Genomic DNA, 72,089 nt, shown 5'->3' on the forward strand with positions numbered 1-72,089 from the left:
ACAGCAGCCCTTGCTGAAGACTCTGATAATCATTTAAAAGTTTGTGGGTACTGGAAGCTTGCCACCTTGTGAAGATTTTCAAAGTATGAGTGGAGAGTATGAAATGATTCCGTAACTTCCTGACTCACTAGTCTGAGCGGTCTACTTCTGTGCCAGCTGGGATCACTAATGCTAACTTTATAGAGTGTAGACAGCAGATGAAGGTCCACCCCTGAATTCAGATGATACAAAGCCCAACAAGCACACCACCAATCGATTTGGGGACAGCATAGGGTGGGGGTCGGGGATGGAGGGCTCTAGCATGACTTGCGTCTTTTATTCCCTACTTGGTAACATCTAGAAAAATCTGTATCCAACAAGGACTGGGGAGCTATTCTGCATTATCTTTCATTATTTCATCATTAATCTTCTTGCTGACACATCTTTAGGGACAGTCACCAAGTTAATTTCTCCCTCTCCGCTTCCATAGGAAATATACCCAATATGGTGCTATCGACTACTGAAGTTCAAGTACTAGTGAAGTTGCTGCCAAGCTATTTAATCATTTCCAACATTCCTGGTGGCAGCTACCACATTTGAACCAAAAGGAATAGGCCAACTGAGAACACACACAGGCGTTTGGCAAATTTCTAAAAAAAACTACTTACAAGGATATCCATCTCCAATCTCAGTATCTGACCAGGAAGTTCCACTGTACAACAATAGTTTTTGAAAAGACACACCTTTTAAAATATTTATCTGTCTCTCTAGCCTTCAGCTCCACCCATTCAAACGCTATCCATTCTTTTACGTTGCACATAACTGCCATCTTTTCATTGAGACTCTTCATAAACCAAGTCCATTCTTCTCTGGGAGAAAAAAGTGATCTCCCATGGCACTCTGTCTCTGCTGTCCCAAGAGCACCATCACCTTCTACCTTGCACGGCTTTATTTCTTCCTTAAGCAACATGGACACAGGACCTGTGAGGTCCTGGCTTTCCTCTAGAGCCCAGGATCTTGCACATATACCACACGTCTATGCATACACGTGTGCACAACCTAGGAGGACATACAGACACACACCAAGATTTACTGAGCAGCTACTATATCCGAGGTACTATGTCTCACCTACACTGTTGATTTTTATCTTAACAGAATCTCTATTAAGTCATTCTCAACCCCAGCTTAAGATGAGAAAAGTGAAATTCAGAGAGGTTAAAATCACGGAGCTGAGTTCCAAATCCAGGTCTGACTATTTCTAAGAGCCCATGCATGCATAAAGTTAATATCCAACAAACATTCAATAAATCACTTAAATGAAAAGCATTTCTATGCAGGGTATCGTGCTGAGAACTACTAGAAATCAAGATGCTTTAGGTTCAACAACTGTTAAGTAATGATTCTATAAAACAGTAAGTGAAAAAGCCAAGAGAAGGGTTTACATAAATGCTAATAGGCATGTTCAGAGAAGTACGAGATCACTGCTTTTGAAGGTGGGGCAGTGCGTGGAGCGGGGTAGGAGTAGAATTAAGATAATTACGAAGAATATGGCGGAGCTGAAACTTGGATTTAGACAAGCAGAGATGAAAGGTAATAATATATCAAAGATTAAAATGAGTTCACGCTAATATTCTTCTTAAAGCAGGAAAGTGAGCTAGCAAATCATATACATTCAGTAAGACTGAATCCTTGACAGCCAAGACAATGCCATATACTTGTTTTTCTTCTAACGTAATATTCATTCTGGAAACATTTAATACATATTTAGTGATGAAGAAAGGACAGGGAAAGGGATAAGGGGTGTGGGGCTTATACTAGTCCTCAAAATATTTAATTAACTCAGACACACTGTCCCACCTGCCGTCTGGTTTTGTAATACATATTAATTAAATCCTATTTCAATCATGAACAATCTTTCACTAAGTTGTATGTGTTCTCTACCCGATCATAAATCTTTAAGAGTACTTCATATTCACAGTGACTAGCCCAAATCATGGTTATTGGTTTTACTTCCAAAACTAAGCACAAATGTATTTTAATCAATTTAGCTGTACATTTTTCTTTGGAAAACAGCCTAGTATTTTAAAAAAGGAGAAAAGAGGAGTCATCGTCATGCAAAGCAATATGATAGAAATATAAAAGCAAGTTTAATTGTTACAGTAAAATGTAACATCTGCTTCCAAAGGAAAATGAATGTTCCTCTAACAAATATGTTAGCAGAGAAAAATCAACCAGTTGTATTATGCCTTGAGCAATGAAAACCTGTTTCCTCATTTCCTTCTTGTCCTTTTGCAAAGACAATATGTCACAGTCAGACTTTTTTAAATAACAGCATCCATTCTTGTGACAAATGTTTGCCAAGGGGGGCGGGGGTGGTGCAGGGAAGAAGGAAAGGAATAAAAAGGCAAAGAAAACAGAAGAGATAGGAAACGGCTCAGACGCCACCTGCTGACAAAACAGAGGAAAAAAAGGGAAAGAAATCAGCACCACCTCCTGACCAGTGTGTCTGAAATAAATGTCAAACTAGTTTTTCATTCGTCCTCATGAAATAAGAAATTTTACTATGAAAATATGTGGAATTATTTTTTTTAATTTCATAAATTTCATGTCCTGAAAAATACTGTTATTACTAAATCAAATCATAAAGACCACCATTCCTCAACTGCAGACAAAACTAACTGCATCCAAAACTATTTTAGACATCACAGGAGCATTACAGTGAATGAACTAGAAGCATCTCAGTGATATAGTTCAGCTTTTCCAGGCAGAGTCAGCTAAGGGATGATTTCTTTGGTTAGAAGCAGTCATCTAAGTTGAAAGCACACCTGCAACAGCAGAAAACTCCAGAAAACTAACGGATGATCATTCTCTATAAACAGGACATTGACCATTTCTCACCACTGATTATAAGCTAGCTAAGCAATATACCAATCACTCACTGTATGCTACAAAAAGGCATAACAAATAATAAGTAATTTATTCATGGCTGTGAATAAAATTAAACTAGAAGCCTCAGATCTGAGGAGAAAGGGAAAGAGAGGTTTACTTGCATGCACATCTTCAGAAACTGCAACCGACTGGCTTTCTTTCCCACCCCCCCACCCCCCAGTTAACCTGGGCAACCACACACACAGCTCGAGCTGTTTCTATTCAAATATACCCATACTCTCAGTTAAGAAACTGCAGCTGATAGGAAGTTTCTTTCAATATCACAATTTTTTGGTATGTGGCATTTCTCAGCATTTAAGAAGTACTGCTATTTACACAGGGCTTCCCCGGTGGCACAGTGGTAAAGAATCCGCCTGCAATGCGGAAGACCCAGGGTTGATTCCAGGATTGGGAAGATCCCCTGGAGAAGGGAACGGCAATGCTGCTCCAGTATTCTTTCCTGAGAATTTCATGGACAGAGAAGCCTGGCAGGCTGAAGTCCATTTGCCCAGGTGGCACTAGTGGTGAATAACCTGCCTGTCAATAGAGGAGGCCTGAGACATGGGTTCGATTCCTGAGTCAGGAAGATCCCCTGGAAGAGGGTATGGCAACCCGCTCCTGTATTCTTGTCTGGACAATCCCATGGACAGAGGAGCCTGGCAGGCTACAGTCCATAGGACTGCGAAGAGTCAGACACAACTGAAGTGACTAAGCATGCAGGCACTATTCGCATATGGAGCACCTGAAGGCCAGCTACATACAAAGGACCAGAGTCCCCAGTGGACATGACTGCGGTTTTAGAGCTGGAACACGTTGTAAGTTCTCATTTCACAATACTTGGGGTCTGTTAGTTCACCACACTGATAACTTTAGGTATTTAACCTTCAAAAATACATTGTTTTCATTGATTTATCTATACACTATTTGACTGTTTTGCATCAAACAGAATTTAAGAGATATTTTGTTACCAAATCATGGTATTTTTTGTTTTTGACTGTGGTCTTAAACTCCATGTGGGCACAGACTACAGAAACTCAAGGCAAGTGGACACAGAGCTCTATTCTAGGGACCTCATCTTATGGTAACTATGCTACTCCATGAGGCAGTTACTTCAGTTTCTAACTGAATTCAGTGTCCTCTAAGTTAAGGAGATGTCAGCTTGAGGGTTTAGGATCACATACATTTTTCCTACTGAAATTATTTAATCACTGACAACTGTTAAGAATTTACCCAAGAGTTTTCAGAAAAAATGATCAATATAACTTTGAGGCCGACAGAAAATACTGCAGAGAGAAAAAAAGAAATGGGGCTGACTCTAATATATTTAAACAGAAGAAAAATGCACTAAGGTTTGGTGATCTATGCAACTAAGGTTTAATAATGGTGCCTTAAAGCAGCCGAGTTCTCTTCAGTGCTCTAATAGGGGATACTGAAAAGGGTTAAGGACACGGTACTCGTGACATAACAGGATAGATGAGGTCCTTCCCTAGTGGAGGAGACATGGCATGGTGCAGGAGTACTGAGCAAGCAGTCAGAAAATCCCGGATGCCCAGTCCCATCACCAGCCACCTGGATTTCCATCCTCGCCTCTCAGCTATCTTGTCGTCAAAGAGAAATTAGTTCTTCCAAACCCACCTCCCAGTTTCTATCACCCCTATTAGCTAATAGAACAAGCACACACTCAAAACCCTAAGCCCATATCTGAGGACAGGACTCTAGTTAGGTCACCTCTAAAGATGACTGAGGACTATTAAATCACATATAGCAAGAAAAAAATGGACTCAGCTCAAAGCATCTCATTTTTTTCACTACTTATTTCTACATCCACGAAGGTTAAATATTCTTCTTTCAGTTGTCTGTTTATACACGTTCCAAAGTTTCTCTAGGAGGAGGGCATGGCAACCCACTCCAGTATTCTTGCCTGGAAAATCCCATGGACAGAGGAGCCTGGCGGGCTGCAGTCCGTGGGGCTGCGAGGAGTCAGACACGACTGGGGCGACGCAGCGTGCGTGCACTCTCACATACAGCTGTGGTCCATGTCTCTGTCCAGACAGCTTCCTGCGTTGGATCAATTCAATCCTGTTGGTCTCTGATCGTACCTCCCCTGCTACTTCTATACCACTGTCCTTCATACCTCACACTCAGCCTGGCCTTTACCATGTGACTTTGCCTCCCTTTTCAATCACTGATCATGAGACACTACTCTAGCCATGCTGCCTCCATCCAATCCACCTCAGGACCCCTTCGACATAGCCTGTGTATGGTGTGAGGAAGGGACTCCCACAGCCACCCCTATTTCCCATTTTCAAAGGCCACCACTTGCTGCTTCAAAAGTCAGCAAATACTTAGTCTCTACTCTGTGCACTGCACAGAAACCCAGTGTGTATTTGCAGAGCTTGAATATCATTTGATCTCCCTACATGGACTCAGTGAGTGCTGCACACCATGCATGCGTGTGTGCTCAGTCGTGTTTGACTATGACCCCACGGAAGGTAGCCCATCAGGTTCTCTGTCCATGGGGACTCTCCAGGCAAGAATACTGGAATGGGTTGCCATTTCCAACTCCGGGGGATCTACACCAAGAGGCTGATAGATTACAATGAACAAGCTGTCATCCTGACCTGAAGTCAGTGACATTTTAGGAGAAGAGGAAGAAAGGAGCGAGGTATATGTACAATAAGAAGACAACCTTCCTGTCCCTACCTCTCACTCTATTCAAGGATATGCTGGATTAAGGGAGATGAAGAACAGATTTTCTGTGTGGCAGTGATCCCGAATCTTGTTCTATTAAGTGTCACCCTGTTGCCCTCCCCAAACTGAAGGGTCACTGTGGACAGTCAGCATTACTTCTTATGCCATGACCCTGGCAAGTCATTTAGTTTCTAAAAACATTTAGGATCTTCCGTTGCTGGATCTCTGTCGCCCTATCTGTAAATGAAACCCATGTGCCAGGCTTATTCTGAAGATTAAAAGAGCATGTATGGAATAAGTGTGAGCAGTGGGGCTTTCCTTCCTCCGAAACCCAGGAACACAGGCCCACGTCACCGTCAGGTAGAAACCTATGGAGTACAAGGAAGAACTTTATAATGAGAGAAATTCAAAGACAAAGGAGTAGATAGCTACCAAAGCACAGGCAGGGGGTTGTAATGCCTACTCAATCAAACTGACCTTCCATAAACCCTCTCCTCTCTATAAGGAAAAGTTAGTTATGTTAGTTCAAACAGGAGAAAATGCTGTGCTTAATTATCTTTCTCTATCTGGATAGTTCATGATTCAAAGGACTAAGACTGAATTGTCAAATAAGCAGCCACGCGGCTCTGTCTGCACCAGGCACCGCACGCCCCCATCCACACACCCCGATCTCATCTCTGGGCTCCCTGCTGCGCTTGCCCCTGTCGACCCATCGCTGCAAGTCTGTGCTGGAGGGCTGTGCCACGAGCATGCAGAAGGGGCCCACAGGGCATGCGGACTTCCAGAAATGAATGCCAGCACCCTCCTTCTGCCTTCAGTCAGGGGATGACCAGACCTGACGTTTGAATGATCCAGCTTCTACACCCTCCAGTGGGATCCGCCAAGGCAGGTTCCTCACATGGCCTCCCAGAGTACCAGCAAAGCAGGGCTCCAGCTGCCCACAGTGGAGACTTGCTTGGTCACCCACTACTGGAGCTTCTGCGGTTTCTTTCACCTTCCAGATAAACTACGGACACAGACATCCATGTCTCTCTGAGGAGAAGTCAATCTAAGAAAATACCTCATACCATAGGGACCTGAAGATACATAGATATAAAGCACTAAAGAGCCTTATCTTAGTTTCTTCTTAAATCTTCTAGAAACAAATGAACTTTAGAGTCTCAGGTTTTTTCACAGAATTAGCAATACACCATCTAGAGATATTTATAAAATGCTGCTGCTAAGTCGCTTCAGTTGTGTCCGACTCTGCAACCCCACAGATGGCAGCCCACCAGGCTCCCCCATCCCTGGGATTCTCCAAGCAAGAACACTGGAGTGGATTGCCATTTCCTTCTCCAATGCATGAAAGTGCAAAGTGAAAGTGAAGTCGTTCAGTCGAGTCCGACCCTTAGTGACCCCATGGACTGCAGCCTACCAGGCTCCTCCGTCCATGGGATTTTCCAGGCAAGAGGAATGGAGTGGTTAAGATAAAATTCCAGTAGTGTTTTGTGATGACCAGGGAGTCCACTAGACTCATAAGAGTAATTCAGAAGAATACTCTCATGAGTTTTTTCACTTTGCATGGTGAGTGAGTTCATTCTAATTAAAAAAGATAAAATCTCTTTGATATAATGAAAAGCAATTCTAAAACATTTTTTTAACATGGAGAAGTTCAGTTTCAGAAATAATTATTGAAGGCCTACTAGCTTCTAGACATGAAGACGACCTAGCCCCTGTCCTCAGAGAAGTTAGTGCCTAGAAAAATGAGAGACAGACATCTAAGTCAATAATTACACTAGGGTCAAAAAGTGTGATAGTTAAACTGTGAACAAAGACACTGGAGGAAGGTCTGTCTGAAAGGAAAAGAGTTGAATAAAGTTTCCCAAGCAGCTATTGTTCAAGGTTTTCAAAGCTGTCTGGGAGTCCAGGGGTGGGAGAGAGAGAACACGCCAGGTAGACAGGCCAGCCTGGGAGAAAGCAGAAAGAAGCAAAAGCAGGTCTGTGTGTTCATCCGGTCTGGGCGCTGGGTCAACAGAAGGAAAATGAATACTCACATGCAAAAGAGTGACTTTCGTCTTCATATTGTAAAATCGTCACAGGAATCACTTGACAAAAATATCTGACGAGTTTTCTACTTCAAAAAAGCCTCTAACACACACCAGGCCCTCATGTATTATCCCTGATGCATAAATAAGAGAAAAATTTTCTAACTCAAAATATAGTTACTGCCTATATACAATGGGATTCCAACTATATGACATATAACTATGGATACAGTTGAAAGATCAGTGGTCTTGAGAGTTGCAGGGGCAGAGGGGTGAAGGGGTGGAGCACAGGGAATTTTGGGGTGGTTAAAATACTCTATGGGCTACTATAATGAGGGATACGCGTCATTAAACATTGGGCCAACCCAGAGAATGTACAACTCCAAGACTTCAGGTGATTAAGATCTGTCATTGCAGTTTCATCAATTGTAATAAATGTACTGCTCTGGTGGGGGGTATTGATAATGAGGGGTGCTGTGTCTGGGGAGAAGAGAAGCATAGGGTATATGCCATCTCTCTACCTAAAACTATTCTGAAATAAATACATATATACATAAATAATTGTAAGCATTCATGATCGATACCCCAGGCCTTGTTAAAAGCCATCAGATCTACAGTGATGGGAAGAAAACTAATGCTTTCAGAAATAAGACTTATTCTGTTATCTTCCAAGTTAAACTTATTCTCAGAGTTTCAACAGATATTGATTGGTATTATCTCTTTTTACGGAGGTAAATCTTCTTTTCAGTTCTTTACAAGAGATGACAACAGGGACTAAAGACTTTAGAAATTGTGTCCCAGTGTTTGGTATTATAGGAATTTTCCAGACATTTAACAGAAACACAGCAGTGCCACAGTCTTATGACTTGTTTCTTCTCCTGGGCTGTCAAGAGGAGAACTTAATATTCCTTACATATTGAGGTTAGATTTACAGCTTTCATTCTGAATGTAGCACCTTCAAAAGGGGACACGTAAACAGAAAGCTTTGGTTGTAACAAATAAAGGGTGTTGTTTCATTATAAGAAAATAGACATTATTTCGTAAAACATAAGAAAAATACTCGAGATGAAATCCACATACATTTATGACATGACATTCTAACACAACAAATAATACCAAAAAAGAACCTTGCACAATGATGAAGAATCCAATTTTATAAAGCAATCAATGAGCAGGCTCTATCAACTTCACCATGAAAGAAAAAAAATGTAAATCAAAGCAATCTGGACCCTTCTGGAGAAGGTCTATACAGTCAACAAAAACAAGACCAGGAGCTGACTAGCTCAGATCATGAACTCCTTATTGCCACATTCAGACTTAAATTGAATAAGTAGGGAAAACCACTAGACTATTCAGGTATGACCTAAATCAAATCCCTTATGATTACACAGTGGAAGTGAGAAACAGATTTAAGGGACTAGATCTGACAGATAGAGTGCCTGATGAACTATGGACGGAGGTTCGTGATATTGTACAGGAGACAGGGATCAAGACCATCCCCATGGAAAAGAAATGCAAAAAAGCAAAATGGCTGTCTGGGGAGGCCTTACAAATAGCTGTGAAAAGAAGAGAGGCGAAAAGCAAAGGAGAAAAGGAAAGATATAAGCATCTGAATGCAAAGTTCCAAAGAATAGCAAGAAGAGATAAGAAAGCCTTCCTCAGTGATCAATGCAAAGAAAGAGGAAAACAACAGAATGGGAAAGACTAGAGATCTCTTCAAGAAAACTAGAGATACCAAGGGAACATTTCTGCAAAGATGGGCTCGATAAAGGACAGAAATGGTATGGACCTAACAGAACCAGAAGATATTAAGAACAGGTAGCATGAATACACAGCAGAACTGTACAAAAGAGATCTTCATGACCCAGATAATCATGATGGTGTGATCACTCATCTAGAGCCAGACATCCTGGAATGTGAAGTCAAGTGGGCCTTAGAAAGCATCCCTACAAACAAAGCTAGTGGAGGTGATGGAATTCCAGCTGAGCTGTTTCAAATCCTCAAAGATGATGCTGTCAAAGTGCTGCACTCAATATGCCAGCAAATGTGGAAAACTCAGCAGTGGCCACAGGACCGGAAAAGGTCAGTTTTCATTCCAATCCCAAAGAAAGGCAATGCCAAGGAATGCTCAAACTACTGCACAATTGCACTCATCTCACATGCTAGTAAAGTAATGCTCAATAGTCTCCAAGCCAGGCTTCAGCAATACATGAACCGTGAACTTCCAGATGTTCAAGCTGGTTTTGAAAGTCAGAGGAACCAGACATCAAATTGCCAACATCCGCTGGATCATCGAAAAAGCAAGAGAGTTCCAGAAAAACATCTATTTCTGCTTTATTGACTATGCCAAAGCCTTTGACTGTGTGGATCACAATAAACTGCGGAAAATTCTGAAAGAGATGGGAATACCAGCCCACCTGACCTGCCTCTTGAGAAATCTGTATGCAGGTCAGGAAGCAACAGTTAGAACTGGACATGGAACAACAGACTGGTTTCAAATAGGAAAAGGAGTACATCAAGGCTATATATTGTCACCCTGCTTATTTAACTTCTATGCAGAGTACATCATGAGAAATGCTGGACTGGAAGAAACACAAGCTGGAATCAAGATTGCGGGGAGAAAAATCAATAACCTCAGATATGCAGATGACACCACCCTTATGGCAGAAAGTGAAGAGGAACTAAAACGCCTCTTGATGAAAGTGAAAGTGGAGAGTGAAAAAGTTGGCTTAAACCTCAACATTCAGAAAACAAACATCATGGCATCTGGTCTCATCACTTCATGGGAAATAGATGGGGAAACAGTGGAAACAGTGTCAGGCTTTATTTTTGGGGGCTCCAAAATCACTGCAGATGGTGATTGCAGCCATGAAATTAAAAGACGCTTACTCCTTGGAAGGAAAGTTATGACCAACCTAGATAGCATATTCAAAAGCAGAGACATTACTTTGTCAACAAAGGTCCGTCTAGTCAAGGCAATGGTTTTTCCTGTGGTCATATATGGATGTGAGGGTTGGACTGTGAAGAAAGCTGAGCGCCGAAGAATTGATGCTTTTGAACTGTGGTGTTGGAGAAGACTCTTGAGAGTCCCTTGGACTGCAAGGAGATCCACCCAGTCCATTTTGAAGATCAGCCCTGGGATTTCTTTGGAGGGAATGATGCTAAAGCTGAAACCCCAGTACTTTGGCCACCTCATGCGAAGAGTTGACTCATTGGAAAAGACTCTGATGCTGGGAGGGATTGGGGGCAGGAGAAGAAGGGGACGACTAAGGATGAGATGGCTGGATGGCATCACTGACTTGATGGACGTGAGTCTGAGTGAACTCTGGGAGTTGGTGACGGACAGGGAGGCCTGGCGTGCTGCGATTCACGGGGTCGCAAAGAGTCGGACACGACTGAGCGACTGAATTGAACTGGACCCTAATGATGTCAATATCCTAGGCCCTGTTTAAAAACATTTCCAAAGTGTTTTGCAAAGTTATTTGCAAAGTCATTCTTTGCAAATCCTTAACTCTAAGGAAAACAGGGGAGTATTACCTCTGGCAGCTGATGAGCACTCCTGATGGCCTCACAGCAGCTGCCATCCTGTAAAATATGACAATAGCTACAAACCTGTCTGTCGAGCTGTTCATCTGTTTGTTGCTTAGGAGCCAGGGGGAAGGAAGTGAAAAGCAGAGAGCTTGTTTTAAGTCATCCTCAGCCACACAAATAGGGTGATCTTTCAGGACACTCCTGCTCTAGGCTCCTGCCTTCCTCTGCGGGACTCCTTTCACTGAACTCCATCTCTGCCCCTGTGGGCACACCCTCTTTGGCTCACTTTACCTCTCCCAAGCCTTGACAGGAAAGCAAACATCCACTTTCTTTGTCTTATCCCATCCCAATCAGGATATTGTTAAAAAAAAGTCTTGAAAGTAAGGAACTACATAACTCCAGTGATTTCCACCAGGAATTGACTAATGGTACATTAAGAGATCTTGGCTCCAGCACCCTCACTTATTTATTAGCTGTTTGGCCTTTGGCAAGTGACTTAATCTTTCTAAATCCTACTTTCTTCAGCTAGCAAATGAAGAGGCCAAATTAGATGACCTCAAAGGGCCTTTCAAACGTTCAGATTTGCTTCTGTGAAATACACAGAGAGGCACTGAACTTTAAAGAATGTGGCCTGGAAAATAAGAGCGAACAGGACCCCAAGAGAAGTCCGATGCTGTTAAGATTCAAATCTTGTATCTCCTCAGGAACCCAACCCACTCAAACATCAATCTCCAAAACCATGATTAACTGATGATTAAAACAGTCATGAAGTAGTTCCATAGGATGTTAAATTTAAAAAGATACAAATTTCATTTTCAAGTAAGTTACAGAGACTGTTTAGTAAAGTTAAATTCTCAACATCTTAGACTTTTATAATGCTAAGTGTGCACTGTGAATTTTCAGGAAAGTTGTTAGAACATAGCATTTCTCCAAAATTGTTTCCCACAGGATTCTTTTTCACACAGCAAACCCTGCAGATCCAAGTGTTTCCAGAAATACACTCAGAGATGGCTGTTCTGAACCAATTACATGTCTGGTCTGCAATGACTGAGTGAACTTGAAGTGGCACCCAGAGGACCAACAGGAGCCTGGGCAGCTGGTCAAGAGCCTGGTCTCTACTGCAGCTTCTGCTGCCAAATGGCTATTTGCTCTGGACCAGTTCACGAGCCTCCTCAGGCCTGCTGGGCCCTACCTGTCCTTTGGGCAGCAGCTGCTGGCCTGCCCACTCCACCCCAGCCCGGAGCAGCTCAGCTCGCAGCCCTCCCAGGTCTCTGTTCTGTGTCTGCACTACAGCAATACTGGCTGCACAAGCTGCCTCCCTGTGACCATCTGGAAAACCTATTACCTTCATTCCACTGTCATCTTAATTTCTGCATGCTGCTGCTCCTGCTAAGTCACTTTAGTTGTGTCCGACTCTATGCGACCCCATAGATGGCAGCCCACCAGGCTCCGCCGTCCCTGGGATTCTCCAGGCAAGAGTATGGAGTGGGGTGCCATTGCCTTCTCCGATTTCTGCACGATCACACAACAAAAACGGGCAATGGTCTGGAGCTGTCGCAGAGTAAGAAGAACTCTAAAAAATCCCCAAAAAATGAACTACAAGATCTCTTTATGAACAATTTTCTTTTTCTATGAAACATCCCCATTAGCAAATTACAATTAAGCAAATACTGGCAGAGAAACAACATAGGTTTCTTTGAAATTAAAAAAAAAAAAAAACTTTTCTGATAAGTATTATTGACTGAAAAAGTGTTAACATGTTTGTCACATTCAAAAAGCCACAAATGAATTTCTCTGAAAAACCCAACGTCCTTTTAAAAAATCCACAAAATTGGGGCTCTGCCAAAGCGTGAATGTTACAAAACCATACGCCACAGGCCCTTCTTCATGCTTCTATGAATTACTAAAGCAAGGATTAAGCTTCTGGTACTTTAGTATCAGAAAGATCAGACATGGATTTAAAGGCTGGCTCTAGCTGGGTGTATTTGGGCAAGTTATTTAATTTTTATTTAACCTCAAACTCCTAATCCTTTAAATGAGAACAGTAAGTACCTAGTTCACAGGATACCTGGGAGTTTTAAATAAAATAAAACTGAATCTACCTAACATGAGAGGGACCTACAGTAGTTAGAATTAGCTTTGGCTGAGAAAGACAGGAAGCCCAAAGTACCAGCAGTTTAAACAAGAGAAGTTTCTTTCTTTCTCAGGGAAAAGTCCAGGGAGGCAAGTTGTGGCACTCCACTGTCGTGTTTTCTGATCACCTACGGCTCAACTTCATGGTCCAGGATGGCAGCATCTACATCCTAGACAGCGGATTGGGAATGACAAATAATGACAGGGCAAAAGGGACACATACTGTCCCTTAAGGGAGGTTCTGGAAAGGATCACATGGTAACACACTTCCCATTAACCAGAATTCAATCTCATGGCCACAGAGCTGCCACAGTTACATCCAGCCTGTTCCCATGGGGACAGCCAACACCAGTTATTTAAGTCGGCATCCATTCTGAACGTCTGGATTCTGAGGCCGTACTGATTGCTAACCATTTTGAAAATAACCCTTGCCTTTGGGAATCTGCGCCTTAAAACCCCACAACAAACAAGATTTCCTTTGTAACATATGCAGTTTAGGACATAATTTTCCCCTCACTGGTTATTTCCCCCTTAGTTTCCATTTCTGAAAAAGAAACTAGCTTTAATAGAAAAAGGTCAACGTTACTGAATTACAGGGTTCTCTTTTCAAAAACTAACACTCCATTTTTGATGCCATGGTCTCCTGAAGGCTGAAATAGAGAGACTCTGAAGGTGGAAGGAAGCTCCCTGTCCCACTGCCCCACTTCCAGGCTGCTGGGCCCTGTCGCGTCTTGGTCACTGGTAGTAGCTGTCAGTGAAGGATGGGGAGAAGGAGCAGTGTAGACTGCTAAGTCTCTGCTTGGTGCACACGTGACACGTGTGGGCAGCATGTGCTGCATAAACTGGAGCCTGTCACCCTTCTAATTAAACCCAGCTAACAGCAGTATCCATCTTCCTGAAAAACTGGAGCTGGAGTGCAGGGGCCCAGCCTAGGTTTTTCTGGGTTAATAACTTCCTAGAGTTTAAATCCTAAGCTGTATTCCACAAGTGTCAAGAAAGCTTGCATTTAAAAAAAAAAAAAAGAGGAATATTTTTCCTTTTAAAATAAATTAAATATAATTTTTAAAAAGTTTTAAATAGCTTTAACTGCTGCAAAATAAGCAGTCTGTAGGAAATGGTGTACCAACCCTGGGTCCTGGCATGCTGTGAAAGTGCTGGCCAGCCCTCTGCTATTACTCAACTGCTTAAATCTTTGTATCTTATGCGACCCTTATCTCCTTAAACAATCTATCTTACATTCTATACATTTTAAGGGTGTCTTTTATTTTTCCTTAATTGCTGTATTGATTTTTTTTCTAACAAGCACATAGGGACATTACAAAAAGAGCATCAGTGAAAAGCCATTCTGTTCTTCCTTTCCCTTCCCAGAGAGAACTGTTCTTACTGTTTCCTGTGAAGTTGTCCAGGCTACGTAGTTTCTAACATAAATGTCAACATGACCACATTCTGTTTTGTACCCAAAAATGCATTTCCAGTATTCTATTCTTTTCTCATTCTAAAGAGCTTCAACATATTTTCGTCTGCATTCACTGTAACTAATTTACTTTCTAAATTGAACAGTAACATTCCCTGTACACAGAGGTGCTATTTACCAGTGTGTGTGCATCACCAATTATCACAAAATAATATTCTAACCTTGAAAAGCTCTTGGTACCAATATTCTTCCCCACAATTAACTTCCTATGGGACACTGCTGCTGCTGCTGCTAAATCGCTTCAGTCGTGTCTGACTACTTAACAAATAGTTGAAGGAATATGTGTCTTCAGAGGAAAGAACTACAATCTTGAGTGGGAAGGGCAAGCTCTCCAAACAGCCCCATAAATTCTGGCACATCCTCCTGGGCAGGGTCCCCCATTAATCACCTGTGTAAAAATCACTACATTTAATGAGAAAGCTATTTGAAGGAAGCTTCCAGTGCAACACTGTCCACATGGACCATCGGCAAAATGGCGACATTCTGTAGCCACGATGCCCAACACTCATATACACCAGCCACATATGACTAATGGTTACTTGAAATGTGCCCAATACAACTGAGGAACTGAATTTGTAGTTTAACTTAATTTAAATAACCACATGGGCCTAGTGGCTACCCTTTTGGACAGACCTGTTCTACTGAATAGTGGATAAATAGAAAAAGATTACAATCCCTGTTATGAAAGAGGGACACTTGGGAAACATGTGTGTAAGTGTGTATGGCAAGCATGGTGGATTCAGCTCAACCTACATCTCCTGAATTTTCCTTCTTGACATATCCAAGGCTGAGTGGACTATTTCTAAAAATAATTTCTCTAGCTAAAGTTGAAGCAAGCCTAAAAGATATGCTGCAATTACCTTTAAAATCTGAAACTGAAATAGTTTTACTGTGCTGAAACTCTATGTTTGATGATGCACTGTTTTGTAATTTTCCTGGCATGAGATTACGTGTGCATCACGCTACATTAACAGTTTCTCTGTTGGGTGGAAAAAACAAGTTGCAGGAGCATATGTATAATACTATGCCAGCCACACACATAAATGTATGCATATATATAAATACATGTTTGTGTGTGAAGAGAATTTATCTAAAATGGTTCTGCTGAAAAGCACATTCTGTGGTGACGAAAGTGCTCTCTGCCTACCCTGTCCAACAGGGTTATTCGGCTACTGAGGGCTTGGAGGATGGCCAGTACTTGATGGAGGAACAGGACCTTTACTTATATTTAATTTTAATTAATTAAAATAGCCACAAGTGGCAAATGGCCAGCCTGTTGGATGGTATGATCTAGAATAAACCTCAAACTGTTAAAAGGCAATTTCAAAGTGTGGTGTTAGTCACTCAGTCATGTCTGACTCTTTGTGACCCTGGGGTAAAACCCTTCAAGAGGTCTTATCATTAAAGGGAAGATAAATTTTTACTTAAACTTTACAAACCACTGTAGTGTTTGGGTTTAATTATCTAGTTTTGTACAACTGGCACCTATAGCTAGCTCATCAAATGAATAAATATGAAGGGGCAGGGTCTTACTAGCTCAGGCCTCCATAACAAATTCCAGACTGGGTGGCTTAAACCATAGAAAACTTCTTCTTAGTACTGGAGGTTGTAAGTCCAAGATGAGGGTGCCAGAGGATCGGGTTCTGATGAGAGCTCTCTTCCTGGCTTGGAGACAGCTCCCCTTTTCACTGTGTCCTCTCATGGGGGTGCAGATGGGGAAATAAAGCTCTGAGCTTCCTCTTCTTACAAGGACACTGATCCCTCATGGGGACACCATTCCCGTGTCTTCTAAACCGATTAGCGCCACAAAGGCCCCACCTCTCAACACCGTAACGTTGGGGGTTAGGGCTTCAATAAACAAACTTGCAGGTGGGGACACAAACATTCTGTCCGTAACAGGAGGATGAAAGAATTAAAATTCCTTCCACTCTGTGTATTTTTCTCTACTGCCTCACATAGCTCACTGAGTGCCCTAGAAATCTTACTATTAGGCTTCCAACATTTGGTTGCTGGAACATCTGGGACAATGGCATTTTCTAATGACAGGAGTGTGGCCAAGTCTTGAGACCTTATGATCTTATAAATTCTAGTTTGAAAGAACACATTAATGATTCAGTGTGCGTGCGTGCTCACTCATTCCATTGTGTCCAACTTTTTGGGGCCCTGTGGACTGTATTCTGCCAGGCTCCTCTGTCCATGGACGTTTTCCAAGCAAGAAATATTGGAGTGGGTTGCCATTTCGTACTCCAGGCAATCTTCTCGACCCAGGGATCGAACGCACATCTCCTGAGTCTCCTGCACTGACAGGTGAATTCTTTACCGCTGAGCCACCTGGGAAGGCCCAGTGTTCTCATACGTCTCTGTAATTTCTTGATGCCCTCATCAACCAAATGGTGGTGCCAGATGCACACCAGGCAAAGCTGGAAAGGTCACTTTACACACTACCTTTAACTGTGCCTGTCTGTAGTTGTGTGGGAATGAGCAGAGCTGCCTTAAAGTGGGTTTAACCTCTGCGTCACCTCAACACACTTGTTTTTCCAAGATCCTCTGCTGGGAAGCCAAAGGCACCTTTTTGCAGGAAGGAGGACAGAGGCAAGCTGAGCTTCCCACAGGCCCAGTAGCTTCTCTTGAGTTTTTGAGGAAACTTCTGCAGCTTCCCACAGGTCCCAAGGTCTCCAGGTATGGGGGCAGCTGGTATTCTTAAACAATACCTGTACAACAGTGGCATCCCTAACCTAGGCTCCTTGGTCAAAAGCAGCCTGTGCATTCAACCATTATCAAAGCTGCTTTTTTGTGCCCCATAAAAAAGATGACGATGTGAAAATGCTGGCCTGGGCTAGGACAAGGGGGAAATAAGGCATGACTACTTGATGGCTACAGAGATTTCTTTAGGGGCGATGAAAATGTTTGGAACTTGGCAGAGATGGTGGTTGTACAATATTAATGCATTAAATGCCCCTGTTGACTTTTGAAATGGCTAATTTTATGTTATTTCACCTGAAAAAAATCCACAAAAACCCAAAATCTATTTTAAAGAACATAGAAAGTGGGCACCATCCCATCACACAGACCTACACTGAGGGCCCTGGGAGGGCACACTGGTCCTGCACACCTCTCTATGGGATGATGGGCACTGGCAGACCCATCCTTCCCATTCTTCTCAGCCAAGTCTTTCGAGCTCCCTTCCCCTTAGCCATTTTCAGTTACACTGCAGAATCCACCCTAAACTCTGGCAGGGCCCATGAGGGAATCCACCCCACCAAAGAATCTAAATGGACCCTCTCGAATACCCTGTGTTCTAACTCAGTCACTGGTCTATTTGTTGCTTGCAAGTCAGTCTCTGTTAGTAGTTTTTCATCTTGTTCTGCTATTTCCTACCCGTATTCCCTAAGGACCTCCCACTCAGTATTCTGCCAATCTACCACTGAGGGCAAACACCACCTTCCTGCTCTGTAATGCTGAGAAAATTCTTCAGGAAACTTGGATTGCACCCTTGACTGCTCTGGCTTCAACCAAACACAGTGGTTGACTCTATCTGAACAATCAGTGCAATCATGATGATTGTGGTCAATTAAAATGTCAAATCAGTTGTTTGAGTAAACTGACAAATGGTTGGACTAAACTGTTTTTTCCTAGGTATTAAACAATATACAGTAACTCTAGGTGAGAACAGTTAAGAAGGAAAGACAGGGAAATAAAGAAAAATGATTTTCTTTAGCCTCCCCCTGCCTTTTGTCGGGCTTCCCTCATAGCTCAGCTGGTAAAGAATCTGCTTGCAATGCACGAGACCCTGATTCTATTCCTGGCTTGGGAAGATCCCACGGAGAAGGGATAGGCTACCCACTCCAGTATTCTTGGGTTTACCTTGTGGCTCAGCTGGTAAAGAATCTGCCTACAACATGGGAAACCTGGGTTCGATCCCTGGGTTGGGAAGATCCCCTGGAGAAGGGAAAGGCTACCCACTCCAGTATCCTGACCTGGAGAATTCCATGTAGTCCATGGGGTCGCAAAGAGTCCGACACACCTGAGCGACTTTCACTTTCACTTGGCTTTCATCATGTCTACAGCAGCTGTCCTGATCATGCTCTAGAACCATGTTTCCAAAAGATACTTGACTATGAAATCCTTTTTCATACCAGCATCTTTCCCTACCAACTGAGACAAGAGTGGGTAGAGCACAAACTTTAAAAGAGTGACATAGGCCGACGACATGATATAAACTGGTTAGAATCAACTAGGTCCAAAATGGTGGGTGAGTCTACTTCCGGTAGACCTTGAGCCTCAGCATACACTCACTGTAACACACCAGCAGGCTAAATGATGTACTCATAGGCACCATGACAGTTCCAAGGCCAACTATAAAGATCAAAAAGTGGGTGGTGGGCCAAATTCTAGAAATCCCCACCCCTTCCCCAAAATAGCTGGAATACTCTTCCCACCCATTAGCCTATGACATTACCCATCCCTGTAACAACTGACAACCCCATACTCCCGGGCCTCTTGCCTTCCAAGATGGCCCACGCTCTGCCTGTGGAGCATTTTCTCCCTGAATAAATCTTCTTTCACTTTACTATGGCTCACTCTTGAATTCCTTCCTGCGCAAAGCACAGAACTCACACTCAGCAGCTGTCCCAGGGGTCTGGAGATGACCTGAGATGTGACCACCCTCTCCTGCCCCGTCGCTCTCTCCTGCCCCATCTCCCTCTCCTGCCCCGTCGCCCTCTCCTGCCCCGTCGTTGCCCTCTCCTGCCCCGTCGCCCTCTCCCCTGCCCCGTCGCCCTCTCCCCTGCCCCGTCGCCCTCTCCCCTGCCCCGTCGCCCTCTCCCCTGCCCCGTCGCCCTCTCCCCTGCCCCGTCGCCCTCTCCCCTGCCCCGTCGCCCTCTCTCCTGCCCCGTCGCTCTCTCCTGCAACACAACCCTTACTTTCTCCTTCTCAGTGAGGGGCACCTTCCTTTACCTACGTTTCAGTCTAAAAACCTCAGAGTTATCTTTGGCTCTTCTTTTGTTCATACCTCACACATGATTTATCAGGAAAATGCACCAGTTCTATTTTCAGTGTGCCTAATCCAAGTATCTCTTCCCCAATCCAGACTGAGCTACCAACCCACCTCAGGCACACCACCTCTCACGTAAACCACACCAGCTTCTGCTTTTGACCCCCAATCCCAGGGCATCCAAAGTGACCTTTTAAAATAACAAGTCCTAACACATCTTTCCCCTATTCAGAAAAGCTCCTCATGCCTTACACGGACTGGATCTCGGTCTCTCTCCAACTTCATTTCCAAATGCTCTTTCCTCTGTTGCCTCTTCTATGGACATAGCTGTTCCTTTGACAAGCCAAGCACAGTCTCATCCAAGAGCTTCCGAACTGTCACTTCCCTGTGCCTGGAGTGTTCTTCCTCCACCGAGTGCTGGGGACCGAATGTTTGCCTCCCCCAGAATTCACGGGTTGAAGCTGAACCCCACTGTGATGGTATTTGGAGGTGGTGGCCCTGGGAGTTGATTAAGTCATGAGGGTGGAGCCCCCATGATGGGGATTAGTGTCTTTGTAAGAAGAGACTCAAGAGAAATGATCTTCCTCTCCACCCTGTGAGGATATAGGAAGAAGGCAACTGTCTGAAGTCAGGAAGAGTCCTCGACAAGCACCTGCCCATGCTGACCCCTGATCTCAAGACTTTCAGGCTCCAGAAGTGTTTGAGAAATAAAAAGTCGTTAAACTGCCCATCTATGTTCCATTTGTTACCGCAGCCCAAGCTAACAGACACACAGGCTCTTCGTTAACTGTCGCCTCTGCGGAGCAGCCTGGGAACGTAGCAGCACGCCCCGCCCTCCCGCTTCTCCCCCCTCTTTCCTCAGCCTTATTTCACTGCAGCCTTTATCACCACGTGGCATCGTAGCACGTGTTCACTGGCTTCCTGGGTGCTTCCCACACCAGAACAGAAGCTCCAGTGGACACAAGTTCTGTTTTGTGCTCTAACGTGGCCCCAGCACTCAGAGAGCCTGGCTGGTGGCGATGCTCAAGAAACATCTACTGAACAAATTAATAGCTAGTTCTTACAGAAGAGTCTCTCAGAATAATCGTCAATTGCTTCTCTAGAGTAAAACAATGAAAACAAAGAGTTGGGAGAGAGGGTAGTAACTGTGACAGTCAGGACCTGGGAGCTCTCCAAAAGGCAGTGGAGCTGGGGCACATCAGTGTTGCCAGGTCCAGCCCAGGATGCAGTCAGCTCAGGCTCCTCCAGAGGAGGCAGAGGACTTCATTTCCAGCTCATCCCAGCAGCTAAAATTGGCCTAAACCATCATCCTCAGTGATCTGTAAGTGGTTACGACATACCCTCTGTGAAGCCACTTACAATTTCAGACCTGTGGTGAAGCACGTCAAGGCCTAAGTCTGAACTTGGCCTTTAGAAGGTCAAGTAAAGTAACGCTGCTCAGTCGTGTCCGACTCTTCGCGACCCCATGGACTGTAGCCCACCAGGCTCCTCCGTCCGTGGAATTTTCCAGGCAAGAGTACTGGAGTGGGGTGCCATTTCCTTCTTCAGAGGATCTTCCCAACCCAGGGATCAAACCCGGGTCTCCCGCATTGCAGGCAGACGCTTTACTGTCTGAGCCACCACAGAGGGGCAAATAAAATACCTTGGTGAGAATATGTTACACACGAGAATCACAGTGATACCAAATGCACCGAGAGCTGAATAAAGGTGGTATAATTTTCAGGCAGAGAAAGGACACTGCCACCCAGCAATCATCCTGAATAAAATACCACCATATATGGAAGAATAAACATACCACCACACATGACTTTCAGCTATTTAGTTCTCCAATTCCTCACTATAAATGTAAAGTCAACACTCAGCATGTAAACAGTCTATCACTGTATCATGAATTCTACTGTGTCCAGTCAGCCTTTGAGAAAGGCAGCATGGGAGGGGAGAAAAACCGCATCTACAGTAGTTTAGAGCATGAGGCTTGCAGCCCGAACTCAGACGCTCTTCCCACCAAGCGACCTGCCATTTAAGGATCCTGAGCCAATGACCACTTCCAGAGCCTCCTCTGTAAAATGTGGATCGTCTCAGCAACCTTACAGGATTCTTTAGAGACCGTATGAAACTGTGTCAATGTAATGCTCAGCACAGACTTTAACAATGTACTGGAATCCCACATTTAGATGGTTCCATATGACTACCACAAGGGCAGCGCTATGTCATACTCAAAATCTCTGCATCCCTGAATGCATGGCTCTGGAATGAAATAATAAATCAATGAATAGTGTCTACTAAATGTTCCTAATTTTATGTGAAAGGCAACCAAAGAGATGAGACAAAGAAGAGAAGAGGGGAAAACAGTGAGAGGCATAAGGAGCTGCGGAGAGGCAGCATTTACAAGGAGCAGCAGGAGAGTGGGCAGCCGCCCTCCAGGAGCAGATCAGAGTTAGCACATGAAGGCGTAGATGAGAACAACGGCTGAGGTTTACTTAACAGAAGTGGGGGGCCAGAACTCTCACCTTGCTGCAAAGGTGAGCCACACTGAAGACAAATGTTTTTATTAGAACACTGTAATAATAAAACCAAACTCTCTGGGAAATTCCTGCCCATTTCTAATCTGAAAGATGCCAATCAAAATTTCCACTGCAACCATGTAGAATAAGCCCTAGGGCACTATCTCGGCAGAGTACGGAACCATCCAGCAGCTGAGGGAGGCGGCTCCTGTGTGTGGCTTGGCATAGCATCCGGCCAAGGTCATGGAGGGAGGTTCTGAGTGCCCACATGCACACAGCACGAGTGCGCCAGGAACCTGCCACCCTCCAGTACATTCTCGCTCTCCCCCCACAAAAGGCAAAGGACAGACGCACAGGAACATTTTACTGTACTTAGAAAAACAGACACGTGTACTTTGCCTTATGACAGCAGTCAGTGTGACAGAAATGAAAGCTACAAAGATTAAGACGGTATGAAAAGTGGATGAAAACCTAAGCAGTCATCAGGTCATGGATGCCAAGGGCCAGAGAAGGGTAGGTGGTGGGTGGAACAAGAGCGCCCACCGTAGGAGCACATCAGCAGATGAGAAGAGGAAAAACGTGAGTTTGATGTTAGCTTAGTAAGAGGCACCATGAGGAATCAGAAGGATAGCTAACCAGAATCAAAGGGTGCAAGTGCTGTGCAGTACTTACTGGGCAATCAACCCCTCCATTTACGCAGACAGGTACAATCCACCTCGTCGTATGATTCACGCCAACACTGCTCAGCAGTGCAGGTGTAAGCAAAAGGACAAACAGGTCAGGAGTGACTTAAAACCTGGACCACGGATCCCACATGGATAACAGGGAACAAAGGCAGGAAGGAACTAAGGCTGAGTCTCAGTGAGAACACACCTGAGGTGGAGGGTGTAACTGGATGGACGAGAAGGGGTGGTCAAGGAAAGAATTTCAGACTTACTGATCTGAGCCATGAGTGGACAAGGTCTAGGAAGTGGGGAGCTGAGGGGAGCTGGGGAGAAGATCACTGGTGATGACAAGCAGTCATGAAAGGAAGTGGATGATCCCATGAAGCTGGCCCAGGGTGGAGGACGATGAGGCAGTCAGCAGTGATGAGTGGGAATAATGAGGACGTCAGCAGGTAAGAGTCACCTGCTGGGGTACAGGGTGTGCAAGGATGGTTACACACAGGGCTGAGTCTCCACAGAGTAGCGGGTGGACGGGAAGGTGGAAAAGCCAAGATCCAGCACAGCCTGGCCGGCATAGGCCACCAGCCCAGCTTCTGAATAGCTTTTCATCTCTGTAATGATGAAACTAATCTACCTAAATCAGGTAGTTCTGCCCATTTTAAACCTGAAAGATGTAATCCAATCTTTCCCTTGCATGTATATAAAATAAACACTAGTAGTAGACTAGTAGAAAAACTCAGGTTTTCCAAGATAAAATCTTCAGTGACTGGGCATTCATTGCAGAATCTTCAGAAGTTCACATATTTATCCTATATGTCTATAGAGTGCAACTAGATTAACATTTCTATTAGATTTTCTCAAAAGCCATGTTTTTTTTACCATACCATTTATCACCTGGGAACAAAGATCTTCCTCAAAATTGGAGATCTTTTTCCTTATCATTTAGATCAAAGATACAGGGAACTGGTAAATTTATACTATCCCCTCATCTTCCAGTATTCGTCACTGACTCCACCTACAAATTTATTTACGATGCAGTCTTTATGTTAATGAAGAAGTATTTCCTGGAGAAATGTTGACTCCCCCAGCCCTCTGATGGAGAAGGCAATGGCACCCCACTCCAGTACTCTTGCCTGGAAAATCCCATGGACGGAGGAGCCTGGTAGGCTACAGTCCATGGGGTCTCGAAGAGTCGGACACGACTGAGCGACTTCCCTTTCACTTTTCACTTTCATGCATTGGAGAAGGAAATGGCAACCCACTCCAGTGTTCTTGCCTGGAGAATCCCAGGGACGGGGGAGCCTGGTGGACTGCTGTCTATGGGGTCGCACAGAGTTGGACACAACTGAAGTGACTTAGCAGCCAGCCCTCTGAACAGGACTTGTTCAGGGAGCCTCTCCTCTGGGAAGACAGCATGATAGTACAGCTCCATTCCCCAGCCCCTGGGGTGGATGTCCCCTTGTTCTGCCAGAGCATTTCATAGGCAGCTCTCTTTCTGTACCTTACTGCATTTGACTGTCAACCAAAACAAGCTTTATGACCCTGGACAAGTGCTTAACCTCTCTCTGCCCTAATTTATCTATGTATAAAAGAGAGAAAATAGAGTCACATGGTCGCTGGGCCGGGGAAATGGCAGCTCCATGAGACAGCAGGGCTTTGGGTGAAGGAGGGAGCACAGAGGAAGCATTTATGACCTTCTGATTGCCTAGTGGCTCAGACGGTAAAAGCATCTGCCCGCAATGCGGGAGACCCAGGTTCGATCCCTGGGTCAGTAAGATCCCCTGGAGAAGGAAATGGCAATCCGCTCCAGTACTCTTGCCTAGAAAATTCCATGGATGGAGGAGCCAAAGAGTCAGACACGACTGAGTGACTTCACTCACAGTGAGGTGAAACAAATAGAGAAGAGAGATTCAGTTCTAACGTCCAAAAATCAGACTGAAAGACTATCTCGTCCTGGTTCTTCCTACTTCAATTTGAACCCATTTGAGGTTCTTCAGGTAGATCCCAAAGTGACAGATGAAGAAATAAAAAGGAGGTTTCGGCAGTTATCCATACTGGTGCATCCTGACAAAACTCAAGATGATGCTGACAGAGCACAAGGGGCTTTTGAAGCTGCGGACAAAGCTTACACATTGCTACCGGATCAGGAACAAAAGCAGAGGGCCCTAGGTGCGATTCAGGCAGGAGGAGAAGGTGTGGAACACACCGTTAAAGAGCGAAAAAAGCAATTAAAGAAGGAAGGCAGGCCTACAAATGTGGAGGAGGAACCCTGAGCTGTTCAAACAAGCAATATACAAACAGACCATGACACTCTTTGCTGAGCTGTAAATGAAAAGCCAAAGAGACGCATGAACGGAAGCAACAACAGGAGGAAGAGACTGAAGGCCAAGCAAAAACCCAAAGAGAAAGGGAGTGGCAGAAAAAGTTTTAGCAAAGTCGAGATGGCAGCATGCACAGCTGGTGAAACTTCCAAGCAAATACAAAAGGAAAGAAAGAGAAGAAAAATCGGACCTTCCTAAGACCACCGAAAGTAAAAATGGAGCAGCGTGAGTGACTGCCAAGGGTCACAGCTGCGGAACCTTCCCCAACTGTCTCCCTCCTGCTTTGAAGGACTCATTCTTTCCTCCCATTTTCACCCCAACATAGAGTAGTATTTGCTTTTTAGTCCATTTTGTTTTCAATACAGTTTAATATCGATCAGAGTAATTCTTTTGTACGTTGAAATGAGGGGCTCGGTTTAAAAAGAAACTTCCCCCCAACGCTTACCCCCAGACCAACTGGGACTGGAAGGGGCTGCATTCTCTTTCCACAGCCTGTAACTTAATGTTCTGTATTTCACTGAAGTGTGATGGTTAGAAACTTTATGTGTAGTTTGTGGAAGTCATCCAATTAAACATACTGCTAACACTGGTGTTGCCGTGACTTCAGAGACAAGCCTGGCCCACCTTAGGAAGCCCCCTCGCTTCAGTTGCTTGCTTCTGGCTGTGGCGTCCTTCGAAGCCCCAGATCAGATGGGAAGGCAGCGGACACCCAGAGCAGTCCCTGGACGCCCTGACGTCCCCAGAGTTTGGCATGTGCTTTCCCATCTGACTGGCCAACCCATATGGCATGAGGCTCCAAGCCACCCAACCTGTTCACTTTCCAAAGAGCTAGCCGTTCTCCATCCCATAGCGTGGTGTCCTTGCCTGTCTGCATTTGTTAGTGGTAATATTCTGTATGTGTAATACATTTTTATACTCTAAAAAAAAGAATAGGGGAAGTAACAGTACAAACATCACAGGGCTTCTGGATTAATTCATGAGATAAAGTGAATGCCTAGAAAGCACTTGGAACAGTTTACAGCACACAGTAAATGCAACAGAAGTGTTTGCTGTTCTTATAACAATACTTATTTGCATGTCTTTCCTTCTGTCCCATGTTAGCACCTTTAAAATAAGAGATTAGGTCTTAATCTTTGTATCTCCAGGGCCTAGTACTGTGACTGGCAAACAGGAGACATGAGATGAATTAACACCATGAATCAACTGGTAAACCAATTTTTATTTCACAAAAAAAGTAGAAACATAGATATTAAAAATAAGCCAAAGCGTTACCCTATTTACAACCCACCTTGTTTAAAAATAACCTAAGGAAGTTCATGAACTACAGCCTGCCATTTCAAATATGTAATGCAATATGAAATGAAGGAAGTTAAATTAAGACTAGAATTGCACCGTCAGTACCACTAAAAGGTCAGTATCAAAAAGGACTTTTTAAGCATTATGTGGCTTAGATACATTGTGACTCTGAGAATTAGTACTCATTAGACGCACTCACTTTTGTTTCAGGGGAAAAAAAGAGTCCAGAGGCTTGACTTTCGACCAGGATTTGTTACCATTTCTTCCACAGATCTAGGCACCCAGGGAGGAGATAAAAAACCGTCATGACAGAATTCACCTACTTCATCTGTCACACTTATGCCGCAGGAGAGTAGCGAAGTTGTTGGTGACAGAAGGGAATCAACTGAGGCATCCAAAAGAAAATGCAAATGATTGTGGCTACAAGTTCAAGACACTCACTCAGCCCGCAGGCCCTCCGAGTAGGGAGGTGGCTTCTCTCCGTCTCCAGGTACAAACAGCCACTATTTAGGTTTCATCTTGGGCTTAACATTTCTGCAGAACCTGCGATGGGGGATCACAGCGTAGCCCTATTTAAAATGAGCACCACTAGCACTTTAATATTCTGGCTCTTCTCAGATTATCTCTGACGCTACTGAAAATGAAACTAGTCACATAACCAGGGGGCCCTTCCTCAGTCACCGGTGCATGAACAGCAGCCACCGTATTCACTGAGATGGAATTTAGTGCCAGTCCAGGTTAAAGCAAGTCTGGGAGTGTTAGGTGCTTCACGGAGGAAGAGAAATGTTTACCATGTCCTCGTGGACCATCCAAGTAGAAACCTACGTAAGAAGGATGAGGTGCAGAGCTAGAGCAAAGTCTTTAGTAAACCAAGAATGTGTCCACTTGCTGGAGAGCTCCTCCCTGCCTTCCACATTTTCCCTCGAGCCACCGAGCAGGACACTGCAGCACCTTCTAAGAAAGACTGAAATAACCGATACATCGGGAGATAAACTCAAGTGTGAACACGGAGAGAAGAAACAAAGGATTAACCGACCTCCCTGGGCCACATGCTGGAAACTCTACTGATAATGACAAACTCACATACAGGCACATGAGAAGGTATCTGCTTTTCCAAACAACTTCACAGCGAAATGAAATCATTTCAAGCAGTAAATTCTATTCTCCTTTCCCATACAAGCCGGCATTAATATATATAAAACACTCCCGTCAGAGAAAGAGCGTTAAGCAGATATAACACATAAAACATACAATGTATCTTAACAGTGTGTTTTTCTATAATTAAGTATTAAGCTTTTTCATTTACTCATTTTAAATGAAAAGATGAAAACTGAGGTTTCAATCTGACAAGGATTGCATCTGAGGATTAAAATGTCCATGGACATACCTCTTAACTCCTCATCTTTTAATTGCTGCATAAATGGTTGCCTAGGAAACTTCCCAACTGGATGAAGACGCACAAGCGAATTCTCATTTGCAAGCTTGCAGGTATGGCTCACTACCTTTGCTCCCACAAAGTAGGTCCTCTTGAATTCTTAGAGGCAGGTATTTTTGCAACCTGGATGACAATTAAAAAAAGAAGAATTATTTTGAATATATGTTTTTAACAGGAATAAAAGTTAAGGGCGAGTCCCTATTCCCATCAAGTTTAGGAGAAACGTGTATTCTTAAAATAGGCCTGCACAATCTGTATCAGGTAGTTATGGACAGTTATTTTTCTGGCAGTATGTTGACAAGACAATAATTAAACATTCTAATTAGAGAGAACAGAGAAACACTGGAACAATACAACCACAGAGACATTTGTCAAAGAAGAACCCGGTCGGAGGGGTGCAACCCCCCAAGACCACGGAGACCTGCCCCAAGTTCAGGTTCCCTGACAATTCTTGCAACCTAGCTACATCTGTGCCCAGAATGACACCATGACATTGTTAAACAGAGACAAGAAAACGCAGTGCAGACCGTTACATGCCAAGAGGCAGGAACCTGGGGCAAGGGCACCTCTGAAGGCTCTATTTTAACAAACAGCAGATGTACTGAAGGAGGCTGAAGTAGTAGGTGCAGCCCTCACGTTTCTGAGAAAGGACAGAATCTTACATAATTACAGTGAATTAGGGCAGAAATGCGGAGAAGAGCCTCAGGGCCCCAGCCAGGTGCAAGTGATTCCCTAGTTTTGTCACTGCTTCTGATGTCTCAGACAGAGATGGACCAGGCCTGCGGAAGGGGAGGGAGAGAAGACTGGGCCCACCGCCCACGGGAAGGGTCTCCGCTCTCTTCCCTGAGCTCTTCCTCTAAAATCATTCCATCACAACTTAACATCATCATCACCTCTTTTACTGTGGTAAGAATAGTTATCATTCAAATTAAAAACCTAAAACTGACTCTTCTGGAGGAAAAACTATTGCTAATTCCTAACTCTACCTTCCCCTCCACCTTGAACCTGTTAAGGAAAAACTTCCCCGAACCTGGTCTGGAATAGAACCAAGTTGCCTACTGTGAAATTCACATCCTAGTGGAAAGACATCAACAACATTCCAGATAAAATGTTTTCTTTCCTATGCAATTTTTCTAGTGAATCTGAAGAAAATTAAGGTCTATTCTGGGGAACCCATGTCCACTCACCCTGTTGGTTGTCAACTATCAGTTAAAGAGTCTAGTCTAAGGATTTGCAACCAGACATGCTTTTCAGTGATGATTTAATCATTCTTCCTACTAAGAGTGAATCTGAATACACCTACCAAGGGGCCTCTTTCCTCGCACTGCAAAACTGTTAGTAAAACGTTGGGATGTGCTCATAACTCTACTGTCTGAGGAACTGTCTTTAACAAACACTAACCTCAACCAGATCCTAACACCCTGCAGTGCTAAGCATGTTCCTCAGTCTCTAGACTCTGAAGGCCTCTCAACAGGCAGCAACATCCCCCAGGAGCACCTCGAGGGCCTGACGTGACCACAACCCATTGTCTCCCCCACCTCCCAAACCTAGGTCATCTGTCAGTTTTTCCAGAATGTTCTGCCACGAGTGCCTGAACTGCCGGCCCTACTGGACGCTTCTGTAATCAAGAGATGTTAGCACACTGCTTTCTATTTATCTCCCCAGGCTGTAGGCTTACTGAAGACGGTGCTCGGCTTTTTTATTTCTGTATCCCCCACCTTATCAGGGACTTCCTGGGTGGTGCTGGAGGTAAAGAACCCTCCTGCCAATGCAGAAGACGTTAAGAGACGCGGGTTCAATCCCTGGGTCAGAAAGATCCTCTGGAGGAGGGCATGGCAACCCACTCCAGTGTTCTTTCCTGGAGAATCCCATGGACAGAGGCGCCTGGTGGGATATAATTCATAGGGCTGCAAAGAGTCGGACATGACTGAAGCGACTTAGCATGCACACCTAATCCGAGCCTGGCTCAAAATGGGCAAGTAATGTTTGTTGAATGAATGAATGTAGGAAAGAGATGAAGCTGGGAAAAAAAATTACTGCAAGAGGTATTCCCTGTGCAGCTTCAAAACCATCCCTAAGATGTAGTCTGGTTCTGGACTGAGGGGGACTGGGCTCCACCTGGCAGCCCACAAAGCCCTCTCAAGCAGACCCGGCTCAGAGCAGGCACGCAAGGACCCTACAGACCATCTCAAGTCCACTGGAGAGCACAGCCAGCCCAGCAGGAGGTGGATCAAATGCACCACTCCCCGAAGTTTTGCCACCAGAGGAAAAATAAGGGATTTTAGAGGAGAAGCAACATAAAAAGGAGGGAAATAAAAGATGGAAAGTAATGTCCAAAGACCCTCACAGATGGGACTCTGCTAGGCACAGGAACAAAAAAGTTTAGTTTTTCATGAAAATATGTTAATTAAGTTTTTGAGCTATAAAGGCCTGCAGAAGCACCAGGAAAACTCAGGAGAAACTTTTTTTTAAAAAAACTGCTGGTTGGCTTTCGGATGGGGTGGGAAAGACTTGCAAATACCTTACAGGGAAGACAGCCTCTGTTACTTGCCCCCTCCCCCAATCTGTCATATCTCTAGAGCTCTTTTCCCAAGAACAAACCCCACCGAGGCCTGGGCATGGTGTGGAGGACAAGGCAGATGACACTCAGGCACACCGCCTCCTGGGTACCTGCCAGGCAATTTCCGTTCATGGAAGACAACTTCCATCCGGTACTCAAATCTGCAAGTGTGTCGAGCGGTGGAGTGGATGGCCGCCTCCTGTTTACTGCTGGGGTTTCACAGGTTCCTGGCAGGACAGGGTCAGGGAGTCAAAGGGGGTGTAAACACCATTTTGTCCTTGCAGAAGCCATGGCATCACCCCCTGGGCTCGAGAAAGCACAGCATGGAGCAGGTGGTCCACTCAATGTCCTCTGACTGCCCTTTTCAGAGTATACCAATCCCCTATGGTGTGTCAAGGCTCTTCAGCTTGGCACAGTTTTCCCCAAATGGCTCAACAGTTATTACCTTTCTGAAGATCATTTCCAGTCCTTAGAATCTGACCTGATGATAACTGCAGGACACATACCTGCCAGAACTGCGCAGTAAAAGGATGCCCGACCCTGCATACCAAGGACAGGAGAGCCTGCAGCTAATCGGAGTGGGCCCGTGGGTGCAGCAGAAGGTAGCTGGGGGGTGGGTGGGGGGCGGCGCGCTCCTGTCTCCAAAAGTTCTGTATGGCTTTCATTACTTACTGCAGAAAAAAGAGCTGGCATAAATCCAAAGACCTTATACTTAATAGGCCTTTGACTGACCTGGGAACAGACTAATTTTTTCTATTTCATTTTATAAAGCTCAGCCTTTCTCACTCTTGCACATCTCTACTTAGAAAAGGGGATGAGTAATAGTAAAACATTGTGGCGGTACGCTGAACAGCGCTCACTCAACTGAGAGAGGACATATGTCGTACGGCCCTCCATTCCACACACACGCGACAGCTTCAAAGGAGACTTATTATAGAACCTGTGGGAATCCCCCCACATGAATTAAGATTCTTTTGACTGGCTGAAAGTGGAACTGAGGGGCCAGGGAAAGGATTTCCCCTGCGGTTGATTAAAAACATTATTCTGTTTTTGAGCTGTCATACCGAGTGCCATGAAGTGAGAAAAATTCTTTTTAAAATGTACTTTGTGAACTTTCCCCTCTAGTACTGGATGTTAAGATGGACTTAAACACAAAATCCTCTAACACACTCAAAACAACTGCTTAAGTGAGTTCACAGTCATAAGAAGAAGGAAAACGAAGCTCTAATGTTCCGAAAATACACTTTAACCAGTGCACCTTAATGAAACGTGCGCACCTATGGATGAAATTAAGGGTCTGCAAATGTGGATTTGCAAAATTGGTTATTTTCAACATCATGAAGTTATTAAAATGTTTTTTGAGATAGGTTCCCTAAGAGAACATACAATGATGATTTGATGAACAAAAACAAAATTTTTATATATTTCAAGGACATTCCTATTACATGCTAAAACAATAAAACATTTTTCTTCTTTAGAAATGGACTTGAGGGGAAAATGTAGTCATCTGAATTGAGCTCAAAAGACTAATCAAATAAAAAAGTAAAATTCATTGAGAATTTCACCCCACAAACAACACAACAAGCATCTGGAAATGTGAACTCCTAAGGTTCCAACGGAGTAGCCCATGTAGTCCAAGAATGTAGCACACAGGATCCAGAGACTTTTAAATAAAACCAATAAAACAAACAAACAAAGACTGGGAGCAGCGTTGTTTTGGGAAACATTCCTCCCAGGACTTGAGAAATTACTTTAAGTCCTTCTTAGGGCCAGGTAATTTTTATTTATGCTTAAGACTTTAAACACAAAGTACAAAAAATAATAGGCATGGTTTAAACATAGGGTCTTCCAAGGTGGCTCAGTGGTAAAGAATCTACCTGCCAATGCAGGAGACTCAAAAGACCTGGGTTCGATCCCTGGGTTGAGAAGATCCCCTGGAGGAGGAAATGGCAACTCCAGTATTCTTGCCTGGAGAATCCCATGGACAAGGAGCCTGGTGGGCTACAGTCCGTGCAGTTGCAAAGGGTCAGACAGAACTGAGCACACATGCCACACAGATGAGACAATTAACAAACCTCTTAAACTGGGACTATATTGTGCTTACTGACTTGCCTCCAAATAGTAGAGTATCCTAACAGGAGGGGGGAAGAATACACTTCCAGTGGAAGAACTTGGCAGACACTACCCTGGTCAGGTGGTCAAGGTCAGCACCATCAGGGATATGTCACGATGACAGCATGTTCCCTGGACACAAGATCCTAAGAATGTCACTTTACCTCTGGTCCTCCTCTCAGAACCCCACAACTAGGTTAATAACCAGAAAAACAGGAGAGAAATCTGGACTGAGGGGCAGTCAACAAAACATCTGTCCAGTATTCCTCAAAATTGACATCATCAAAGAGGCAAAGCTAACTAACTGTTACAGACCAGAGGAAATTAAGGAGAGAGGGTGACAAGATGTAATGTGATATCCTGGGTAGATCCTGGAACAGGAAAAGGACATTAGGGGAAAACAGTGAAATCTGAATACTAGTCACATGCTAGTAAAGTAATGCTCAAAATTCTCCAAGCCAGGCTTCAGCAATACATGAACCGTGAACTTCCAGATGTTTAAGCTGGTTTTAGAAAAGGCAGAGAAACCAGAGATCAAATTGCCAACATCCGCTGAATCATCGAAAAAGCAAGAGTTCCAGAAAAACATCTATTCTGCTTTATTGACTATGCCAAAGCCTTTGACTGTGTGGATCACAATAAACTGTGGAAAATTCTGAAAGAGATGGGAATACCAGACCACCTGACCTGCCTCTTGAGAAATCTGTATGCAGGTCGGGAAGCAACAGTTAGAACTGGACATGGAACAACAGACTGGTTCCAAATAGGAAAAGGAGTACATTAAGGCTGTATATTGTCACCCTGCTTATTTAACTTATATGCAGTGAGAAACGCCGGACTGGAAGAAACACAAGCTGGAATCAAGATTGCTGGGAGAAATATCAATAAGCTCAGATATGCAGATGACACCACCCTTATGGCAGAAAGTGAAGAGGAACTAAAAAGCCTCTTGATGAAAGTGAAAGAGGAGAGTGAAAAAGTTGGCTTAAAGCCAACTTCGTTCAGAAAACGAAGATCATGGCATCCGGTCTCATCACTTCATGGGAAATAGATGGGGAAACAGTGGAAACAGTGTCAGGCTTTATTTTTGGGGGCTCCCAAATCACTGCAGATGGTGACTGCAGCCATGAAATTAAAAGACGCTTACTCCTTGGAAGAAAAGTTATGACCAACCTAGATAGTATATTCAAAAGCAGAGACATTACTTTGCCGACTAAGGTCCATCTAGTCAAGGCTGTGGTATTTCCAGGAGTCACGTATGGATGCGAGAGTTGGACTGTGAAGAAGGCTGAGCGCCGAAGAATTGATGCTTTTGAACTGTGGTGTTGGAGAAGACTCTTGAGAGTCCCTTGGACTGCAAGGAGATCCAACCAGTTCATTCTGAAGGAGATCAGCCCTGGGATTTCTTTGGAAGGAATGATGCTAAAGCTGAAACTCCAGTACTCTGGCCACCTCATGCGAAGAGTTGACTCATTGGAAAAGACTCTGATGTTGGGAGGGATTGGGGGCAGGAGGAGAAGGGGACGACCGAGGATGAGACGGCTGGATGGCATCACTGACTTGATGGACGTGAGTCTGAGTGAACTCCGGGAGATGGTGATGGACAGGGAGGCCTGGCATGCTGTGATTCACGGGGTCGCAAAGAGTTGGACCCGACTGAGCAACTGGTGACAATTATGATAATGTAAGAGTAAGCCACTGGGGGAACTGGGTGGGAACTCTGCACTACGTTTGCAACTTTTCTAAAAGTAATCAAACCTTCAAGAGCTCCGTCCACAACACTGATGCCACGATGCTTGGGTGGGTGCTGCACCAACAGGGACAAACACAGGCTGGGGCCCCAGCCACTCTGCACGCTGACCGACAGATACTTGGGCTGATCTGGGAGCCTCAGACACCAGGGACCACAGATGGCATGCATGTGAAACAGGAACAGACATCTCTGAGTGCCTGACACCCTCATCTGAAGTGAAAAGTAGGCAGTTTTATGCAAGGAAAAAAGACAAAGGCTAAATGGGTTGGCCAGGAGCCATCAGAGCTCTGTGAAAACACATGACAAACCAGCCTCCATTCCTCACTCAGCAAATACTACTGCCAGAATCCAAGCAGGTGTGAAAAAGAGTTACAGAGCCCTCCCTCCCATGCCCTACAGGCTCTGTGTCCTATTTCCGTATCATAAAAAGGTAACTCTGAGAAGGACAGGCACAGAATTCCTTTAACGGTTTGAAGGAGAAAGGGCATTAAGAGAGTCCTTTGACCCAAGAGCACATAACTATGTATCTTCAAGAATCCGCCGAGTCAGCACACATGTGGCACCATGGGAACCCTGTTCTGTAGCGAGGAGGCCAGAGTCTTGGGAGGGCTGCTCAACACAGAAACACATTTGTCTACAGAATAAACATGTGGCATGATTCTGTTTGCTGCAATGGATTTCTTTAATTGCCTTGAATTTTAATTGAAAAACAAGTCTAGGGGTTCATCTTTGTAACCAAAAAGTTCCAGAATTCATAAGCTAGATGAATATGCAGTACTCATTAGGCCAGAAAATTAAAATATAAATGATTTAAAATTTTTTTCAGGAAACTCACATACTGTCAATCAAAATCACAATAGTTCTAGAGGGAAAGTGACCGACTGTTTAAAGTTGATCTGAAAGAGAAATGATATGGAAATATCCCAGAAAAATCTGAAAAATAATAATAGTACGGATGATGATGAAGAAGGATCTTGTTCTACCAACTCTAATAATTAGGACAGCATGGTGTAGATCCAGAATCAACAAACAGACCAATGGAAAAGTAACACAGCTGAAAATAAAACAAATAGCAAAAACTGCTTCATTTATTCAACCAGCTATTGAGGTATGGACACTGCTGATCATTCCTTGATAGTGAAACAAAAAAGGCAAAGTCAAACCAAAAGGACAAAGTATGTGAATGCTGGCCAATCACATGGGGAGAGTGTAAGTTAAATGTTTTTCTCACATCTTACAGGTGAATCTATTCCAGATAAATGTTAATTATAAACACACCCTAGCATTACACAAATAAAACACAGGTGAGTATTTATACACAATTTTGTGATAGGAAAGATGTGAGTTCAAAGATTATCATTGTAAACTAGGTCCATCTAAAATGTCAACAGGGGCATGGTTAAGTAAATGGATGGTTATGTAGTCCTTAAACTGTTGTTAAAGAAATGTACTTACTAACATGCAAAATGCAGTATTTAGTAAAAAGGTAAGGTATAAAAATTATGTCTGCGGTAAAAGTGAAAGTGAAAGTCGCTCAGACGTGTCCAACTCTTAGTGATCCCATGGACTAGACAGTCCATAGAATTCTCCTAGCCAGAATACTGGAGTGGGTAGCCTTTCCCTTCTCCAGCAGATCTTCCCAACCCAGAAATCGAACCGAGTCTCCTGCATTGCAGACAGATTCTTTACCAACTGAGCTATAAGGGAAGCTGTAAATATGTTTGCAGTAAAAATACCTAAATACAGATGTTAATGGTGACACTGACAGGAACCATTTATTCTGAAAAGATGTCAATTCTTCTCTAATTAACCTATAAAGTCAACACATGAACTCAATCCAAGGAAGATTTTTCATGGAATGTATTCTAAAATGCATATGTTAGAGCAAAAGGGAAAAGTAGGGATAATTTCAAAGAACAAGAAGAAAGGAGGATCTATTCTACCGGATAAAAGACACAATAAAGAAATAAACACATCATAAAGAAAACGTAGAATTGAAGCAGGGACAAGAAAGGCCTGTATAGACAGAAACCTGATGTGACAAACGGCATCGCACATCAGGGGAGAAAATATGTGCTGATGAATAAATGCTGTTAGGAAAACCGGCTGTCCACGGGAAAATAGAACAAAGTGTCCACACTTCACAACATACACACAATTCCGTCTTAGAGACTGTAGATGAAACTATGAAAAGCAAAATTTGAAAACGTTTAGTAGAAAGCAGATGAGACTATTTCTATGACCTTAACCTAAGAAAATAATTTTTTTCAAATAAGACACGAAGAATCAAAGCCAAAAGGACTGATTAAATTTGACAGCATAAAAGGAAACTCCTGTTCAATAAAAGGCATTATCCAAAAAGTGAACAATCAAGCCCCAAACCAGAAGACAACTGGACATATATGGACAGAAAAGAATGGGTAAGAAAAATATATAAAGATAGCTTAATAAGAAAACCAATAGGAAAAATGGGCACATGTCTGACAAACACACTTTACAGAAGTCATTCAAGTAGCCAATAAATACATACATTCTCCATCTCACTAGTAATCAACAAAATTTTTATTAAAACCACAGTGAGATACTATTTCATAACCTACCAAACTGACAAAGTTAAAATCTCTTTTCGTGAGGATAAGAAACAAAGTATAAGCATTGTAGGCAGCGATTTCACTAGTTACTCAATTTGAAGTTGTGCTCATCCTAAGACCCATATACCCAGATAAACTAAGTGCATGTACAGGATACACGAAGTACATGCACGTGGGAATTAACACAACCTGGAGTGACAAGCAGGTCACAGAAGAGATCAAAGGGAAAATTAGCAATATCTTGAGATCAAAAACAACAACAACAAAAAATGCTTACAGCTACATGTCTGAATAGTGAAAAATTGCAAAATTTAAATACCTGTCGACAGGAAAATGTATTTTTAAAATGTGACATTTTTAGAAAACAGAATATGGTAAAAACAAATTAAATGAGTGGCTATATCTATAGGTATTAGCATGAATAAATCTTGAAAACGCAATATTGGGCCAAAAAGGCAAGTGCTGAAGAGGTACATACTATGTTCTGAGAGATGCAGAGGAGACACTTAGGTCTCCCTTTAGCAATAAAGGGGACTCATTCCCCCAGCTACTGGGAGTGCTGCAGGCTGACCACCCTCAGCTGAAAAGAGTCATCTTGTCAAAGTCAGGTCCCCTCTGGGGATGTAGCCTGCATCCAATGTCTGGTCAGTGTGAGGCTAAAGATGCTTGGCCCCTCACCTCAACTTAGGACAATTCTGAAGGGCTGTCCCACCTTCAGAGCTCCCTCTGGGATAGGCTGAGGCCTTTCCTGTGACTGCACTGCAGCCCAATTTCTCTCTCAAAAATCCCCTTAATAAACTTCCGGCATGTTAACCTCTGCTCAGAGTCTGCTTTCCTTGGAACTCTACTTTCAACAGATACAACTTATATCTTGTTTGAAAATATATGGCACACATGTTAAGAAGACTGAAATCATACCAAGTGTCTGTTCTAACCATAATGGAACAAACTAGAAATCAGCAGCAGAAGAAAAACTGGAAATTTCACAAGCACGTGGGAATTAACATAATCTTGAGTGACGAACGGGTCACAGAAGAGATCAAAGGGAAAATCAGCAATATCTTGAGACCCTTCCCACCAAAAAAATGAAAAACAACAAACCAAAATTTATGGGATGCAACAAAATCAATACTAAGAGGGAACTTCACAGTGGTGAACACCCACATTAAAAATGAAGAAACTGCTTAGGAGTGCGTGCTCAGTCATGTCTGACTCTTTGCAACCTCGTGGCCAGGCTCAGTCTCTTATTGATTTGGAAAACTCAGAAATGGCCACAGGACTGAAAAAAATCAGTGTTCATTCCAATTCCAAAGAAAGGCAATGCCAAAGACTACTGCACTCATCTCACATGCTAGCAAAGCAATGCTCAAAATTCTCCAAGCCAGGCTTCAGAAGTACGGGAACCAAGAACTTCAAGATGTTCAACCTGGATTTAGAAAAGGTAGAGGAATTAAGAGATCAAATTGCCAACATCCACTGGATCATAGAAAAGGCAAGAGAGTTTCAGAAAAACATCTACTTCTGCATTATTGACTACACCAGTCTTTGACTGTGTAGATCACAGCAAACTGTGGAAAATCCTTAAAGAGTTAGGAATACCAGATCACCTTACCTGCCTCCTGATAAATCTGTATGCAGGTCAAGAAGCAACAGTTAGAACCGGACATGGAACAACAGACTGGTTCCAAACTGGGAAAGGAGTACGTCAAGGCTGTATACTGTCAGCCTGCTTGTTTAACTTATATGCTTAGTATGTCATGCAAAACACCAGGCTGGATGAAATACAAGGTGCAATCAAGATTGCCGGGAGAAATATCAATAACCTCAGATATGCAGATGACACCACTCTTATGGCAGAAAGTGAAGAACTAAAGAGCCTCTTGATGAAAGTGAAAGAGGAGAGCGAGGAAGTTGGCTTAAAACTCAACATTCAAAAAACTAAGATCATGGCATCCAGTCCCATCAGTTCAGTTCAGTTCAGTTCAGTCGCTCAGTTGTGTCCGACTCTTTAAGACCCCATGAACCACAGCACGCCAGGCCTCCCTGTCCATCACCAACTCCAGGAGTTTACCAGTCCCATCAACTCATGGCAAATAGAGGAGGAAACAATAGAAACAGGGACAGACCTTATTTTCTTGGGCTCCAAAATCACTGAAGATCATGATTGCAGCCATGAAATTAAAAGACGATGCTCGCTCCTTGGAAGAAAAGCTATGACCAACCTAGGCAGCATATTAAAAAGCAGAGATATTACTTTACCAACAAAGGTCTGTCTAGTCAAAACTATGGTTTTTCCAATAGTCATGTCTGGATGTGAGAGTTGGACGATAAAGAAAGCTGAGCGCCAAAGAATTGATGCTTTTGAACTGTGGTGTTGGAAAAGACTCATGAGAGTCCCTTGGACTGCAAGGCGATCCAACCAGTCCATCCATCCTAAAAGAAATCAGTCCTGAATATTCAGGGGGAAGGACTGATGTTGAAGCTGAAGCTCCAATAGTCTGGCCATCTGATGGGAAGAACTGACTCACTGGGAAAGACCCTGATGCTGGGGAAGACTGAAGGCTGGAGGAGAAGAGGAGGACAGAGGATGAGATGGTTGGATGGTATCACGGACTTGATGGACATGAGTTTGAGCAAGCTCCGGAAGTTGGTGATGGACAGGGAGGCCTGGCATGCTGCAGTCCATGGGGCTGAAAGAATCAGACACAACTGAGAGACTGAACTGAACTGGCCAGGGTCCTCTGTCCATGGAATTTTCCAGGCAAGCATACTGGAGTGGGTTGCCATTTCCTACTCCATTCCCCATCCAGAAATTGAACACACATCTCTTGTGTCTCCTGGATTGGACGGCAGATTCTTTACCACTGGTGCATGGGAAGCCCACACTAAAAAGGAAGAAAGATCCCATATAAACAAGCTAATTGTACACCCTGGGGAACCAGAAAAAGAAGAATGAACTAAGCCCATATTTGGTAGAAGGAAGGAAATAATAAAGATTAGAGCAGAAATAAAATAGTGAGTAGAAAAACAGGAAAAAACTATCAAAACTAGGAGTTGACGTTTAAAAAAAAAAACAGCAAAACTGACAAACATTTAGCTAAACTAAGGAAAAGAGGAAACTCAAAATCAGAAATGAAAGAGGAAACATAACAACTGATGCCACAGAAACCGAAGAATGTAAGAGGCTACTATGAGTAATTATATATCAACAAATTGGACAATCTAGAAGAAATAGAAAAATGCCTAGAAACATACAGCTCACCAAAACCAAATCATGAAGAAAGAGCAAAAGTGAACAGAGTGTAAGGAGGCCGAATCAGTAGTCAAAAACTCCCCAACAAAGAAAAGCACAGCACCAGTGGTCACTGGTGAATTCTATCAGATAGTTAAAGAAGTACTGTGGGTCACAATAAACTGTGGAAAATTCTGAAAGAGATGGGAAGACCAGACCACCTGACCTGCCTCTTGAGAAATCTGTATGCAGGTCAGGAAGCAACAGTTACAACTAGACATGGAACAACAGATTGGTTCCAAATAGGAAAAGGAGTACGTCAAGGCTGTATATTGTCACCCTGCTTATTTAACTTCTATGCAGAGTACATCATGAGAAACGCTGGACTGGAAGTAGCACAAGCTGGAATCAAGATTGCCGGGAGAAATATCAATAACCTCAGACATGCAGATGACACCACCCTTATGGCAGAAAGTGAAGAAGAACTATAGAGCTCTTGATGAAAGTGAAAGAGAGTAAAAAAGTTGGTTTAAAGCTCAACATTCAGAAAACTAAGATCATATCATCCAGTCCCATCACTTCATGGCAAATAGATGGGGAAACAGTGGAAACAATGGCTGACTTTATTTTGGGGGGGCTCCAAATCACTGCATATGGTGACTGCAGCCATGAAATTAAAAGACGCTTACTCCTTGGAAGGAAAGTTATGACCAACCTAGATAGCATATTCAAAAGCAGAGACGTTCCTTTGTCAACAAAGGTCTGTCTAGTCAAGAAAGCTGAGAGCAGAATTGATGCTTTTGACCTATGGTGTTGGACAAGACTCTTGAGAGTCCCTTGGACTGCAAGGAGATCCAACTAGTCCATCCTAAAGGAGATCAGTCCTGGGTGTTCATTGGAAGGTCTGATGTTGAAACTGAAACTCCAATACTTTGGCCACCTGATGCAAAGAGCTGACTCATTTGAAAAGACCCTGACATTGGGAAAAATTGAAGGCAGGAAGAGAAGGGGATGACAGAAGATGAGATGGCTAGATGGCATCACTGACTCAGTGGATATGGGTTTGGGTAGACTCCGGAAGTTGGTGATAGACAGAGAGTCCTGGCGTGCTGCGGTTCATGGGGTCGCAAAGGGTCGGACACGACTGAGCGACTGAACTGAACTGAAAGCTAATTCTCAAACTGGTCCAGGCAGAGGGATAGACATGTAGACTGGAACAGAAGAGAGAGCACAGAAATAAATCCATGACTATAAAGTCTTCAATAAGGGCGCCAAGAATACACAAAACAGAAAAAGACAATCTCTTCAATAAACAATGCTGAGGAAACTGGATATCCACAGGCAAAGAATGAAACTGGACCCTTATCTTATGCCACATAGAAAAGTTGACTCAAAATGGTTGCAAAACTTAAACATTAAGACACAAAACTGTAAAACTCCTAGGAGAAAACATAGGGGAAAGGCTTCATGACACTGGGCATGCAACAAAAGCAATAATAGGCAAATATCTGTATATTAAACAAAAAAGCTTTTGCAGAACAAAGAAAAGAATTTAACAGAGTGAAAAGGAACATATCTGATAAAGTAATATCCATGATATCGATATTATGGCTGCTACAACTCAATTAGCATAAATAAATATATACATAGTAAATAAATAAATAAGGAAATGATTAAAAATGAGCCCAGGACTTGAATTGGCTTTTCCCCAAAGAAGACATACACACGGCCAACAGAAATATGGAAAGATGCTCAACATCACTAACTATCAGGGAAATGCAAATACACAATGAGATGTCACCTCACACCTGTTGGAATAGCTGTTATTAAAAACACACACATACGCATACAGACAAGTGTTGGCAAGGATGTGAAGAAACTGAAACCCTTGTGCACTGTTGGCAGGAATGTAAAATGCTACATCTGGTATGGAAGACAGTACAGAGGTTCCTTAACATATTAAAAATAGAACTACCATATGATCCAGCCACTATACATTTGGATGTTTATCCAAAACAACTGAAATTAGGTTGTCAAAGAGATATCTGTACTCCCAACACTTTAATTCTATAACATTCATTATGCTTTCTTTGTATGCCTGAAATATTCCGTAATTTTTAAAAGTAACTTTAAAAGAACATCTTGTCCCTGTATCAGCTATTCTCTACCTTCACTTTTTTTTTTTTAAACAAAAATAAAGAAGATAGATGACTGTCATGTGGACAGGAGGTTATCACAGGTGCTCCCACATCTTGAAACAAGACCAAATTTCACAGGGGAAGCAAAGAAAATAGAAATACAGAGTTCTTTTTTTCTTTTACAGTCTTTCTTTTTAAATTGAGCAATCTCAAAAGTATCTACAAGTTTCTAACTCCTTGTGATGCACAAGGAAGGACCATTTGAAATCGGCTGCTGCAAAGCTAAAGGGCATCACTTCTACAGTAACTGCACCTCTCTTTCTCCTGCTCAAGAAATTATCAAATTTCAAATGAGAAAGAAAGTATAAGACTAACTTTGCTTATATTACATTTCAAACTCAGTGGCACCATAGTTTGAATCTGGGCAGTTTGACTCTGAACTTAGACACTGTTTATTACTAGGAACAACCCCCAGAGAAAACTTCTGAAAGTAGGATTCAGAGTTAAAGGAGATGCCAATGGATCTTGCTTTCTAGAGTCAGAACATTTTCCAATATGAAAAGTGTTAAAAGTATAATTACAGTTATGTAAAACAAAACATGAGTTTTGTATTTATAATAAAAATATTAGCAAAATAAAAGGGTTTGCCTGGATGACTTAATCAAAGAGCATATTCACATAAAATATATAGCTGAGATGAAACTATTTCCCCACACTTATCAGAATAATGGCACAACTGCCAGTGTCACTGTGTTCAGCTCTGATCTTGTCAATTTTAAAAATTTGGTATGTTAAAATTAGTTCCACATCCCTAGGGTTGGTTCGGAGAAGGCAATGGCAACCCACTCTAATACGCTTGCCTGGAAAATCCCACGGATGGAGCCTGGTTGGCTGCAGTCCATGGGGTCACTAAGAGTCGGACATGACTGAGCGACTTCACTTTCGCTTTTCACTTTCATGCATTGGAGAAGGAAATGGCAACCCACTCCAGTGTTCTTGCCTGAAGAATCCAGGGACGGGGGAGCCTGGTGGGCTGCCATCTCTGGGGTCGCACAGAGTCAGACACAACTGAAGCGACTTAGCAGTAACAGCAGGGTTAGTTCACAGAACCATGTTTTTCCTTGTCCCTGTCCAACTTCCTGAGCTACGTGTGACAGCAAAATATCAAAGAATGCAGTAACTTCAAGGAAAAAGGTGCGTGGAGGAAGGCAGGATGAAAAATTCATTCTCCTAATGTGGGGCAAACAGATTTTGTACATATCCAAGGCATTGAGATCAAACAATCCCATTTATCTTTCACAGTTCTCAATGTTAGTCGCTCAGTTGTGTCCAACTCTTTGTGACCCCATGGACTATACCCCACCAGGCTCCTCTGTCCATGGGATTATCCAAGCAAGAATACTGGAGTGGGTTGCCATTCTTTTCTCCAGGGAATCTTCCCAACTCAGGGATCAAACTCTGGTCTCCTGCATTGCAGGCAGATTCTTTACCATCTGAGCCACCAGGGAAGACCTAATTTATCTTTAATCACATTAATTATTCAGGATCACTACTATGAAACTAAACTTTGGATTCTTTGTTTGATATTATAGACAGTTGCAAAGAAGGAGGAAAAAAAAATTCTCAGATACAGGCAAAAAAAGGAGGGGGTGTTGTTGACTGGCAGCAGAAATCTCCAATGATCTATGTCAGCAAAAGCTTTCATATCTTAAAGGAATCTTATTCACAACAATCTCTTTCCTGACACTGTCAAAAAATCTTTTTCTTTCACATTTTCCTAGCAATCCACTTGTCCCTAACTTTTCAGCCACATCTTGGAAAAGAGTTGTGACCTCAGCTCAGGCTGGCAACACAGGCACGCCCTCTTCTGGCACAGAAGGAAATTGCCTGTTTACACTGGCACTCTCGCCCAAGAAATTATTTCTGAATTTTACAGCACTGGAACACATACCTCATGGTCTGCATTTTAAGACGAGGAAAACAGCCTAACTGAGGTCAAGAAACTTACTTCATCAAGGTGCGTCAAGCAGGAGGACATTTAAAGCAGGATCTGACCACGTATTATTGAAAGCTAAGTTAGAAGCAATGGGTAAAACCTAGTTTTAAGTTGTACTGTTTTGATGTAGATTCAAAATAATGGTTTACATAGTAATTTGGGTTTAATGTAATATATTCATGATCATTAAAAAATAAAGGAATAGTGAGCAAAAATTTTGAGAATTAGAGGAGTTATTTTCCAAACTATTTTTCAGTATTTTCAAAAAGTATAAAAATAAGATTACTTTCTGGATTTATTCGTTGGAGCTTCACAGGTGGCTCAGTGGTAAAGAATCCGCCTGCCGCTGCAAGAGATGCAGGAGACACAGGTTTGATCCCTGAGTTGGGAAGATCCCCTGGTAGGGGGGAAATGGCAACCCACTCCAGTGTTCTTGCCTGGGAAACCCCACGGACAGAGGAGCCTGGCAGGTACAGTCCATGGGGTCACAAAGAGTCGGACACGACTGAGCACACGGGCACATCTGCCACCAGTGTACTTCTTCCAAAAGGACAAGGCAGACATAATTAGAATTAAAAAAAACAATGAACTGTCAGCCTCATTTACATGCTAACGCCAATGGATATGAATAAGAGTTTATGCTTTGTGTTAATGACATGTCAAAAATTTTAAACCTGTTGATTTCTAAATACCTTTATTAGTAATTAGCAATCTTTACCATAAATTAATGGTTAAAAGTACCTCCTTTACAGGGCTATTTTAAAAGTTAAATGAGCTAATACATATATAAGATGGAGCTATCTTTTCTAAAATTCACCTTTTTAATCTTCTTTATACCAAAGAAGTATAAAGACTGGACTTTGTAAGTAACAAAAATGCAGAGACAAGAAGTCAAATGGGAAAAAGTAATCAAAAGGAATTACTAAGTTCTTAAACCTGACTGGCTTTCAGAGAACATCTCCACTCTGTAACTGCCCTGAAGCTCTTATCAGTGACCTTACCTGTAAACACGAGTCCCACCACAGCCCGAGATGTGATGCCACAAGCACAGACCACCAAGGCCAGGTGGGTTTTCACTCTCCTCCCTACTGCTCCGTGTTCTCCCAGAACACAGACGGGTCAAAGAGGGACATCTTTAAAGTTCAGTCAAGTGTGTGCAAACAGCTACACTCCTCTGATAAAATCTCTGGAGTGATTTCTTGGCTTCCCAAACCAGCAAGCAAAACAAATAAACGTCCTAGGTGTCTTGTATTCCCACCTCAGTGAATGGTATCACCACTTGTTGAGATGGCCCTGTCCAAAGTTGAACGCAGCCTTGATGCTGCTTTCTCTCCTATTCTTCAAATTCAGCCAGCCACAAAGTCACGTCACTCAGACTCGCTGCATCTCTTGACCCTGTTCGCTCTTCTTTATACCCCCATGTCACAGCTTTATGGTCCCCCCAACCTGGCTAACAATCAAGTCCTATTCATCCTCCAAATCTCAGCAGTCTACATTCCCTGCTCCAAAGCTTCCTGCAACAATGCCTCTCTGAAGGCCCCTGCCTCCTCCCCATGGAGGCCGACTGTGTATCGTCAGGCCTCCACCCTCAGCTCCATGTGTCTTTTATCCTTGCAAGTATATCTTATCTTTGGTGTCCATGACAAATATGAGAGTCCCTTAAATCTTTGTTGAATAAAGGATTTACTTTGAGGGGAGAAAAGAAAAAGAAAAATTTGGTTAAATAACTGGTATTTTATCTGGGAAAATGGCCGAATGAATTTTAGGCAAATAATTGGTTGTTTACAGAACAATTTTTTTCTGTTTGAATATTCCTGCCTGGAGAATCCCATGGATAGAGGAGCCTGGTGTGCTACAGTCCACAGGGGTGCAAAGAGTCAGAAAGGACTGAAGCGACTTAGCACACATGCACACAGGCTGAGTCATAGGCAAGATGTTCTAGAGTTGTTGACTTTATCATTAAAATTAGGTCATTTTCTAATTTTATCTGAGGATGTAAAATTCAATGTCCCTAGAGACCGCTATTCCTAGGCTGGTGCAGACATGGCCAGGCCCTGCTCCAGGGGGTTCTCTTGGCTGCACTTTACCTCTCATCCTCAAGGGTCTTATGTCCAGAATTCCTGCTGTCTCCATGTATGTGGGGCTGGGGACAGGAGGGTGGGCACCCAAGGCCTAGAAGGGTGTGCCTCTCTGTATCTAAAAAATACAGAGGTATTAAGCTGTCATCCATTTCCTTCATGAAGAACTGAGAGGTGGAGGTTAACCTACACTTCTGAACTATTGTGCAAAAATACAGTATTAACCTAAGAAACTACCATTTCTTCCAGCTGCTAACAGTTGTTCGGCACAAAACCAATCATTCTAAACCAACGTTCACATGTAAGTGAAATGCAGCTGCTACTGTCAGTAAACTCTGGCAAAGGCAACTAATAATGATTTGTCTCACCTTTAGAATCCAAAAAACATTTGACACAAAAATTAATTCAACAGGTCTCACCAAGTATCCGAAACAACAAAATACAATGAAATCCACAATACTGCCCTGTTTCTTGAACAGCTGTCTTAAGGAGGACTTAAAAATTTCACTGGCCATCCATTTTTTAATGGCTTTATTAAGGTGTAATTTATATACCATGAAAGTAATCCATTTAAACAATACAATCAGATGGGCTTTAGTAAGTTATACATAGACAGTCGCGTGACTGTCAACAAAAATACTTCCATCATCCCAACAGTTCCCTTCTACCCGCTCACGGCCAACCTCTACTCCCCCTTTGGCCCCAGGCAACCACCGACCTGATCTTTGATTTTTTCTTTTCTAAAACTTTCATATAAATAGCACATTACAACATACAGTCCTTTGTTTCTGGCTTCTGCTAACCGGCATGTTTTTGAGGTTCATTCATGTTATACTAGAGAATGAATTAGGAGTTTGCTCTTTCTCATGGCTGAGTAATATTCCATTGTACAGCCATCACACATTTTGCTTATCCATTCACCAGATGAGGGATTTGGATTCTTTGTGAATTGTCTATGGTATCTTTTGGATTGTCTCTTGTGAATCTGCTATGAATACATGCTTGATTCTTGAATGGACACAATTTATTTTTACAACCTTATTGGGGTGTTACTGATATACAATAAACTACACAAACTTAAAGTATACAATTTGATGAATTCTAATTTATGTATACACCCCTGAAACTATTATGCATAATCAAGATAATGAGTATATACATCCCCCTAATGCTTCTTCGTGCCCCACCCTTTCCTATTCTCCTTCCTCCCCCAAGCCATCCTCAGGCAACCATGGATCTGCTGTCACTACAGATTACTTTCCATTTTCTAAAATTTCAATTAAGTGGTGCTTTGAGGGGGGAGTCTGCTTTTTTTACAGAGCATACTCATCCTGAGGTTCCCCATGCTATTACATATATGAATAGTCCGCTCCTTTTCATTGTTGAGTTGCATTCCAGTGCAAGGATTTATCTATTCATCTGTTGGTGGACAGTTACATTATTTCTACTTTTTGGCAACCACAAATAAAGCTTCCATGAACACTGTATACAAGTCTTTGTCTGGACATATGCTATTACTTCTCCTGACAGCATATCTATAAGAATGGAATTGCCGGTCACATGTTGAGTGGATGTTGAACTTTTAAAGAAACTGCCAAACTGCTTTTGACCATGGCTGTACCATTTTATATTACCACCAGCAGCATATAAAGATTCTGGCTTACCTACATCCTTGCCAATGCATGGACTGTCAGGTTTTTTTTTTTTTATTTTAGTCATTATAGTGGGTGTGCAGCAATATCTCATTAAAGCTTTAATTTCCATGTCCCTCGTGACTAGTGATGTTGAAACGCTTTTCATATGTATCTGTGCCATTCATATATTTTTCTGGTGAAATGTCTCTCCAAATTTTTGTACATATTTAAATCAGATTGCTGTCTTCTGACTGAATTTTAAGAATTCTTTATTTTTTTCCTGTATGTGTTATGCTTAGTTGCTCAGTTGTGTCCAACTCTTTGTGACCCCATGGACAGGCTCCACTGTCTCCAGGGGATCTTCCCAACCCAGGGATCGAGCCTAGGTCTCCGCACTGCAGGTGGACTCTTTACTGTCTGAGCCACCAGGGAAGCCCAAGAATACTGGAGTGGGTAGCCTATCCCTTCTCTAGGGAATCTTTCCAACCCAGGAATTGAACTGAGGTTCTACAAGAGCTACCAGGAAAGCCCCCTTTTTCTACATTCAGTTCAGTTCAGTTCAGTTCAGTCGCTCAGTCGTGTCTGACTCTTTGCGACCCCATGAATTGCAGCACGCCAGGCTCCCTGTCCATCACCAACTCCCAGAGTTCACTCAGACTCACGTCCATCCAGTCCGTGATGCCATCCAGCCATCTCATCCTCGGTCGTCCCCTTCTCTTCCTGCCCCCAATCCCTCCCAGCATCAGAGTCTTTTCCAATAAGTCAACTCTTCTCATGAGGTGGCCAAAGTACTGGAACTTCAGCTTTAGCATCATTCCTTCCAAAGAAATCCCAGGGCTGATCTCCTTCAGAATGGACTGGTTGGATCTCCTTGCAGTCCAAGGGACTCTCAAGAGTCTTCTCCAACACCACAGTTCAAAAGCATCAATTCTTCGGTGCTCAGCCTTCTTCACAGTCCAACTCTCACATCCATACATGACTACTGGAAAAACCATAGCCTTGACTAGATGGACCTTAGTCGGCAAAGTAATGTCTCTGCTTTTGAATATGCTTTCTAGGTTGGTCATAACTTTTCTTCCAAGGAGTAAGCATCTTTTAATTTCATGGCTGCAGTCACCATCTGCAGTGATTCTGGAGGCCCCCAAAATAAAGTCTGACACTGTTTCCACTGTTTCCCCATCTATTTCCCATGAAGTGATGAGACCAGATGCCATGATCTTTGTTTTCTGAATGTTGAGCTTTAGGCCAACTTTTTCCCTCTCCACTTTCACTTTCATCAAGAGGCTTTTTAGTTCCTCTTCACTTTCTGCCATAAGGGTGGGGTCATCTGCATATCTGAGGTTACTGATATTTTTCTACATACTAATCCTTTATCAGGCTTATGTTTTGTGAATATTTTTTCCTAGTATGTGGCTTGACTTTTCATTTTCTTAAGACTGGTATCTTCTGAAGAGCGAAACTTTAATTATGATGAAATCCAATTCACCATTTTTTCTTTTATACTTCATGCTTTTTATATCCTACTGACTAAATCTTTGTCTAACCCAAGACACAGGACTTCCAGCTTCATTTACTTCTTTACATGTGGGTCTCTGATCCATTTTAAGTTGATTTTTGTGTATGTTGTAAGGTAGAAGCTGAGGTACATTTTACTTCATGAGGAAATCCAATTGTTACTACTTGTTGATGAGACTATGCTCTCCCTATAGGATTATCTTAGTACCTTTGTTGAAAAGCAACTGACCACATACGTATCTTATTTCTGGATATTTTGTTCCACTGATCTGTATGTTCATCCATATGTAAATACTACACTGTTTTTATTACTACAGCTTTATGGTAAGTTTTGAAAAGAGGCAGTGTAAGTTTTCCAACCTTCTTTCTTTTTTCAACTTTCTTCTTTTCTTAAAGTTACACTATTCTAGATCTTCTCCATTTCCGATAGATTTTACAATTTGTTTGCCAACTTCTATAAATACATTTCTACAGAAAGTCTGTCTGAGACTTTGGCAATGACTTTGTTGAACCTCCAGATCAATCTGGAGAAGACTGCCACATCACCAATACTGAATCCTCCAACCTATTAACACAGTATATATTCCCACTTACTGAGGGATAGTTCCATTTCTCTCAACAAAAGCTTGTAGTTTTAAATATGCAAGACTTTTTTATTCCAAAGCATTTTGGTCTTTTGGATGCTACTATGAATGGACTTGTGTTTTCTTGCAGTATCAGATAAACAGAATCATACAGTATGTGGCCTTTTGTGACTGTCTTCTTTCACTTAGCATGCTTTCACAGTTCACACATGTTGCAGCATGTAGCAGCTCTTTGTTCATTTTTACTGCCCAATAGTATTATTCTGTTACATGGATGTACTGCATTTTATTCATCCGGTCTCCAGCTGACAGTCTCAGATTTCTAAGGGTTGATGGTTCTTTTAGTAAGCTGCTTGAACTTATGCTGTGGAATCTATCCGCCCCCATGAAGTGTAGCTTCTGATATCTTCGCTTTGTTTTTAAAATCTGTAATTCTTATTTGTTTTCTGACCTGGTTCCCTAGGGATTACCTGTGTGCCTGCACAGACAATAACTGCTGCTCACATGGTGTCACCATTCATCTCCCTCTCTCTGCGTTACTCACTTCACTCCAATCAACCATCTCGCCTCCTACCATTCAAACAAGCAAGACACACTCCTGCCTCAAGGTCTTAGCATCTGCTCTTCCCTCTACCTAGAACACTCTTCCCCCACATATCTACAGGGCTCTTTCTCTCACCTTCTTTGGGTCTTTGTTCAAATAGTGCCTATCTAGTGAGGCCTTCCCTGAACACTCTTGTTTACAACTGAACCCTTCCCTCGCATTTCTTCCAAAGCATCTATTACCTTCTAATAGATTATATATTTTACTTATTTATGTTTTCATTCTGGTTTCACTAATGGAATGCTAACACCATGAAGGCAGGAAGTTTTGTTTATTTTTTCATACTGTAACACCAGTACCTAGAAGACTGTCTGGCACATAGCAGGTACTCAGCAAATACTTGATGAATCAAAGAATCATATTCTAAACGCAGATTTGTATTAATTGATCCATACACAGCCCAGAAGGTTCAAAGCTAAAAGAATGCTGATTAATGGATGACTAAGCATGTTGACTATATACAGGCCAGTTCTCTCTATTGGAAATATAATGTAAGCCACAAGTAAGTTATAACTGCTTAGCAGCTACATTAAAAATAAGTAAAAGAAAACAAGTGAAATTAATTTTAATGTTTTGCTCCATCCAATATATCTAAAATATTATCATTTAAACATGTGATTCATACAAAAATTACTAATAAAATATTTTCAGTCTTTTTTTTTTTCACACTAAGTCTTTGAACTTTGGTGTCTATTTTATGCACAGCACATCTCATTTAGGACTAGCCACATTTCAAATGTCAACAGCTCCACGTGGCCACTGGCTACCATATCGGACAGCTCATATACAGACCAAAGTTAAATAACCCTGTTATAGTAGGGAAGTATCTTGTACATTTATTCATTGTATTCACCTGAGCATTCCAAAATAAGGTCCTGGTACAACCTCATAATTTCCTAGCTTTGTCAAATGATTCAATGAATATAACAAGAGAACCAGTAGCTTTCATTCTGAAAAATACTTTATATCAAACTGGCTCAACTCTAAATTTCACAGAGAAATTCTGATTGGAAAGAATGAGTGCCCTTCTTTTCTAGGCTCTTTAATTAAGAAACAAACTCAAATCCAGAGAGATTTTGTAATCTTATCTATATTATCGGGGGGAAAAAACACATTATTTTCAAATAGAAAGAACTTTTAAAATTCTATTTTCAAGAAACAAACAAGCATTTATTTCAAGTTAGCCAAAATACATTTCCTGCTAAAATACAATTTTTATACAGATATAGCTGCATTTTAAAAATTTATAATAGTTGGTCTTAACAATATTTTTGCATTCACAGTAAAAATCTGAAATAAAATACTAAGGAAAAATTTAATAAGCTCTTAAAATTTTAATATATACAGTTAGGTCCTTAATATGATTCTTAAAAGCTAAACCATTATATACAGAAAATGTTTTCATTAACTTTTTTATTATCAGGGGATTAATTTCTTCCAGAATCCCAGTATTTAAAAATACTCACTTACTGGAACTGTAATAATTGCCATCATTATTCGACAACAAAATTTGAAGAATCCAATTAAAATGCCTGATAATTTAAAACCTAAATGTTAAAAAGTTTTCTTTTCTTAGGCAATAAATTAAAGCAGACTACAGCATCTACTTACTCAGATGTTACAGGAGGTTTTCTTATCTTTTCCCATAAACTGGCAGGTTTGAGCTCAGAACATCAGCAAGGCACAGAGAAACTCCAGATGGTAAAATGTCCCAAACTCTCTTTACTCTGAAAAGCATAAACAAAATGCCAGCGTGAGAAAGAAAACTCAAGTTACAACCAAGATAGAACTCTCTGGAGTGGCTTGTCTAGATAGGGAGTAACTTCTGTTTCTTTTCTTCTTTTTTTTTTTTTAAAGTTAGGGCTCACAACAAGTTAATTCACAGTCCTGGAGCTGTGGGTGACCTGACACAGCAATACTTGGTATTATAACTGCTCTTCTGTTTTAAGAAATCTCTTTGGGAGGAAGCCTAAACTAGAACAATAAAATATGCATCCTGTACTGTGATGTGATGGTTTTTTCACCAGTCTGACTCTTCAACTGGAGAGATTAGAGATCCGTCTCTAATCACATAATTTATCCTAAAACTATGATACTTCTGAGAATGAAAAGGGAAACTTTTGAAATTTTTAAAGTCAATAAACTGTTTTTATGATATTATGTTTTCATAAAAAATAATGTACATCCATTAAAGCAAAAAATGTAAGGCTCTTTACATTATATGCACACTTAAAATATCATTAAGTAGCCTCATTATTCTTGGTGTATGTTCATGTACTTCAATCCATTTTCTTAAAGAGTCTGTCTCTGGTATTGTGTCACTGATATTTTTTCTGGAAAACATGTTTGGAAAAAAGCTTATTATTTGAAAATTTTCACCAAGTTACCACAATCTTTTTTAAAGTTTTATTTTAAGTAAGCTGAAATCACTGACATCTTCATCTGACTCTTCTCCATTAATGTTATTTTTAACAAGAAAATGTTTTCTTCACAGGTGCTGAGAAACCTGATAAGCTTTAAGGCAAATTCTGCTAAGCGGAGGATATTCTCAGTTCTATTTTTTAATAACAAAATTGTAAAATCTCAGTCTATTTTACAGATACTATCTTTCTGCCTACATTGGAGCTCTTTTTTCCCCACTCTTGCCCCCTCCAATCCATTCACCATGGCAGTGCAGCTCAGGTGACTCCCCCCAACCCCTCAGTGCAAACTGAACACGTAACTCATCATCGAAAAGCTTTTCAATGGCTTCCCACTGCTACCAGGACATCACCTCAAATATTAAAAGGCCCCCAAAGCCTAGCACAATCTGCTTCCTTTCTGCCTCTCAGGCAGCTCTGGCGACCTCTCAGGTCCCTGGGAGCACCAAATTCTGCCCTGCCCCAGGCCTTTGCACACTCTGCTCCCTCTGCTTGGAATGCTCTTCTTCTTGGTCCACCTTTACTTGCCGGACCATCTTTCCTATCTGAGATGCCTTCTAATCTTACCCAATCCACAGTACACCAAGACATCTTTTTTTCTCTCAAAAGGAGTCCATACTTTTCCTATGAGGCATTCACTGAAATCTATATTTGTGTTTTTAGGGGGCCTACCTCCATCGGGTGGTAAAAACGTCAGCAGAGGTTGCAGATTGTTCGTTTGACTCACCTCCTAATCACTGTTCCTTACCCAGCCCCAGTTTGATCCTTGGCACTTGGTTAACCTTCAGAAAATGTTTGATGAGTGAATGAATGAATGACTGAAAAGAAGAGGGGTACAGGGATGAAGCACAATCTAGTTATTTCAGCTAACCTATTATCTATGACCAACACAATTCATTATCCTAAACCCAACTACACCATCAATCTCCTCCTCTATACAGGATTATTCTCATCAGTGCACAGTCTATACTTTCTTCCAACCTAAGAGAGAGACAGACAGACAGACACATACACACACCCCTTTCTTCTGACCCCACGTTTCCACGAATTAATTCCCCATTATTCTAAGGCAATTTCACAGGAATACTCAGAAGGGCTGACTATTTCTGCTGTCTCCAATTCTTTCCTCCTCTTCTTATCTGAGCCCACTCCAATCAGGCTTTGTCCTGATTACTCCCCAAAACTGTTCTTGTTAAGTCACTGGTGACTTACAATGACTCACCAATGACTTCCATCTTGAACTACCCAGCAGCCAGGTACTGAGGCAGGTACTTTAATGAATTCTCTAATCCATTTAAACAAGTTCATCACAGTCACCTTTGAGCAGATATCACTGCTATCCCCAGAGAGAGGATCCTCTCTTTCTTTAGACACTTTCTGCTTGGTTTCCAGGACACCTTACTACCGACCCTCCTGCTTCACTGGCCATTTCTTCTTAGACTTCGCATTGTTTCAGTTTAATGTTAAGAGTGACCCAAGGCCCTCGGTTCTCAGATTTCTTTTCTATCCATACTCCCTCCCCTTGGTCATCTCAATGGGTCTCTCATCACTTTAAATACCACCTACAAGAGCCTAAACCTCTTCCCTGAACTCAAGGCTTGTATTTTCAGCTGCCTCTTTGACATCTCCCACAGATGTCTACCAGACACTTCACACTTAACATCACCCCATAGCAAAGCTGCTCATGTTCTCCCCAAGGCTGATGCTCCTACGGGCTTCCCCATGTTAGTAAATGACAATTCAACCCTCCAAGTCATCTTTGCCTTTTCTCTTTCCTTAACATCACATTTCCAATCCATCTGTAAATCCCATTGGCTCTTCCTTAAAAACATATCTAAATTCTGCTGTTTCTCCCTATCTCTACCGCCACTACTGCCATCCAAGCCTTTATCATCCCCATCTGATTATTACAAGAAGCTCCCAGCTGATTCTTTCCTTGCCTCACCACATATTATTCTCAAAACAAAAGGCAAGAGTCATATAGATAAAACAAAATCAGATCATGCCGCTCCTTAAAACCCACCAATTGTTTCCCTTCTCATCAGAGTAAAAGTCATTTTTCTTTTTACTCTTCCCCCTGGAGAATTTCAGCTTCTTAGGGGAAATATTTTTTGTTTTGATCGATACTATATCCCTCTGGTGGCATGAAAATGCCAGGGACCTAACAGGTCTCCAGTAAACATTTATTGAATTTTAAAAAAGTTTGAAAACAGGACTATGGTAGGCAATTCAACTAAATCTCCAGACTCTACTGTTCTTAACAGTAGGCTCTTAGACAGCATGGACCATGCAGTTATAATTAAATTTTGCACAGTAACTTGCATACAAACTCTTAATATAATTTCATCATTGATGGCATATTTCCCACTGAAATTTTAGCTTCCTATATTATATGAATATTACTAACTTTAAAAGTTAAGCAGAACATTTTAAAATATGACATCTGGGTCTCAATCTCAACTCTCAATACCAATTCCCTCCACTTCTACTGAAACTAACCAGCCGCTTCCTCCTTCATGGAGGTATATGCTTAGTTACTGATGCTTTGCTGTGAGCACTGTCTTGACCGTGGCTCTGGAGCTCTCACTGTTACATTATTTGCTGCTCTATTTATCAGGTAACACTGTAGAATGCAGAGGCTTAGACTATCCTGAAGAGCAGGAAGAATAGCGACTGAGACTCCAGCTATGGCTGCTTTCTTTCTCAAGGTTCTTCTTTCAACTTCTTGAGTGTATCTATTAATGCTATAACTCTTCCAAAGGCATTTCTCAGCCTATAGCCAACTGTTTCCAAGGTCTTTTTCATGAGTAAGCCTGTCTTCTAACAGTTTCATGACTCCTACAGGCTGTACCAGCCCATACACACTTCCATTTCCAACCCAGGACTCCAAGCTTCCTCTTGGTTCTTAGTAGACACTACATAAGAATATTTTATCAGTGCAGTATCTTCATGTGATAATTAAAATTCACAGAGAAACCTGGAGCAAGCTGAATACTGATACAATCATTCTACTCTCAATCACTGTTAGACCTTGTCTCGTTTCACCAAAAAGTTTTAAACCATTTGCAGTTTTTTGAACTATCAACAACCTATAATTTAATGAGAAGCTATACACTTTCAACATATGTCATTCTTATTTTTCTTAAGTATCACTATAAAACAAAACTGCTAAAATCAGGATAGATACCAACATGCTTAAAAACACATATTAATATGACCCAGTATGTGTATGGGTGAGTTAACATATACTAAGTACTTACTACGTACAGGCATTTTATCCTCCTCATCATATGCAACCCTTATCATAGTCTTGTATGATAGGTACATATCACCAGACTTTAATCCCCTCCCCACCCCAGTGAGTGAAAATAAAAGTTGCTCAGTCGTGTCTGACTCTTTGCGACCCCATGGACTGTCCATGCAATTCCCCAGGCCAGAATACTGTTAGTGGGTAGCCTTCCCTTTCTCCAGGGGATCTTCCCAACCCAGGGATCGAACCCAGGTCTCCCGCATTGCAGGCGGATTCTTCACCAGCTGAGCCACAAGGGAAGCCCAAGAATACTGGAGTGGGTAGCCTATCCCTTCTCCATCTTCCCAACCCAGGGATCGAACCGGGGTCTCCGGCATTGCAGGTGGATGCTTTACCTACTGAGCTATCAGGGAAGCCCAGAGGCCTTCCTAAAGCACGGTGTCACATCTCCTTCAGTTCAGTTCAGTTCAGTCGCTCAGTTGTGTCTGACTCTTTGCGACCCCATGAATCACAGCATGCCAGGCCTCCCTGTCCATCACCAACTCCCACAGTTCACTCAAACTCATGTCCATCGAGTCGGTGATGCCATCCAGCTGTCACATCCTCTGTCATCCCCTTCTCCTCCTGCCCCCCAATCCCTCCCAGCATCAGAGACTTTTCCAATGAGTCAACTCTTTGCATGAGGTGGCCAAAGTACTGGAGTTTCAGCTTTAGCATCAGTCCTTCCAGAGAAATCCCAGGGCTGATCTCCTTTAGAATGGACTGGCTGGATCTCCTTGCAGTCAAGGTACTCTCAAAAGTCTTCTCCAACACCACACTTCAAAAGCATCAATTCTTCGGTGCTCAGCTTTCTTCACAGTCCAACTCTCACATCCATACATGACCACTGGAAAAACCATAGCCTTGACTAGACGGACCTTTGTTGGCAAAGTAATATCTCTGCTTTTCAATATACTATCTAGGTTGGTCATAACTTTTCTTCCAAGGAGTAAGCATTAGCTATTCGTGCCACTTTAAGGAGTGCTTGGTCAATTTTTACCAAAATGAGTAGCTAATAATTAAAACTTTTATCTGGTAAACACGTAAAAGTCAACTTACACCTGTAGGACAGGCTTAAGTGTTTAGAAGTTTTTTCAGTTGATTTACCCTAGCAGGTCCAAGGGATACAAACATTCTTTAAAGAAACTGCACTATTATGACTACTGAAGTTTTTCATGGAAAAGATGAATAGTTTGTTATATTAGGCCTTTACTTATTTCTCTACGTGGAAACTGTCTCTTAAATTATTCTGTTATGAAAACTTATACTAATAAGCATAAGCTCCTTGGGGGAAAAAAAAAAAGATTTCAAGGTTGTCTTTGACTCTTTAGTGAACTAGACTTCTGAGCTGGACAAGTCCAGCTCTTGAAATTCCTTGAAAAATGCTACTTTCATCCTTTAAAGCTTAAAAGCTTCACGTTCATCTACAAAATAAATTATTTCTACTGAAAGTACTGTCAGAGAACTTGAGGATGAACAGAATAAAATCAGCACCAATACAAAAGCCACACTGACGACCCTGAATATTTAGAGAAACAAACAACTGAATGGTGCGACTGACCACCACGGTTCCTGAAGCCCCTTCCCCAGTGGCATTTTCACAGCAGAGGACCTGGACTCCTGGCTCCCAGAGCCCCCACCCCACCCCTACGGGGCACGCACCTCCCAGGCCAGGTTCCCGCGGCCTCCTCAGACTCTGGGGAGCCCAGTCCACGTGAGCTGCACTCCTAGGTCTTTTACATAACTGTGGTTGAAGATATTTTTCACAAGGTTCTTTAAACAAAGATTCACGTGATAAATTTCTGCTCAAGTTTAGTTCCAGGAAATGTTTGGTTTCTGCAGCTGTTTATATGCTTCCGGTTGTCAGGACATGAAAACGATATAATTCTGTTTCTTTTTCTTACTTGAGCAACTAGAAAATGTGAAATCAAAGATATTGCCCAAATCTCTCAGCACTGACAGATGAGAAGACTTAATCCTTCAACTTCTTATAGTTGAGATTGGTTTTAGTTTTTTATAAATTTACTTTACCTTTTTGGCCTGAAGTGTGTAAGTTGCTTTAAGTGTTTGCAGAAGCAAGGAAAGTTGCTAAATGTAAAACATAAAAGACATATATAATGTTTGACATGCTTATACATCCCAGAATAAAATTTAAAAAGAGAAAATACACTGAGAAGGCACAAACGCCCAGAATTAAACTCTCTCTTATATAAAAGATACAGAAGATTCCACAGAGAAACAAAACAGCACTCTACTCTCTGTTTAAACCCGGTTAACCAGTCTGAATACTCAAATAGGTTCTTGGTTGAACCTCCCTAGCAATACTAAAAATAAAAAGTCTGAAATTTTTACAAAGCATTTTAGTAAGAGAGCTCTCCAACATTATTTTGAGAAATAAAAACATTTTAGGAAAGTGAATTAAACTAGGTTTATGACAGGTGTATATTTGAAGTCACTTCATTCGTAAAATAGTCCAGATTACAGGTGTGCATTCTGTAACCATAATCAGCCAAGAACTGTTTCTAGTTCTTTCACTTCTTTTCAATACTGAGGTTCAGTAATAAGTCAATAAAGTAATAAGTGATAAAAGTATCCATCTAAATCTTGAAGGTATTTATTATAATTTTTATATTCTTTTCTCAAAGCATTTATAACCTATAAAAAGGCAGACATTACAGCAAAATTGTATCTTATAAATACGAAAATTCAAACAAGAGAAAAACAGGATGAAATTATGTAGGCCGTAAGTCTGAACTTACACTATCTGACTGATACAGCAAAAAGAGAGCGCCAATCAACTGTAAAATGCACACTAGCCATGATGCAATGATATGTCTCAGGATAAACAGAATCCGCCCTGGTATGCAAATCTGAGAAATAGTTCTCTAGCAGATCACTATACAATAATACACTGGGGTCTTTAACACTATCCCTGACAGGCTCATTCAGCAGTTTCTTAAAGCATACAACATATAGTTAAAACATAAAGCTCTTAAAGATAGTCTGGATGAATAAAAAAAGACAGAAAACCTAGAGAGTCTGTCTAATACAACTTTCTGTGATGACAGCCTAGATATTTTAAATCTATACTGTCCAGCACAGTAGCTACTAGCCACACGTAAATGCTTGAAATGAGGCTAGGACAACCAAGAAACTGAATTTTTAATTGCTTCTAATTTTAAATTTTTTTATTTAATTTTTATTTTAATAACTGTATTATAAGGCAAATACCTACCCACTGGACCATACAGGTCTAAAACATTAGTTATCAAACTTGTTTTAGTAGCAAAACCATTTTTGAGTTGGCAAACATACACCAAATCTAATATATAAAAAAAGTAAATGGTATATTATATATAAGTTCAAATTTATAATATTAATATAGTCAATATGAATACAGAGAAGGCAATGGTACCCCACTCCAGTACTCTTGCCTGGAAAATTCCATGGACGGAGGAGCCTGGTAGGCTGCAGTCCATGGGGTCACGAAGAGTCAGACACAACTAAGTGACTTCACTTTCACTTTTCACTTTCACGCACTGGAGAAGGAAATGGCAACCCACTCCTGTATTCTTGCCTGGAGAATCCCAGGGACAGGGGAGCCTGATGGGCTACCATCTATGGGGTCGCACAGAGTTGGACATGACTGAAGTGACTTAGCAGCAGCAGCAGCAATGTGAATGAGTTTTCTAGTGGGTAAAAACTAGAAATTGATGGTTATAAGTGAGAGTTATAAACTCAAATCAGTCTCAGTAAACACTTATTTCTGTATTTTGCTTGGATGCACTGTGCACCTATGAGGGACTTACAGCTACATTATGAGCTACCCAATTACCAAAAGCCACTTACTTACAGCTTACATTCTGAGCTACCCAATTACCAAAAGCCACACATAGCAGCCATCTACTCAGAAAGCATAAGAAGAAAGCACAGCATGCCAGCATGGCAGCTTCAGGTGCTTCTCTTCCCGGGAAGAGTCGTCCCAGGAGTTCACATGGCCAAACAAGAAGCTATTCTCTTGGGCACTCAGATGACAGCTCAGATGCAAGGAAATGAGAATCACAGGGTCACAGTGACTTAGAAGCCTTCTGTCTCAAACAGAAACCAATACCTCAAAAATGATACTAGCCACAGCCTCCGGGTCCCCACGAATTTCATACCCATCAATGAAAAGTGCCCCTCCCAGGGAAGCTCAAAGTTATTGCTTCTAATCAAGAATTCAGAGTTCACATATAGTTCCTCCCAGACCAAACACATTCACCAAATAAAGGTCATTTTCACCATTAGCAATGTTGCCTAGTAACACGGTTAACTTTCCATTTTTATCATAATTCAGAGGAACTGAATAGAAAGTTCATCCAGGGTTACTTTTGTCCTGAGAGAATGAGAATGGCTCTGTTAATTCTTTCCCCACCTTCATGATTGAAAAAATAATAATCCTAGCATATCAATAAAAAAAGAACTTCCTTACCTTCTTTTAAAAACCTGTAACAAAATCATATTAATGATTAAATAATGTAAGTATTTCCTTTAAAAGCCAGGAAATTAGACCAAGAAGACTATAACCATAACTTCTGTTCAAGGCATAGTGGTCCTAATCAATGAAACAGAAGAAATCAAAATGAGATATAAAACTTTAAATAAAATGATAAAATTTCTCTAAGTGATAACTATTTATACAGACTTATAAAGATAAGATATTAAAAGTAATATATAAACCAAAATCATTCATGTTGCTAGATATAAGGTTAATATACAAAAACTAATATAATTCCTAGAAGTCACAGAATATAACTTGGTAATTTAACTAGGAAAAGCTACCATTTAAAATGTCAACCTAATAAAAAAAAAAAGTTCATATAGTGAACAGACTTGGAGCAGCTGCCTGAGGTATGGGGTGAGGGGAGTAAAATGAGGAAGGGGGTTTCAGGGTACAAATAGTCACAGGGATGTAACATACAGCCTGGTGACTAGAGATACTAATACTGTACTGCGTATTTGAAAGTAACTAAGAGAATGGATCTTGAAAGTTCTCATCATAAACAAAAAAACTGTGTCATTAGATATGGCAACAGATGTCACCTGAACTTACTGTGGTGGTCAATTTGTAATATATACAAAAATAAAAATCATTACATTGTACAAGTGAAACAAATATAATATGCAACTATACTTCAATAAGAAAGGAACAAGGAAAGGGAAGGAGGGAAAAGAAGAGAAAGAAAGAGAAAAAGAAAGAAGGCAACTAAAAGATACAAGCTTTCTAATAATGAATTTCCAGTAATGAAACTAACAAGTTATCAGGTGCAAAGGAGGAAATCAGTGTTGAGTAAATAAGAAAATATACCATGTTTATAGACAAAGACTTAATTAATATTCTTAAATTGAGTGAAATTTCACTATGATTCTAATAAAACTCTCCACAAGGTCTTTCATGGATAAGTTGATGCTAAAATTCTTAAGAAAAATAGAGCTAAGAATAAATAGCCTTGCCAAACTTGAAGGAGAACACAGGCAACACGCCCTCCAAAATGTTAGGTTTTATACTGAACCATGGTTAAGTTACACAGTACAGACAAATGGAAGTCACAGAACACCTACAGAAAAACATGTGTGTCTGGAAATTTGATATTTAATTTAGTCATAGTGCCGCAAATCAGGGGGGAAAGGATGGACTATTGAATAGTGCTGCTAAGACATAAGACTTCTATAAGGAAGTAAAATTAAACCCATGTTTCACACCATACAAAAACATTATCAGGCAAACTAAAGAGATAAATGTGAAAAAAATTATAAACTTTTTAGGAAAAAAAATCCTTGCTGTCATGAGGGCTTTTAAAAATGAGATACAAAAAGCAAAAATCGAAGTAAAAGACCAATAAGTATTACTATGTCAAATTTTTTTAAACATTCTGAACAATAAAAGATTCAAACTTTAAAACAAATGAAAAAAATCAAGCCACGGACTGAGAAAAGATAGTTTAATAACCAACAAAGTGTTAATTTACAGAATATATGAAAAACTCCTAAAAAATCAGAAAGTAAACATAAACAACTGAATTGATAAAATAGAGAACAATTGTGGGTAGCCAATTAGAAGGAAATCTGAGTGAAAAATAAACACAAAATATCCACACTTAGTACAAAGAAAATTAACACTACAATGAGACATAATTTTATATCAGGCTGGCAAAATATCATATAGTAATAAAAAATTTTAATAGATTCAGCCACTTTAGAGAGCAATTTGGCAATACTTAATAAAGGGAGTTGAAGCTTGTATCTGTGACCAAGCAATTCCACTCCTGCGTATGTGTGTAGAGAAAATGGCACATGTCCTTGCTGCATCGCGTCAGTCGTGTCCGACTCTGTGTGACCCCATAGACTGGAGCCCACCAGGCTCCCCCGTCCCTGGGATTCTCCAGGCAAGAACACTGGAGTGGGTTGCCATTTCCTTCTCCAATGCATGAAAGTGAAAAGTGAAAGTAAAGTCGCTCAGTCGTGTCTGACTCTTAGCGATCCCATGGACTGCAGCCTACCAGGCTTCTCCGTCCATGGGATTTTCCAGGCAAGAGTACTGGAGTGGGGTGCCACTGCCTTATCCAACAATGTCCTTAAGGAGGTGTATCTAAGAGTATTTGTTAGCACTCTTTGTAACAGTAAAAAATTGGAAACAACCCAAACACGAATTAACAGGAGAATGGATAAACATACAGTGATACAGTCTTATAATGAAATACTACATATATTTAAAAGAATCAAGGACAGCTATAATACCAAAGATAAATAAATCTTACCAAAAAAGCAAAAAAGCAATGTTAGCTTCTGCAGAGCCAGAGATATAATCAATAGATGGAAAAGGCAATCCACAGAATAAGAGAAAACCTTTGCATATATATATATCTGATAAATGGTTAATATCCCAACTCTATAAGTATCTTCTACAACTCAAGAGCAAAAAAATCAAGAAACCTTCTATTTAAACAGATTTTTCCTTAAAGAAGACATATAAACAGCCATAACACTACCATCATGACGGAAATGTAAATCAAAATCGCAATGAGATTATCACCTCATGCCTGTTAGGATGGCCGTTATTAAAACAAAACAAAACAGAAATAGCAAATGCTGGTAAGTACGTGTATAAACTGGAATCCTTGTGCGCAGTTGCTGGGAGTGTAAAATGGTACAGTTGCTATGGAAAACAGTAGCGGCTGCTCCTTAAAAATTTAAAAACAGAACTACCAAATGATTCCACAATTCCACCTGTGGATCTTCAAGCAAAAGAATTTAAAGCGGGATCTCATAGAGATATCTGTACTCCCATGTTCACTGCAACATTATTCACAATGGCCAAGAGAGGGAAACAACCTAAATGGCTTCATTTAGGAAATGTCTTCTGATTCATTCGTCAGTGGGTGAATGAATACCGAAAATGGGTTGTAAACATACAATGGAAAATTATTCAGCCATAAAAAGAAGGAAGTCCTGTCATATGTGTCATGGATGAACCTTGAGGACATTACGCTAAGTGAAATAAGCCAAATACAGAAAAACAAACAGTGCATGATTCCACTTATATAATAAGGTAGCTGCTGCTGCTGCTGCTAAGTTGCTTTAGTTGTGTCCGCCTCTGTGCGAACCCACAGACGGCAGCCCACCAGGCTCCTCCGTCCCTGGGATTCTCTAAGCAAGAACACGGCAGTGGGTTGCCTTTTCCTTCTTCAATGTGTGAAAGTGAAAAGTGAAAGTGAAGTCGCTCAGTCGTGTCCGACTCATAGCAACCCCATGGACTGCAACCTTCCAGGCACCTCCGTCCATGGGATTTTCCAGGCAAGAGTACTGGAGGGGCTTGCCATTGCCTTCTCTGAATAAGGTAGCTAAAGTAGTCAAATTCATAGAAGCAGGAAGTGGAAGAGTGGCTGCCACAGACTGGAGGGGAACGGGAAATGGAGGTGCTGTTCACTGGGTGCAGAGGCTCAATCATGCAAGATGAAGTTCTAGAGCTCTGCTGCCCAGCACTGTGTGTAGAGTTAATAATAACGTACCACACACTTAAAATTTTAAGACGGAAGATCTCATGGGTTTTTCAGCACAATTAAAAAAATGTTTGAAATCATGTAAGTAATACTGTATACATATATGTGTGTGCATATATTTATATATTCTATGTACGCATGCATGCTCAGTCACTTCAGTCGTGTCTCACTCTTTGTGACCCTATTGACTGTCCTCCGCCCGAGGGATTCTCTAGGCAAGAATACTAGAGTAGGTTGCTATGCCTTCCTCTAGGGCATCGTCCCAACACAAGGATTGAACTCACATCTGAGTCTCCTGCATTACAAGCAGATTCTTTACCCATTGAGCCACCTGCGAAACCCCATACATATGTATGTATGAACATATATGTATACAGTTGTATACAAAGGCAGTAAGAGCATAAAATACTCTTGTTGTGTGGAGTAGTAAACACTAAATTCAAGACAGAGGTTTCAAACTAGTAAGGAGGAAGAAAGGAGAACGGGGCCAAAAATGCTAAACAGGAAGTTTCTATTTTCTCTGTGATATTTTATTACTTAAAAAAATATATTTTAAAACTGATAATATTTAAACAAATATTTTAAAATGTATAGTATTTGATAATTTATTTTTACTTTCAATTTTTCTGTATGTTTGAAATATATTACAGAAACAAATTTTTTAGAACCTAGTAAATACTAAGAATATTTTCTTCCTTTTTAAGAAATGGGTATAGTTCATCTTCTCTAATAACAAAAGATTCCATGGGGGGAGGATGGGCCTGAAATTATACCAAAATTGAGTTTGTGTGTGTGTTCACTCTTCTCAGAAGAGAAGCCACAAATTTCATCAAAGGGGCCTGTGACTCAGAATGTTGAGAACCAGGAACATAACTGCTGATATCTGCCATTTTTCAGCAGGCAACAATGAAACAGAACCCCTGGGTACTTACCTGAAAGAAAAATGAAAATGCCAACTTGGAAAGTGAACATTCCTGTGTTCACTGCAATATTATTTGTAACAGCCAAGACATGAAAACAACCTAAGTATATAATCACAAATAAATAGAGAAAATGTAGCATATATACACAATGTAATTTTATTTAGTCATAAAAAAGAATGAAATTTTGCCATTTTTGACAACATGGATGGACCTCGAGGGCACTGTGACCAGTGAAACAAGTGAAGTGAGACAGAGTGAAACAAACACTGTGTGATTGCACTTATATGTGGAATCTAAAAAAAAGGCAACAGCAAACACCAAGCTCACAGTACAGAGAACAGATTGGTGGCTGCCAGAGGCGGGGGGTGGATGGGTGGGCAAAACGAGTAAAGGAAGCCAAAAGGTGCAAACTTTCCAGTTATGAAAGCCCTGGGGATGGAATGTATAGCAGACAACCATAGCTAACAATACTGTATTGCATATCTGAAAATTGCTAAGAGAGTTGATCTTAAAAGTTCTCATCACAAGAAAAAAAAAAAACTGTAAATATATATATATATATATGTTGACAGATATTATCTAATCATGTGATCACTTCCCAATATATACAAATATTGAATCATTACGTTGTACACCTGAAATTAGTATCTGTCGACTATACCTCAAAAAAAAAGAACCAAATCTGAATTTGAATCAAGCAATATGTTTCTAACCTTTTTCTTAGTTCTGATTTTGTTTATATGCTTTTACTTTCTGTATGTTTGCTGCAGAGTTGCCTCAACTCTGAAACTCTCTGAAAAAAAGGGCAAGCTATCAATTAAAAAAAATAAGAAACACCCTTTAAGAAGTCCCACCAAATGAATGTAAAAATATACAAAATAAGAAGAATCATTTGGAACAAACACTGACACAGCAGCCTTGGATCAGGTGTCAAGACAAACGGTTCCATTTACTGACTTTAGCAGGAAGGCTTCACAGAGGGCAGGTTGTGTCTGGGATCTCACCTTTTGACCACAAAAAATCAAATATGATTAAGGAATATGACAGTCACAGGAACAGGTCAGAAACTGGGGGTGGCAAGTATATTTTTGAGAAAAACTTCCCCCAGATGATTCCTACCTTTTCCAACATCCCACCACTAAAGCCCCCAGTCCCCACTACAGTTGAGATCACTGAGTTGAATTTATTCTTTTAAATTATTCAATGTTTGACAAATAAGTTTATTGAGCACTTACTCTATCACTGTCAGGAAGGGAGTATTTTTGTACTTCTGCACAGTTAGAGCTTTCTGGGAAAATTTACTGAGACCTGGGTTAAAGGACAAGGCTTAAAACTTAAAAAAAAAAAAAAAAAAGACTGAAGAGATAGTAAAACATTGGTCTCCCCTGATGTATGTGTTTACATTTCAGAAGGATGATGAAACTGGGGTCATGGAGACATTCCAGAGTTACAGACTCAGAGTCCCTTGTCTAAGGTTACTGACGTCAGTAATAATCTGTCTTGGCCTCAGAAACCCCATGTCTACTTTCAAGATAACATGAACAAATATAGATATTAAAAACTTATCAGTCACCAGGCTAGTTCCTAAGGACATAACCACGAATAAGAGTAAGTTCGGAGCACGTGGTCAACCCTGGTACCGACAAGGCTCCATCACCACGTGATACAGCAAGTTCCTGACAGGAGGTGTAAGAGGAGCTCTGAGACACTGGAGAATCTAAACTGAGACTGGAGTGGGGAGTGTTAGCCTGTCTGCAAGTAAGGGAAAATCCCCAGACAGCCAAGCTTCATTATCCTCACGCAAGAAATCCCCAAAATGGGTGCCTCAGTCTTGCCAACCAGGGCACAAGTCCCACGAGCTTTTCTCCTCTACCATCCTTGGTGTGGCGACTGGTGCTTGGACTAGCTTCTTTCGCGCTCCACCCACAGGAGGCAGCACTGCCTTGCAACCCTTTTTCCTCAGGGAAGAAAACCTTTCTCTAGACACTGCCCCACTTCTGTCTCAGGGGCCAGAACTGGGTCACATGCTCCTGGCTCAAACTAATCAACTGGCAAGGATGGAAGCTTCATGAGGCTGGAAGCTGGGGTCTCAGCCCACCTCCTCCCAAAGCATATGCAGACAAGAATGTTCTGTTAGAAAAGAAAACTGGGATTCTGTTGGAAAAGGCCTGGTGAAAGGTCAGGGGGGAAGCTGCCAGTAGGATGTGCTATAGTCATTAAGGTTAATATTTCCCTTTTGAGAATACTGTATTTAGCATTAAACCGGAAATGCAAAGAAATAAAAAACCACCTTATCCCTAACCAACAGCACACATGTACTGAAATTTTTTTATTTTAATAGAGAAAAGCTAAAAATAAGTGAAATTAATATAGTGTGAATGAAGTGCCACAAAGGTTGGGAGACTACAGAATAACAGAGATTAGAATCTGAAATACCAGAGGCAGCTCTGAAAGAAGAGAATTATGAAATGATGGAGAGGGTGATAATGTTTAAAGGCACAAGGGTAAAACTTTAGGGGTGATTAGGTGTGTCTGTTTAGCTGTAAGAGAGCTGATATGGAGAATCCTGAAAAAATGCACAGCAAATACAAAGCCCATGAGAGCAGAACCCCCGAGTGTCTGTACTACTGTATAAAGGCACTCAAGACACATCTGTTGAATGAGTGAACGAACAAACAGACTTGGATTTGAAACACTATTTGAAACTACCAAAGGTTTCTAGTCAGAGGACACATGTGATTGAAACTATTTCTGATAAAAACTCTAGTTTTCCATAAATAGAATGGACTGGAGGAAAAGGGGAAAAAAGGTCGTGGTCAATTAGGAAGCTACTGAAATCCTCCAAGACAAAGGTGGGCAGGGCCTGGATCCAAACTAAAAACCAGAAGTACAATTTTAAAAAGTTCATTTGTAAGAATACACACTTTGCTTATTTACAATGTCACAAGCATATAGAGAAGTAGCGTTGCATACTTTCAACTCATTTATTCCTGCCTGATGAAAACTAGGCTGACTATCTTGTTTATCTAATCCTCCACTGGGCTTTTTACGCTAGGTCTCTTTTTCAGCTCCAACAGGAATGAAGCATACATAACCTGAGTCCTTCAGAATCACGGTCTCTGTGGCCTCCTAGTGCTGGCCGTCGAGAATGACAGTTTCTGCACCAAATTTTCTGTGAAAACAAGTTAGGTTCACTCTGTACTCTAGGTTTTCTTCTATACATATATAAGGTATTGATAATTATGGCATCCCTCCAAAGAACATCTTAGACACTATTCACAAGCATACCAGGTCTATGACGGAGGTAAACAAAATATCCGCGAAGCTAAGTCACTGGACCATTTATACTTATGTCTCTAACATTACTTTCTATAAGTCTCTGAGAAGCTACTGTCAAGAGTTTCTTCTGTTTTATTTTTACTGCAAATAAAATTTTAATTAATCTCTGTCCATATCTTCTATGCAATTTATTTCACCCTAGCAACTTTATTTACCCACTCTGCTTCTATTGACTGTTCACTATAAAAGATAACTCCGTGCTTCCATCTGTCAAAAGACTCAAGTAAATTTCCCAAATCAAAGGTTCTCTGATCTTCTGATTGGACTGAGAGTACTGCGAGCTTATTAGGTACACTTGACACAGCTTTTGCTGATGAGCAGTCTTGGCCACACACAAACGTGGCTCCGCTTTCAGCCAGACCCTGAGTCCCATGGCCACTCTGGGTGGCAGCAGAGACCCTCCAGCTACCCAAGAAAAGACCAATAGGTCTGAGAGGAGGGCTGTGTACTGATGGGCAGTGCTGTCCATTGAGGATGTGATCAGCATCAAACATCCAGATGTCTGTTTCATGCAACTAAAAGGTTTCAGAGATACAAGTAGCATAAATCCATGTCATCTGGACCTCTCATACCATAAATGACAAAATATTTTAGTAGAAGAATTAAACAACTGGGTCAAGGCCATGTATCCTAACTATATTTAGACATCTGAGGCAGAGATTAGGGAGGAACAAGTGACAAATACATAAAATCTGAGCAAACAATGTCTTCTCTCAAAAAAAAAAAGTTACTAACACTGGGGAAAACAAAAAGCTGTGCTGAGGAAAAAAAAAAGTAACCATGGCTTATATTGCCTCAGGTGTGAATAATGTTTTCATGGTCATAATAATGTAAACACTGATTATTATTCAAAATTCAATTATAGTTACAATGAAAAGGGAGGAGAGTTCCGCACTCAGAGTGACAATGCACAAGCAAGATAAATCCTCTCCCTCAATATGAGAAGTCAAAGACAATGCCTAAGACTGAAAAATTAAAAACTGGAAAAAGAGCAACGTGCTATTTAGAGATGTGGAGGCAAATAACAAAACCATCAGTTCTTGAACTAGAGCTGAACTCCAGACAGCAGGGACTGGGGCGGGGCTAAGAGTTAGGAAATGGCTGAGTTTTATAACAAGCCTTGTACAGCTCCTGGACTCTGAATTTTGTGCATGTATAGCTGAGATTAAAATTAAATTAAAAACTGACCATGAAGATACTAGAACCTAGTCCAGTTTCTGACTATATAATACTTTTTAAAATTATATATATTTTTTACATGGATATTTTAACCAAACAATTTAATTTTCTGTTGTCCTGCTGTGGCTATTCTGTCTCATTTCACAGAAGCAAAAGAATAAATCAGTAAATCAAATATTCACCAACTGAACTGGAGACATATGAACCTATACTAGATGCTGGGAAAACATACAAGTAAGACCTCCCCTGCAAACAGTCGCTCTGTTTTAGAGAAACAAACCCACAAATAACCTAAAAGCAATGAGATAAGCACCCTAACACTTAACCGTTCTGTGAGTCTTGGTTTCTTCATTTGCAAAATGCCTCATCAGGTTTTCGTGAATATTTAATGATTCAGTACATATAAAGTTCTTGGAACACTGCCTGGCAGATTATAAGAAAAATAAGGCCCCAAATACAAACCTTCGTCTGCCTGATTCTAAAGGCCATGATCATTCTGCTACACAACATTTCTGAAATAATCCTGTTCAATTCAAAAACAAAAAATTATCCTAAAAATGGTATCCAGTAAAAAGACAAACTATGACTCATTACCTAAGTATATGTAGGGGTAAAATAAAGTCTGAGGATAAAAAAAAACTTTTCCTAGCTCTTTTTTTTCTTTTCTAGTTATTTACAAATATTTGATTTATTTAGAAACAGTCCTCTACAATATATCTTAGGAGTTCAGTTTAGTTCAGTCACTCAGTCGTGTCTGACTCTTTGCAACCCCATGGAAAGCAGCACGCCAGACTTTCCTGTCCATCACCAACTCCCAGAGCTTGCTCCAATTCATGTCCATTTGGAGTTAGGCATGATTAAAGGTGAAGTTCTTGATTTATCAAGAAGTAAAATGTAGCAGTTATCTTCAACCAGAAAGTAAATTATTTATCACTAGATGGCACTGTACTGGGTAATTTTTTCAATTATTTTAGCTCAAGGTTCAACTTACTTATCAAATTAAAAGAATTCTTTGTTTCAACAGAAGAAGGTAAGATTGCATTACTCCTATTTTAAGTTATCTCATGGCTCTGAAAATAAAGATATGGTTTAATGGAAAAGGAAACAATGATATAATCAAGTTAAACTCTATTTTTAAACTATTCTGTTATCTCAAATAACTCTTCAGACATTTTCTAAGCAGAAACAATTATAACTGTCTCTGGTTTACAATACAACAAATAAGTACAGGAACAGAACGTGTGCAGATTTATACTGTAGCAATTTGACTTAGGTTGAACTATACTTCCCAGAATCCCTGGTCACAAAGGGCTCCAGGCAGAGTTAACCAAAAGAGGATTTCACTTCAGATGCCAGAGGAGGAACTGAGACAGCCAAAGGATTTCTCTTCTTGGTTAGATGTGGTGACGGACACTGATGCTGCCAGCTCATCCTAACACCCCTCTGGTCCATGTCTAGCTCTTTTATTCTCAAATATGGAACTGACTGATCAATAAAGACCCAGGTTCACACCAGACAACTGGCAGAAGACACAGAAGTGGTGTTCTGGAAGTATTTAATTATGGATGAATAATGTTTAGTAAGCTGTAATAATGAAGTAAATGAGTTAAGCTCCTCCTCACACAGTAGCTTCAATGTGTTGATAATGTTCTATTAATTTATAGATTTATATGCCCTTTTCCATGTATCAAACATTACATAATTTCTTTTAAAAGGGCAATCAGTGATATTAAACATCTGGAGATATTCAAATAAGTTGAGACCACAATGTCTGAACAGAACAGTGAGCTAAGAAATCCATCTCCACCATTTCTTTAATATTTACCAAATTATCATTCAGTAGTTTCATTCACTGTGCATGAAAACTCTCCCATCTATAGTCACCTATCTTTAATAGTCAGCCAAGCTCCTGAGTTTGATAGTCAACCACCAAGATGACTTCTTAGTCTGTTTTATTTTCAGAACTTAAAAAGTAGCTCTAATGCTAGAACCGATGACAAGGATACACAACAGGCTCGATATTCTGTGTTAAAAAGAGTTGATCAGTTAAATTATCTTCATACTGGTGTCAGCCTGACTCAACTCCCTTAACATCTGAGTTACCATAAGGTAATGAAAGAAAACATCAA

General features: G+C 41.4%; 1 pseudogene; it reads left to right on the top strand.

The window, feature by feature from the left end:
- Positions 1–24,551: 24,551 nt before the first annotated feature.
- LOC138079616 (dnaJ homolog subfamily C member 8-like) lies at positions 24,552–25,476 on the top strand (annotated as a pseudogene).
- Positions 25,477–72,089: the final 46,613 nt, after the last annotated feature.

Source organism: Capricornis sumatraensis, chromosome 5 (assembly GCF_032405125.1).
Source record: "Capricornis sumatraensis isolate serow.1 chromosome 5, serow.2, whole genome shotgun sequence".
NCBI lineage: Eukaryota > Metazoa > Chordata > Mammalia > Artiodactyla > Bovidae > Capricornis > Capricornis sumatraensis.